The 72,089-nt window shown below is 37.7% G+C and overlaps 1 protein-coding gene across 1 annotated transcript; it reads right to left on the bottom strand.

Annotated features, from left to right (window-relative positions):
• Positions 1-20,827: 20,827 nt before the first annotated feature.
• On the bottom strand, positions 20,828-68,302 carry LOC114362661 (lateral signaling target protein 2 homolog). Its single transcript, XM_028318132.1, has 13 exons — positions 68,069-68,302; positions 53,586-53,726; positions 30,476-30,613; positions 29,894-30,084; positions 29,169-29,316; positions 28,550-28,655; positions 27,896-28,051; positions 27,026-27,125; positions 24,726-26,306; positions 24,245-24,349; positions 23,645-23,865; positions 22,906-23,074; positions 20,828-20,954 (listed from the first exon to the last, which is right to left on the bottom strand). Exons 1-13 carry the CDS (start codon positions 68,129-68,131, stop codon positions 20,828-20,830), a joined length of 3,246 nt encoding a protein of 1,081 aa, XP_028173933.1. The 5' UTR covers positions 68,132-68,302.
• Between the last annotated feature and the right edge of the window lie 3,787 nt (positions 68,303-72,089).

Genomic DNA, 72,089 nt, shown 5'->3' with positions numbered 1-72,089 from the left:
CGTATGAAAATGAGAGTAAACGTATCTAACAAGCACACCATGTGATTATACATATATCACGTACTTATACCATAAAGTTCTCATATACAGGGTGTCCCAAAAACAATGGATAACCCTGTAACCATCGATAGGCCTCGCCATGGTCTCCCTAACGTCCAATTTTGACCCCAGTAAAAATATCACCGTTTTCAAGATTTTTAAGTTTTCTTGCATTTTTAGAAAATTGCCACCTGCGATTACTTTTTCTCATGCCATTTCTACAAATGAAGATACTTTTCAATCTAGTTTTTTTCCTTATCACAAGGGATAGTTGGGCTATCAAAAGAAAATATTAAAGTTCAACAAACTAGTTTAAAAGTATGAAAATTTTAAGAAATTGCTGAAAAGAAGGAAAAATTAATTCATTGTCTTGCACTTTTGATCAGCCGTCGTGTAAAAAAAATGTAGGAAGACCATCGTGCCCATTACCTTAAAAACTTCCTTGGTTAATTGAGATTCTAAAAAGGTATCACAAGCCTATGTATTCTGTATTATTTTTATCTTATGGCTACTTGAATAGCAACTAGTATGAAAACTGCAAAACAGAGTTTTTCTCGTATTAGTTAAACTAGGACTGCATAGTGGCATTAAATACAAATGAATAATTTTTAGCGTAGGAATTTTAATAAAGCAACATTTTATCATCATCTGATACGGTTTCGTGAAGAAACCCGAGCATAGCCCCTTCCATAGCACGCTGTCCAAAAAATCCACGTTCCCGAGCCGTGTATTATCACGGGTATCTGTCTATAGGCACATTTATAAGGTTTAAAACAAAAATTAAGTAATCACAAAAACGCAGAACGGACGGCCAATGGGGCAACAGGGTTCAAGTGGAGGCTACGTACCGGAAAGCGCATCGTAGGACGTCTACCTACAAAGTGGACCGACGACCTCATAAAGGTAAGGGAGGAAGGTGCTAGATGCAGGCCGCTACCAAGCGGTCATTATGAAAATCATTGGGGTACAGGCCTATGTTCAGCAGTGGACGTCCTATGGCTGAAATGATGATGATGATAAAATATTGATTTATTAAAATTCCTACGCTAAAAATTATCCATTTGTATTTAATGCCACTATGCAGTCCTAGTTTAACTATTACGAGAAAAACTCATTTTTGCAGTTTTCATACTAGTTGCTATTCAAGTAGCCATAAGATAAAAATAATACAGAATACATAGGCTTGTGATAACTTTTTAGAATCTTAATTAACCAAGGAAGTTTTTAAAGTAATGGGCACGATGGTCTTCCTACATTTTTTTTACACGACGGCTGATCAAAAGTGCAAGACAATGAATTAATTTTTCCTTCTTCTCTGCAATTTCTTAATATTTTCATACTTTTAAACTAGTTTGTTGAACTTTAATCTTTTCTTTTGATAGCCCAACTATCCCTTGTGATAAGGAAAAAAACTAGATTGAAAAGTATTCCTATTTGTAGAAATGGCATAAGAAAAAGTAATCGCAGGTGGCAATTTTCTAAAAATGCACAAAAACTTAAAAATCTTGAAAACGGTGATATTTTTACTGGGGTCAAAATTGGACGTTAGGGAGACCATGGCGAGGCCTATCGATGGTTACAGGGTTATCCATTGTTTTTGGGACACCCTGTATTCTTCCAAACAATAATTCAACGTTTTCTACGTCAAAATCTATTTGCTCATCAGTTGCATTCAATGCGTAGTTTTTCGAACGCCTATGAAACACTTTCGTTCAGTGAAAACCGTGGGATCAATTGTACAAAATGATAGTAGGTAAAAAACTTAATAGGCATACTGAGTCTTACTTAATTAAACGGTTGAGTTCTGAAAGCTGGCAAGTCCGTTTTTGCTGTTTTTACCCCTTTAGTAAATACATCTCAAACTTAGAGCCTATTCATGACATTTTCAAAATGTAAAAAGTAATTTAATCTTTCCACAAAAAATCACAAGATAATCTAAAAGTTTTGATAGAAATGGACTTAGTGGCTTCTTGTGGTGAGCCTTTGAATGGCTCAAGGCATATAATTTAGCCGCAGGCTCAGTTTAGCCACTTTCTATGTTAAGTTATTGTGTGGCTCTACGTTTAGGTTTTCCTCGGCACCTGAGTTTATAAGTTATATCTATTTACAACAGGTTTGCCTGTTTAATATTGGAGCAAAGTTATTCGTAGACTCGCTTGTCATTGCCGTTTTATACAAATTAATATTGGGTTCGATGGACTCATAAATAAAGTTATGATGAGTGACAAACAATTTACAGTATACGTATACATCTTCACATCACAAACTTTGCTAAAAGAAGAGATGAAATAAATGTTTAGTTTAATAGTAACCTATGATGAAATGGAAATATGGAAAGGAAGAACTGGGCTTTTATAAACAAGATGGCGTTCTAGTATCTATTAAATTAGTATAAATCTGAACTAGGCTCTACCTTATTTTTACAAAGCTTTTATTCTGTCTGCTTTTTCGATTCCAATAATTTGTCTGAACCTCAATTTTTTCATTAAAATGTCGAATTAATCCATCGTATTTTACTTGCCATAGAAATACCTTAAAGAGTAAACACAAAAGTTAACGTTCACCCTGACCGTGAATGGTTCGGACTTTCTCCAAACAGAAGGGAAGCCAGTCTATATCAACAATAACTCCACAAAGCCTTTACTTCACCTTCGTTATTCAAAGAATGCTCTATTCTAATGTTGACAGAGTAAGGTGTTTTCACATCTCTACGGGGCGTACGCGGTCCGTAGCAAAAATTAATGGTGTGAAATAAATACATTTTATTTTATAGCAATAGTGGCGACAATAGCCCAATGATGTCAGTGTTGAACTGCCGATTCCAGGATTGGTAGTTCGCATCCTATTATGGTAAACCCACTTGTAACACAAGCTACTAGTATTTAATTAAGTAGTTGATGAGATTAACGAGATTACCAGAGCAAAAAAATTATTCTTTAAAAAAAGACGTCAGCATTCATAGTCGGCCTGTAGAGAGAACGTACCGTGCGTGCATGATCTTACGAGAAACATAGGTACGGGGAATGCTGGGGACGTCGCGTCGCGGGACCTACGCCCCGTTGCTATGTGAATATACCTTTAAGCCTCGACAGTGGTGGCGCTAACTGCAGTAAACAAATACTTGAACTATTAACTATCTCGGCCACGACACTTGGTGTTGGTGCAAGTAAAAAAGAAAAGGCCTAAACTTAAAAATTTGTACTATGGATTTTATATTCAACAAAATGTACGGTAGGTATCATTTTAAACATTTTAGGCCCAGTTTTTTGATTCGTAGGTACTTAAAATAACCAAATGTTAAATTTTGCTACTAATGGTTACATATTAACAAAATGTAAACAAATAGTTATAAAATGTACTAAAAGTGAAGCTAATCATTGTTCGAAAATCATTTTTTTCTGATATTTAACCACTTGTCATTTGACATCTGTCAAATTTGACCATTGGTTATTTTAACTACGAATCAAAAAACCGGGCCTTAGGGTGGATTCATACATTTTAGAATATGTAATGTAGTTTTTAAAAATGGTGATTTTTTTATCCACTACACAAGCTCTTGGCATGAATGGATGTTTATTTGGCTACTTTAGCAGCGATTTGGCAAATTTTATCGAAGTACGGAGATGAAGTTGCCGACAAATGAAAGTTATCTATAGTAGGTAACTTACATCTCACATTTCACAGAAATTACTCATTCATAACTTACACCACAGCCAAATATTTGTACAGTGCGTCTGCGCATTAGTGCAGGAAGCGTATTCAAACGCTTGTGTGTGCGCGTTGCGGCCATTGTCAGGCATCCTGGTATTAAATACACCGATTCTCATCCTTATTAACATTGAGGTCTTTATGAAGATTGCTCGGAGATTCCATTTCGGTTAAGTTGAGATTAAATTGTTGTGTCTGATGAATATGTGCTAGTTTTTGTGCATATTTGGATAATTTATAAGATAACTAAACTTTTCATCGCATCTTCAACACCAGATTTTCTTCATTCATCCTTATCATAGGTCTTTATAATGTGAGTCAATAACGGTTTTTATTACAAAAAAAAATTGCTTAGTTACAATAACTTAGCTAATAGTCAATCTAAAAAATAAACGCCTCCTTCTACAAATTTTAAACTCAATGCGCCTGATCAATTTTTATTTAGGGATCTAAATTCAACAGTTCTTAATATTTTGAAGCAGCTGTAATGCCATGCGTTGATTTTCTCCCTATAATGAGATCTTGGAATAATTTAATTATCTCCGCATGCCATCCCTCTGGAACTTACTCCATTAGTTATATTTTTTGCTAAAATCAATATCACATGCCAACGCAAATTACAAAGCACTTCGTCATAAGATTAGATTAACCCTGTGTTCTAGGCATAAATAATTTGCTACCTAATGATGTAACGGTGCTTAGGAGATGCGACAAAACACTTCGAAAGACGATGATGATTTTCCGACGACGCGGCCACAGTGTAAATAATGTGCAGTAAGACAAACGCGTGTGTTATAGGTTATAGTTATAATATGTTCACGTTATATGTTATAGGCTCACCAAAAAAGTCTAGCGGACGACAAAGTTCAAATTACCGACCCTCGAAGTTCGAACTACCAATCCTCGAAGTTCGAACACCAACCCTCGAAGTTCGAACACCGACCCTCGAAGTTTGATTTACAGAATCGGCTGTCTAACACTAAAACCGTTGGGCTATTGTTACACTAACTTTTCCTAATAGAGTTTAAATCAGATTTATTTCGAACTTTGATGGTCGGTAGTTCGAAACCGGTCATCTGCTAACCTTTTGTGGTGAACCCGTAACACGGATAGTGTTGTAAGTTAAGAATCATCTTTAATGCTTTCTTATACAGGGTGTTAGGTAAATGGGTATATGAGCCGGCACTAGCCCATGATAACATGGTCATATAAATGGTATGGTGAAGTCAGAAAATTGATATCATCATTTTAATTATTTTAATTTTCATACAAATTGGATTTTATAAAATTTATTTTGTATGAAAATTTAAAAAAATAAAATGATGATATCAAAATTCTGACTTCACCATACCATTTATATGCCCATGTTAACATGGGCTAGTGTCGGCTCATATACCCATTTACCTAACATCCAGTATATCTGTACATACTGAGAATACTGACTCTACATACATTATGGTAGCGTTTTCTTTCACATGCAACATGAACCGTTGCTCCTGCATACATTTGTATAGAATGGTAAACATGAGAAGTGAATCCGTAGTGCTGATCGTAAATACTTTAGATTTATGTTCCTTTGGTTAGGAAATAGTTAATGCCTTATCGCGTTAAGATCGCCTTTTAACCCTTGGGTGCTTCAACATTGCATAAAGATACAGTTACACATGCTAATGCTATGCTATGTTAGCATGCTTAAAACAAGCGTGCTCGTACAACTCGAAATGAGCATGCTTATTATAAGCAATTTTTGACTTGCATGCTCAATAGTAGCATGCTTTTGTGCTACTCGTAGTAATGAGCATGACGTGTACCTGTGCCTTTATATTCTCTTCTCTCATGTGAACTGTCTAATTTTGGATCTTGCTATTTTAAGCTGGACAAACTTTAAATGAAAATCTAGCGTTAGTTTAATAAGGCCTATAGCATACTATTACTAGTAATTTGTTTTCAAATATTTGTTTTTTTAAAGTAGGTTTTAAACACACTTCCAAAACTTTCTACCTTGTTCTACTAAGAAATAATTAAAAAATAAATTCCACTACAAAAAGTTCCACGACTGTTACGTAAGGGACACATGTCAAACACGTAATTGCCCTTACTGACATAGTAACTTACCGGTTCTACGGCATACTTTTACTTTAACGAACAGACAGATCGGCGACTTTATATTACATAGTTTTGGTAAAAATATTGACATTTAAAAAGGTGTCTCTAAATTGCTTTACGTTTGATCACATAATTTTAACCGCTGCTGTCGCAATTTAAACTTGCTTGTATTCATCATTCAAGTATGTAGTAGGTTTAATAGAACCTGCAAAAGCTTTGTAGGTTACGAAGATTTTGACACTAAAGCGTGACACATTTTAGGGTGACCTTATGCAATGAACTGTGAGATAACAAAGAATAAATAGTAAAACAATAGGTTTAATAGATGTAGGACCTATTCGTAAAATGGCTTACAGCAAAAATATCTTAAGTAACTTTTTCATTAACAGTCAAGCTAACTGAAATGTGTTACATTACATGAACTCTACTAAGTACTTACTGGTAGCTAGACGGAGAGGACAGTAGTTTGAAAGAAAATAGAGAAAATCATTCATGATACTCGTAAGTAGACGAAGCACATTATTATTCTGTGGTAATACTCAAGAACTAGAACTTAGTTTTGAACCCAATTAGGAATTTAATTACTCAAGAACTAGAACTAACGAGTCAATTAGAAATGGGACTTTGAGAGGATATCAAATGGATCAAAACGGAGTGGATCAATTCTTTCTTCTTGGATCAATTCGTCACACGCTGAATAAGTTTTCGTTCTCCCACTTAAGGCAATTAGGACAGCTGCCACATTAGCCAGTGGTCATGCAAATTGTGCACGAGCGGGGTGTCTGATTCGATTCCGACCAATTACACATCCCTTTAAGATGTCTTCATTAGTAGTGTCACGTCTATAATTGTTTTTAAATGGTCTCTGAGGAGAGTACAATAATGCTAGTTGTAGACCAAGACCTAAGTTAGTTTAACTCGCATTGCCCACGCAGTTTTCTATAACTTTTACATTTGCAGTCTCTACACAAATGATATTTCATTTTCTTTTCCTTACAGTCGTTTGCAGAACTCACTGTAAAATTGGTAAAATGTTGAACGTAGCGTGTTTAAAAACGTAGACTACATAACGTAAAAACGTATAGAGAGAGTCAAAATTGATTTATTTATATTTATTAAAGAAACAAACAGCCGACGATTAGCAACCTTGTCTACAGTGAAAGAACCAGACATGAAAAAATATGGCTTATTGACTTCATCAATTGACATCAACCAATTTGAGCGTGACGAGGTGTTAACAACAATATTGAACATCTGGACCTTATTGGTAGTGATTTGATACATTTAATGATAATTTTATTGTGTTGCTGTTTGTTAGATAGGCTATCGTTTATATGATACAATATATTTTTGACCCAAGTGAGTCCGAGTTAAAGCAATTATATCATATTTTTTATCAAAATCTTTCAGTAGTTATTGCATGAAAGAGTTACAAACTTTCTTCAATCCTCACAGACTACCTTATTTATAATTTTAGTAGGAATTTATAACGTCTCTCATGCAAACCTCTTTAGATTTATTGGGATATTGAACCCTAAATTCCCACTGCTAGCTATAAGAGCTGTGTCATACATGAGGACAGATGTCTCCATCATCAGTTCATCACCCCTGAATCTACTGACTGCCATTGTTCACGCCCTGATAATGTTAATTAGCAATCAAGTCAGATGACGGGCTGTTGTGCCTACGATGTACAGATGACTTCATGGAGTTATTAAATCCAAAAAGATCGGCGACAATATCTCTAATGCAGACCTGAAGGATGATCACCCATCCCAAAATATTTATCGACACTAGTTTTTAGAGCTCTATAATACATAGATAATAATAATACAACACTTTACACCATACTTCTTCTTCTTCACCATTTCTTATCAGCACCAGCCCATATGATGTCCCGAAATGGTTGTAGGGCAAGCTATATTTTGGACGTGTACTTGAAGCACCCTGAAAAGAACTTAAGTGCTGAATAAATTATTTGATTTGATAAAAAAAAAAGAAATATACAAAAGAGAGAGTAAAATTAATCGGTTTTATTGCCTTGAAGCGATCTCTTCCAGACAACCGTAGACAACCGGAAAGGACAGTTGTTTAAAAATAACATAATATGCAAGGACAGATGTCTCCATCATTACCCCTGAACGAATCTGCTGACCACCCATTGGTCACGCCCTGATAATGTTAATTAGCAATCAAGTGAGATGACAATGACAGGCCGTGATGTGTCACTCCGGATCCGGGGCCCGTGGCGATTGCCGTGCTAATTTAATCAACGAGGTGAGATGTCTTATCAACCGACTTCAAAAAAAGGAGGAGGTTCTCAATTCGACCCGTATGTTTTTTTTTTTTTTTTTCNCCACATTAGCCAGTGGACATGCAAATTGTGCACGTGCGGGGTGTCTGATTCGATTCCGGCCAATTACACATCCCTTTAAGATGTCTTCATTAGTAGTGTGACGGCTATAATGGTTTTTAAATGGTAGTTGTAGACCAAGAGCTAAGTTAGTTTATCTACCATTGCCCACGCAGTTTTCTATAACTTTTACATTTGCAATCTGTACACACTGATATTTCGTTGGCCGTTTGGTGTAGTGGTTCGAAACGGACTACTATTCTGGAGGCAGCGCGTTCGATTCCCGCACAGTACAAACATTTGTGTGCATGAACATATTTGTTTGTATTGGACTGGGGTTTTCTATGTATAATAAGTAAGTATTTACAAAAAAAAAGTATTTAAGTATGTTTATATCCGTTGTCTAGTACCCATAGTACAAGCTTTGCTTAGATTGGGACTAGAAGCGCAGTGTAAAATGTCCATAGATAGTCAACATTTATTATCTTATATCTCTCTCTATTGACTTCATCAATTGACATCAACCAATTTGAGCGTGACGAGGTGTTAACAACAATATTGAACATCTAGACCTTATTGGTAGTGATTTGATACATTTAATGACGACTAATTTTATTGTATTGCTGTTTGTTAGATAGGTTATCGTCCATATGATGCAATATATTTCTCAGCCAAGTGAGTCCGAGTTGAGGGAACAATCTCAAATATTTTTTTATCAAAATAATTTCAGTAGTTATTGCATGAAAGAGTTATAAACTTTCTTCAATCCTCACAAACTACCTTATTTATAATTTTAGTAGGAATTTATAACGTCTCTCATGGAAACCTCTTTAGATTTATTGGGATATTGAACCCTAAATTGCCGCTGCTAGCTATAAGAGCTGTGTCATACACAAGGACAGATGTCTCCATCATCAGTTCATCACCCCTGAACTAATCTGCTGGCTGCCATTGGTCACGCCCTGATAATGTTAATTAGCAATCAAGTCAGATGACGGGCTGTTGTGCCTACGATGTACAGATGACTTCATGGAGTTATTAAATCCAAAAAGATCTCTAATGCAGACCTGAAGGATGATCATCCATCCCAAAATATTTCCCGGTGCTAGTTTTTAGAGCTCTATCATACATAATAATAATATAACACTTTATTGTACACCATACTTCTACTCTTCTGTCACTTCTTACCAGCACCAGCCCATATGATGTCCCGAAATGGTTGTAGGGCAAGCTATATTTGGGACGTGCGTGTTCAAGCGCCTTAAACACTAAATAAATGATTTAATACAAACAAGAAAGAAATACACAAAAGAGACGATTTAGGTGGGTCTTATTGCTATGAAGCGATTTCTTCAGGACAACCGAAAGGACAGTTGTTTAAAAATAACATAATATGCAAGGACAGATGTCTCCATCATTACCCCTGAACGAATCTGCTGACCACCCATTGGTCACGCCCTGATAATGTTAATTAGCAATCAAGTGAGATGACAATGACAGGCCGTGATGTGTCACTCCGGACCCGGGGCCCGTGGCGATTGCCGTGCTAATTTAATCAACGAGGTGAGATGTCTTATTTTTCTTTTAAATTATCTTGAGAGGCCTTTTAAGACCTAGCTAGAATGCTATATGCCCGTTTTCATAATCAATCCCTAATTTTTGAGTGACCCCTATGAAATCATGTGTTACCATTGGGGTCACTTAAAAATTAGGGATTGATGGTGAAAACGAGCATTAATGTCTTAAAGAGTTAAAAAAAATCTTCAATCTAAATTGGTACAGACTGACTACCCGTTTTTGTTGCAAATTCGCTTCTATTACAAACGCATAAGACCCCAGTGCATGTTTACTGTGCCGTCATCTGTACATAAGGCAAACTTGATGCCATAAGGCATTCTCTGCCAGTTAACATTTGGGCTGAACAGAAAAAAACCGTTTATGTCTCCAAGGTATAACTAAGTTAGGTTTAAGTAAACTCTCATCACCTTATTATGTTGGTAGCCTTAATAGAAATAATTAGGTAATTAAGGCTACCCCAAAGTAACCTCGCAGCGTTAAGTAATCTTATTAGTATTTTCTGTTACCACAGTTAAGTCAAACTAATGCTGTAACTCGATTACAGCTTTAAGCTCAAATTACGCTCGTGTTGTGGATGAACTTAAAGTAAAAATAGTACGTCTTTAATTTTGTATTTAACGTTCAGAAACACATTAACCGCAATGTCCATTTTGTAACAGGATAACCGTGTTTCGAAATTAATTAGGTTGCTATGAAATAGGTTTTTCTTTTTTCTCGTAACGTTCTGATTATTTTTGCAACCTCGTTCTGTCTATCGTTTCTCAGATGTCTATGTAGGCTATGTTATGATAACAACCTAAATTCGGTGTTGTTGTAAGCGTCGAAGATAGTTAACTAAGTAATAAAAGATTTTTCTTTTTTCTCGCAAACACAAGGATAAAGATCTTGTATTACTTTTCTTAGTAGGTAGGTAGGTATTTCATAATCTATGTAGGTTTTTGGGTAATGCTTGACTCTCATGTTTTGATAGTTGATTTGTTTACACACTTAACTTTCCTTTTTAGTGACATTAATTACGTGGTGTGGTTATTCGACGTAACTTGATTACGGGACGCAGGTCTTCTACGAGAAGTACGCTTAATACAGTTTAATTTCAGTTTGTATATTTTATTCAAGTTATTAATAACTTACGATAAACATGCCTCTATATACGCCACCCTTAAAAAAACAAAACAATTAATTATGTCAGCGACAGCGAACGCAAGTGAACCTGCAGCCGTGATTATCGATGCATTGTCACGCCCAAGAGGCGCCTGTGACATTGGCTTTCATACTGTCGCTGATAGCAGCGCGCCGTCACACGCACGCCGCACGCCGCGACGCGCGCGCGCCTCTGTTCTCCGCGACCGCCCGCCGGGCCCGCGTCATGCCCGCAGTGAAAGTCTTCAATATATTCGGTGGGCAGAAGCCACAACCGCCCCCCAACCCCGCCAACGCGCCCGTGCAAAAATTCTACAGGACCTTTTCAGTCGGTCCCGAAACGCCACCCGAACACAAGACCAAAGTGACCGCGATCGCCGCCTGTTTAGAAAAGAAAATCAGTGACGATAACGTGCCTAAGTTGAAAAATTGTGTATCTGTGAACGGAAAAACGGACGCTAACGCGCGACAACACGTGTACGAGAATGTAAACATTGCGAATGTGGAGCGCGACGCACTGCTCGACGAGACCAAAGGATATTCATCGATCTACGAAAATATTGTTATAGTGAAGCCGGCCATCACTAGTGAAGTTTCCGCTGAATCTAAACTTAACAAAGCGTTGCAGTCTTTCGACAAAATATTATCGGAATTTAATTCCAGTACATCACTGACTCCAGATGTAAACGCGTCTAAAAACAGTTTCATTGTGCCAAAATTGCAAAAATCTAAAACTTGCAGCATTATTGAATCGCGCTGCATTTTGAAAAAAGCAAATTCGGACTCGCAAAGTGATAGTAAGACGCGGAGCAAAGTAGCACGTAATAACTCTATAGACAAAACAACCAGTTTGTGGAATCTCGACGACATGAAAGGAAAGGAACTTACATCCCCGCTAATGCCTTTGGCACCTTCGGCTGGTGAAAAGATGAATTCAGATAAGTATGCCACATATAAAATCTCGTCTAAAAACCCGTCGCGGCTGAACTGCATTAAGAACGAAGATTTGAAAAAACTGGATGTTAAAACGAGAATATTAAAAAAGACTTTATCTAATCCACCGTCAACGCCCGTTCCGGTTATATCCAAAACGAAACCGGTGACGAAAAAACTCGAGAAAAGAGTGAGCGATCCAAAGAAAACAAAACCTAAAACATGTACAGATAATGGATCATCAAATACAAAGACATCTTTAGAAAGTAAAGAGGCGCCCAAATCTCAAATGCAGAAAGCAAAGAGTGTGTGGGAAATTGGGAATGAGGTAATGATGTCTCCTAGCTTGGAACGTACGAGGTCCACCACTTCTATCGCGGGCTCTCCTAGCAAGATCCCGGTGATTAGGAGTCACATGTCGCACAACAAATTCAGCAGCACCAGAGCTTTATTTTCTCCCACTCCTGTTGATCTAAACAATGTAGACCAGGCTAGAGAGTGTGCTCAGAAAAAGAAACAAACTGCTCTCAAAAAACCTGCTGAAAAGTCCGAGCCAGGGAAACAAATAAGACAAAAATCTCAACTCAGTTTAAGGTCAGAAATAAAGCGCCAATTGGAAAAAGTTAAGAAAGAGCTGGGTGATAACAAAAAAATCCCTTCGCCGAAAGCGCCTATGAAAGATTATACGGAAGAACTAAACGCAGTTCGCGCTAAGATACAGCAGAGAAAAATAAACAAAAGAGATATAGTTATAGCAGCGTCGGAAACCAAAAGAAATGGAAACGACACAGATGAGGTCAATGCGGTACTGACACCTGTCAAGTCAATTGTAAAAAAATTAGAACTCAAAACTGCTATGGAATCTAAAGCGGATAGCGCGCAGTTCGTAAGTTGTAAAATCATCCCAGCCGTACACAAGGAACTGTGCGTTGCGAATACAACTTTCCATAACCACTTGAGCACACTCGTCGGCCGGCAAATAAAATATGTGGAATCAAGGAACGATTCGAAAATATGCTCCCAAGACAAAAAGCTTGAGTTGCATAAACATGCTGATGAAAAGATATCAGATACGCACTCAGACTGCAGCGACGACTCCGGGCACGTCTCGAACGACGCGGCCAACGACAACGACCCGGCGTTCGACAACGTGCGCGATCTGAGCCCCGTGCATAGCTCTATCGACGAAGTGGATTGCAAGATTTTCGACGGCCCCAAAGAGTTTGGGATAGATTTATCTGAGAATGCGAAGACTGTGTGTCCCGTGCGGCCCGCCAGGCGCAACGGGCGAGCCAACGAGGTCGCTAGCGGTACCCGCGCCACCGACGCTCCGAAAGTGGACGAACAGGTACGCGACACTGTTAACACATCGATAACAACAAATTACAGGTGCTGTTTACCTGCACACTACACCTCTCCTTAATCGACCGCGCCATAATTTAGATCACCGCAGATATGCCATAGTACCTAACGCTAACCGATCTAACTAGTCGAGCGGGATTTGCTTGAAAGCTGTCCGCACACCTGATGTCAATATTAAAGACGCGGGCGGTCATAGACCCCTTTCCTATTCATTCGACGCTGCTTTAAATTTGTAAAACACGCATGCCTTCAGTACAGCAAAGTCGAACAAAAAGCATTCATACAAAATATGTATGAATTGCATATCGGCGACCGCTGATGAGTAACCGTGACAAGACGCCATCGGCATTGTTAATTCTGAATTTCAAATTAGTAAAAGGTCCTTTCACATGCCTTATATCAACAGCATGTAGCAGATTTTTCTATATTTAAAAATCGATATATTCATAGATTCATAGACATAATAAAATAACTTCATAAATAAAAATCGCTAATAAAATTGTATGCTCAGCCACTGGTTTCGCATAATAGATACAAGATTATTATCGAATTTAATTTTACATAAGCTTCGCATTCCGTTCTTAATCCAAAGCATTGAAAGCTAAGCTTTGGGGTCAAATAGTTTTGTTTCGTGTCAGAACAGTTATCTAATGGTCGACCACCGATTGTCTCTTAAACGTCCAATTTGCATTAAACAACTATTCGTTTTAGGCGGTCATTTTTCAAATTATGTAATGGGCTTTTACGCTTGCATTCCTGAATCGACAATGAGAGTCCTACTGTGAACGTGTTAATTTATATTTATTGCTTGTAATATATTGGTAATCATCACTTCAGCCGAAATTACTTTATGGGGTTCATTTTTATTGGCGGTTTCACGTCACGCAACAGGTGCGCTGCAGGGGTCAGCTCTGGGGCCAGATTTATTTACGCTCTTGCTTTCACCGAAATACTTTTGACGTTTACCTTTTACGTCACCTGCGATGCAGTCTTACGTATAAGTAAATATTCGGCAATGGGTATAATTTTTCACGTAAAAAAGTAGGACGGCCATGAAGCAATTCATAATGATCGTGTTGTACGTGCTGTCGCTAAAAGGAAATCTCATCTCCACATCTTTAACGGACGATTAGGCCACGATCAATGTTCTTAATCAACAGAGATTAATCTGTCCATATTCTAGGCTAGTTGTCCACCTACTTGTCGAACTCGTTCAAGTACCAGAACAAGTCTTCAACACGACTTGACATGACAAAATCGCTAATATCTTATTTCCGGGCTATTTTTATTTTTTCTATACGATATGTTACGTCAGTTATGCAACTCAATGTTTGTTTATGTCAAGTTTTAAATCCGGATAAAGATTTCTAGTCTCTCAACCTCGTTATTAGTTACCTGTCAAGTTCGAAATGTTTCCTTCGCTACGTGAAAAAATTGCACTTTTAGTTTCAACTTTCTCGTTGCTATTTGACGGCAAATATTACGTTTAACTAAATGTTTATTGATGAAACTCCTTCGAGCGATATTTGCACAGTTATGAATATTGAACGGTATCTTTTTAACTGTATAATACGCTATCTAGACTTGAATTAACAATAGCTGCACCTGCATTGTGGAGCATTATTCTACTCGTATAATTTAAAGCGCATAATTTTAAAGTACTTTTAAGTTATTTTTGGCCAAGTCAATTTATCATGAAAAGTACAAATATAATAAATCGATTGTTTGGCAACAAAAAGTGCTATGGCATCACATTTTGTCAATCTTATTATCTTTAAAACAGTGGTCATAACCGTGACTTAAAAGTAACATTTACCCAATTACGTACAAGAAAACGGTCTCACATTACCATATAAACGTTCTCAGACAAAATTTATGTTTTTGGACGAATCCCCGAGATTTTTTATCATCTGGTACAATTATTGAGTAATCACCATGTTCACTTTTCTCGACAGTATAATAGCGCCCAGAACGCTCTTTACAAATTGTAAAACATGAAAGGCACATTCAGTTATTATAATTCGTCGTCTGAACACTTTCTATTTCGCGGCATTTACTCAATTTACGAGCATTTTAAGAATCAATTAGTGTCTTTTACGATACGTTTTAATTCTTTGATATCAGAAAACTGAATTTATGTGATGTAATTCTTCGGAATTTTATGATACACTCACTGTTATGCTCTTACTCGGTCACGACTTCTGAATGGAATTTGATATGTCTACAAGTTTCGAGATTTATGTTTAACTTTATCTTTTCATTTCCTTCTAAAAGTTTTGGGTATTTTTGTAGGTAAAGGTATGATTTCTCTAAATTCTTTACTAGGGAAACAGTTTCTCTATTGCTTGTTAAATCAAAGTTGTCCCTAACTACTAACTTAGTAATGGATTATAGACTTTATTTCCATTGCTGCCTCTTGATTTTTGCCTGCTAAGCCATTTGGCATGACAATGCATTGGATTGTTTTCTTACTACATATTCTTGTATAGTATATCTTTAAGGTATACATTTATATAATACAAAACCATATCACCATTACGTGTACGTGTTTCTGGATTCGTTCGGCGTCCAGCTGTCAGAGATTGAATATATCAAGTCACGTTTGCAATTTCTAATAAAATTGCTTTCGGGTATAAATTAGGCATTAGAGTCCACGGCTCGGGCATATACCTGATGCTCATCACGTCCTAGCTTTCCCTTCGAGAACACAACACAGAGAAAACAGACAGCCCAAGAACTTGTAACTTTAGAAAGCCATTCGTTTTGGGCTGTGATTTTATAAAGCTGCTTTATTTTAATCCAATCAAATGACAAACTGTTTCGAAACGGTGGTGTGTGCTTCTTTTTTCCCAAAAATAATAGAAGTGCAACATACCTATCTAAGTTAGAAAATAATGAATCTAGCAGCACCTTATACAATGTAGTTGTAGCTAATAGCTAGATGCAATGCCATTTTCACAACCCACATTTACGATTTACTTCTTAGTAGTGAAAAGTAATATGGTACAATGAAACAAAATGTATGTAATTATATTTACTTTTTAAGCATAGAGGCGTGTTTGCGAAATATTTCCCGTTAAATAATGATTGGTTTATGTGTGCTGGCTTATTTCCACAGGCTATATCGGGGAAAGCCTTTCTTACAAATAACGGAAACAACAGTTGACTTGTTATAACAACGGTACATCTATTATTGGTGATCTGATCGAGGATTGATGGAGATGAGATGCTCACTTGTTCAGTGCCTGAGGAATGGGAGCGGTACGGGAGGGTGATTTTATAACATCAAACGTCAGGAAGATTTCAGATCTCCTGCAGAATTATACAGGGTGACTGGAACTGAACCCGCCATAGCTAATACGCGTATAGAGGAGGTCATTTGCTAATTATTGAACCTTACTTTCTATAGTTTAGGAGATATGTCAATTTTTAAACTTTTTTCAGATTTTTCCGAAATATTACCTAAAACTGCTTTAATTTTTTTCTCGCATGATTTTAACCGATTTTTTTATTTGATACTAATATCGAATAAACTTTTAGTTAAATCTAATTTTCAGATCCAGATAATGATTGAATAACTAGCCACGAGCCGCCAAAGTTCAACAAAAGTACAAACCACGATAAAAAATTAAAGTTCGAATTCGATTTAAAAAAAAGCTAATGGTGATAATGGATTGCCAATGATCTTCGGAAAAATCTAAAAAAAGTATAAAAATTGACATATCTCCTAAACTATAAAACTTTAGTCAAAGAAAGTAGGGTTCAATAATTAGCAAATGACCTCCTCTATACGCGTATTAGCTATGGCGGGTTCAGTTCCAGTCACCCTGACTGACTGAATAAAATGCCACAGTGTTAAGCTTGATGTGCTCTCCAGTGACATTATCGTATTCTTGCTTAAGTGAAGCAGCAAATCGAACGCACAGCGTCGGTTAGAGCTCTGTGATTGGTTCGTGTGTCACCCTGTGCGTCCACGCGCACTGTGAGACCTCATAGTAATGTTTGTGAATACGGGCGTAAATGTTGTTGGATAATCGCACTTAATACCTACGACTGGACAAGATGTCACAGTGTTAAGCTTGATTTGCTCTTCTTCCTTTCCCGGGACTCAAACTATCTCTATGCCAAACATCAAAATCGGTTCAGTGGTTTAGGCGTGAAACAGACAGACAGAGTTACTTTCGCATTTATAATATTAGTATAGATTCATTGGTAGGTTTTTGGAATATCAGTTTATTGTCCTCGACTAGAAATAAAAATGTATTAATTATGTAGTTAGGTAATGTTATGTAGATAGATGCCAGGAGCTATAAGATTCGTTCATTCATCTTATATGCCACTTCATTTGTATGAACCTTTTCAGACCTTACTCGTCTATTTTTAGACATATTACTTCGCAATATCTTTCTAATCAGCTGTCCATTTCATTCAACGCACTGTAAACCCTTATTTTCCAAATGATATGGTTCAAATTCGAATAATACATACGACCATTGCCACAATGGTAGCAATTAAAGCTCGCATTCGCTACATACATTTTATTGCTTTGTCCGTCTGTCTGGCGAAAGTCGATTATTTATGCAATGCGGCTTCCTATCTGAAATAATGATTGACTCGTATAATTTTTTGTGCAATACGTAATAACGTGTATTATTGTATTTATATGAAAGTCGTAATACAAATGCTTGCTATGAAAGTTGAGCAATCATTTTTCACGTGTGATAGAAGTAGAGATCAGTCCTTCTTATTAAAAACAGAAACTTTTCTTAAGGTGTGTGACTAGGCTTTTTTCCACGAGCTTGCTGTAGGATAGAAAATATTGTTATACCAATAAGCTTTAAACAAGCTGACTCTGATTGACAATATTTTGGAAAAGTGAATACAAAAAGAACTACATACAAGAAACCCGTTTATAACAGGTTCCAGAAGTAATCTATTATTTTATTGTGACGCCTTATTGTTAAAAACTTAACATTTTACACAATGAAGTTGTTAAGATAACATTAAACGTTTACATAAGCATTAGTTACATTATATTTTCTTTCTAAACACTTCCATTGTTGAACAAACAATTTAAACTATTGTTTTGTTGTGTTATTAAAAACTTATAATTACATACAATTCTTTATGTAAATACCTACCAGCTGAAATACTATTTCCACGTACGCTACGTTTCCCTTCTAAAAGACAGTTGAAGCCAATAATAATACGTTATTATTATAATTAATAAAACTGTTAATAATAACGTGTAATAAAAACAGTAATACTGATTGCTGGGTTTCTGCTTTTTAAAACACGGCCACAGCTGGCCGTAATTTGCTTTGTCGTATTATTATTTGCACGAAAATCTCGACAATTCTCGTATAAATACAATATAATGACACGAGCAAATTTGACCATACATTGACGAGTAACTGCGAGTAATATTAGAGGTGTCATTTGAAGATTTTATTGCTGTACTTACTAGCTTTTGCGTTGTCACAAATTGTCATAAATTATAGCCTATATTTTATTCTGGGTTATAAACAATAATACTGTAAAGTTTCATCAAAATCCGTTCAGTAGTTTTTGCGTGAAGGAGCAACAAACATTTTTACATCCAGACATCCATACAAACTTTCGCATTTATAATATTAGTAGGATTAGTAGCATGTGTGCGGGCGTAGGCCTATTTGCCTCTGGTAAATTAGAGGGTCGTGTTCCTGCAGTTTAGACCAAAATTTATTAATACTGCTACTGATATATGACAAAGTACCTATTACAGTTTAGGTATATGAACTGCCATAACAATACCATCAATATCAGTATAAAGATTTTCATAATTTCAGTATCAATTAGATAATATGCATTGATATCTTCACCTTATTGATTTCGTTTAGTTCCAAAATAGCTCCTATTTCATAAATAAGATGTTTACTTTGATGAGCCTCCATCACACACATAATAACCGGACACATCCCGATCAAGATTCTTGAAGTTGGGTTTTTCTGCCACAAAATACTTACAGTCAGCGTCAAATAGTTCGTGACACCCAAGGTAGCCAAAAAGTTCGTAACACGTCTTTGTTACAATGAGGGCTATCGTTTTAGCGCTCACCAGTTAGCGCCACTGTAGAGTAAGGTCCTGTCACTTGCTAGTAGCGAAGACAGTGGCGCTAACTGGTGAGCGTTAAAGTGGTAGGAGGACTATCGCAATTGCACTCATCAAGATGGCGCCACTGTAGAGTAAGGTCTTGTCAATCGCCAGGGGTGCCAACTGTTAAATAAAAAAACGATAGCCCTCATTGGAATAAGGTTGTGTTGTCAACTTTTCGGCCATTTTGGGTGTCACGAACTTTTAGAAGCTGCAAATATGGTATAACAGTAAAAACACCCAAAACAACAGATGACAAAAGAGGGCATATCGAAAGTGTAGGCCATCATAATATTTGTCTGGCACTCGCAGCGGTCATTACCGCGGCCACCTGGCACGGTCATTACCATCTCGTGTTTGTTACCGATTCCCATTTACCGAAATGATTTAACTAAAAAAAAAGAATCTCGACGAAAAATCTATTAAATTGGCATCCTTAAACCATTTGGAAAAGAATGATTTTCATTTAACGAGCATTAATTGATAAAATTTGAAAACTTTAATTAGTATCTTTTAGTTTTGAAAGAGAGTGCTTTCTGAATTTCTTCGTACAACGTTTATCATCATATTATTATAACTCTAGAATATCAAAAATAATTTTAAAAGGAAACCAGTTATTAAGGTTCGAGTTTGAGTTCCTCACAAACTCGAGTTATAATTTAATAAATTAAAAATCTTGTAAGAAAGTTAAAAGGAAGGAAATAAAATATAACACGGTTGTGTGCTATGAATAAATCAAGCAAAATGTTAAATGTAATTATGAAAATTTTTCTACTTTCCTTTAAGTATAGACCACAGCATCTTATTTAATTGTATTAAGTTCTATTTTGCAACGAAAATGTAGTGCTTGATCTGCAAAACATGTTAACAACTCTGACCCGGACTTTCTTGATACTAAACAACGTATAACGATTGTTAGACTTGTAGATAAATGCTTCAAATTAAATCAAACGAACTTATTGTTTCGCTTATAAGGGCTTATAATAAGTGGTCTTATATGTGGTCACTTTGGATCGTTTTCCAATCATTCTTCTATGCTAACAAGAAATTATTGGGGTGCTTTCATTTAGAGTAGAGCAGGATTTTCATAAATTCCCTTTAGTTCACTGAAATAAAATGTCTTTTTATTCAATTTAGACCAAGATTTGACACTTACGGCTAGTAATGTATAAATGTATTGCTTATCATCTACCTTCATCCTTCTGAGGTTCATTCAGAAAAACCTTAAGGAATGTAACTCAAGGTTTTTCTTAGTTTTAAGTCGCTGTGTAGAACTAATTACTTACTTTGTTATCTTAAATCCGCCAATAATTAGGCTCTGAAATAAGTGTATGTATTAAAACATCTTCCAAAGACTTCTCTCTCGTTGCTATTAATTTTTTATCTAAGATTACCTATTACCAATTTCATTTTCCAAGCCCTCACCCGACCACTATTTCTGTCAAGTGCACACGCTTACAAAGTGCTCCTACATAATCAAACCTGTAACTTTCCCCGTTTNTGCGCCGAGCAGCGCATGCAGGCCGGCGCCGCGATGTCCGGCACCCACTCCGGCGCGCGCTCCACGCCGCCCGCCGCCGCCGGACGCCGGTCTTCTCTGTCCCTGCGAATGTTACATTGTATTAGGATTATACCACAAAAATAATAAGTACTACCAGGCCTGTTCATCTCCGTGAGTTTATATCGAAAACAAAACACGCACGATGGCCCACCTGCAGGATACTATTCGACAAGGCCTCACATACGAGCGAACATTGACTCACGCACGCGTATTCTTGTGTATGGTGGAAGAAAATGGTGTAATAAATACTATGCAGTATTTAGCTGCCTAAATAATAATAAAAACAGAATGTACTTTTTTAAGTTGCCTCAAGACACTGAGAGGTAAATAAGTAGTTAATATTATTCATGCTAAATCATGTATTTGCTCCGCCATTTTCCGCAGTTTGGCACCTCACGTCACATCATTTTACCGAAGTCAGCCCTATAGCTTCGGCGCAGTGTCGATCACTGACGTTTGTCAACAAAATGGTGCTTGACTCTTGAGACAGGCTAAATTACACCATATTGTTAATGACATTGAGCATACATTTTTTTAAATACCTTCGCGAAGTAAAACTTTTGTACGTAGCCTTACTTATTATTATTCTGTGGTACTACGTACAAAAAGTTTTATTCACCAAGGTATTTAAAAAAATGTCTACTCAATGGCATCAACAATATGGTGTAATTTAGCTTGTCTCAGAGTCGAGCACCGTTTCGTTTACGTACGTCAGTGATCGGTACTGTGCCGATGCGATAGGGCTGATTGCTACAAGAAGCTACTGTATCGCCATCTAGCGCACAACACGCCTTTTTCTTTTTTCCCTAACGAATATTTTTTTTCCAATGGGTGAAGAATACGCGTACATACGCTCGCTTGTGAATCCCTTGTGGATTAAACCCGCCGGCGAGTACGCCGCAAGTGTTTTGTTTTCCATGGCTACTCGGGGAGATGAACAGGCCTGGTTCTCTATTGAAAATTATTATGAGCAGTGTATTCAGGTATCCACAGCGGGCGCACACCGCGAGGTTTGTCAGGAGTTTTAACGGAGGCCCTAACTGTATTGCAATCAAGTTTCTGCAGACGCCTGCTCCCCGCAGCGGACGCTCGTGCAAACAGCGCTACTTCGAAACGCTGTTTACTTAGTTTCGGGTCTATCACCATCGTTCATGCTCGTATCTTGTATTACGTGAGAGGGATAACATTTGATTTGCAATAGTTCCTCAGTAGAGATGGGTTATACTAGGTAAATTTGATACTAGGTGCACCTATTACTAGTATTTATTAATACTCGATCCAAATACCTATTCCACCTAGTACGTAGTAATTTAGCATACTTGACGCGACTAGTGCGGACTAATCCACGTAATATTATGACTTTAAAATACAATTTTTTTTTTAAAGATACATCCGTAGTATGAATAATGCAATTTGAAATTGAACTTCAACAGGCTTATGACTGTCAACTTAAAAGTTGGCGTATTTAAAAGATATCAATTTCATAAAAATATTTGCATATTTGTTCTTATTTACATGAATATGGTTTGACTACGTTTGTGTGCGTTTGCTTCGTCGCGCTCAAACTTGTTTGGTCAGACAGAGACGGAGTGAATCTCTACGTTCGCACATAAGCTTAGCGAGAAATACTAGGTGCGCGTAATACACGACTACGGATTACGCAATAATAACCTCTATTACTTTGATGGTAGGGTCGGAAATCGTGTAATTTATAAAATACTAGGTGGATCAAGTATAAAAAAAATTGGAATAGGTGCCGCCTAGTACTGTAAAATACCTAGTGTGTGGATCTGTTCTAGTAAATACGTCTCATCTCTATTCCTCAGTACCTGCAGCTGAGGTCGCCAGTGGACGCCGAGGCCTGCAGCGGCGGGTGGTCGGGCGGCGGCCGCGCGCTCACGGTGTTGCGGCGCCGCGAGCCCGCCTCCGACGCGCCCGAGTCTGATGTGCTGTCGCGTACACTTGCTCCTGGAGCGCACGCTCGTGCTAGTACCTGCAGCTGAGGTCGCCGGTGGACGCCGAGGCCTGCAGCGGCGGGTGGTCGGGCGGCGGCCGCGCGCTCACGGTGTTGCGGCGCCGCGAGCCCGCCTCCGACGCGCCCGAGTCTGATGTGCTGTCCGCGTACACTTCTTCGGCTGAGTACACGCTGTCGAATGAGCTGCCTGTGGACAAATGGGAAATGTAATAAACTGTTGTGTTTTATGCAGTCGTAAACTATACATAGCGATAACCCGAAGATTCGCGCTATCGCGATATGTGTAGTCAGTAGCAGTAAAATCGTGGTATTCAACTTCTGTGCTTTTTGCCCATAGTCACGATCACGTAGGAAAACTCCAAGCATAGCTCCCTTTATAGCCCTATGGGAGACCTTGAGCCTTCTTACGAGACCAATTTGTCACGTTAACTTAATAACACCGACTTGAGGAAATCCTTGGTGATATTCTTTATTTCGTCGGTACTTTAGTTCTCCTCATTTCTGATTTGATTACATAGGCAAACTCCGAGCATAGCTCTATTGCCCTTTGGGTGAACTTGAGCCTTTCATGAGGCCAACCCTATAGCAAGTAAGTAGTAGGGAGTAGTAGTAAAGTATAATCTGGGCCTTTTCAAAGCGAGAGTGAATAGGCACTTACAGGGCAGATATGTACCTTCCTAGACTGCATCCCACTTAACATCAGGTGTGATTGTGGTCAAATACCTGCCTTGTTATGCATAAAAAAAAAGTAACTTACCATTCTGTATGACCTGTTCCTCCGTAGGATGGTACTCCAACGCCGGCGGTTTATCCTCGCTCTCCTCTATGGGAGGCGGGGGCTCCGGCGGGTCGGGCGTCTGGTTCATGAGGAACACCGACTTGAGGATGTTCCTGAGATCCGCCGCGAAGTTGGTTTGGAGCTGGTCGGCGACGCCCGCAATGCACACGAATAAGCGGTGGATGAGATCTTCGCTTGACCTGAAGTGTATTTGAGTTACGATTATTCAATCTCTTCAGATTTTGTATTTGCTTATTTGAGGTTCTATCGTTCTACTTGGTAAAGTACGAAAAAATGAACCAAAATTCTACAGTGATGATTTGTATGAAAAGCTTGCTCATTATTATTTGCTGTATTCAATTGCAACTTAATTTGACCAACAAGTGATATCAAACGTAGGTATTAGCTCAAAATAAACAGCGTTTTAACACCTCATAAAATGTATCTCAAAATCAGAAAAACTGGTACCAAGGTATCTTTTAGTTTTTAGCCCAATGATAAGTAAAATAAGGTTCAAATTGTAGTTGTAAAATGGCCAAAAGATAATATCTGTAAAATATTATGGAAACACTATCTCACTTGAACTTGCCGCGCGCCTGCTGCCGCGCCGCCAGCTCCTGCGCCTGCAGCGCGAGCGCGATCTGCTCGTCGTCCGCGCACTCCGACGCGTCGCACATGCTGCCGCTGGAATAGTGTACGAATTGTTTTAACGCAATCAGACAACGCTAAGGTACGATATTTGCTGAACATGACTAAGCACGCAATTATTCTTGCCTATTTGATTTTTTTGAGATTTACAACAAGCCAGACTGAATACAAAGAAGCATAGATTCAAATATGCTATTGGTTAAATTTCAATATTTACCCATGAGCCTGCTCATAAATGAATAAAGTGCATTATGTAATGACGTGGTTTTAGAATACGAGCTAATATTAAATCAGTCGATTTGTAGTCACTTTTTTCTACTTTTCATTTGTGACCATGATCAAGTGCAATCGATATTACAACGCTAGCGCGACAAACGTGTAAACAAGACAATTTTATATGGATGGAACTCACCTTTCGTCCACAAAATGGTCCAAGTTCAACCTAAGAGGATTCTGATTCTGCGACGACCGGTTATCCAGTATCACCATACCAGGCGACCACATCTTCTTCTTTCTCTTAGCCTTGGTTCCTTTCCTCTTTTTCGTTCTAGACGTACTCTGTGACGGCACCGCGCTACTATTGTCTTCCACTAGCGAACTAATCTTCATATCAGACTCCCTTTGTCTTCTTAACTCCGTTATCACCTCGTCTATACTCCTAAATTCTTCTGTGCTAGCGTTCGCGCCCCAGTCTTGTAATTTTGAATTCGTCGCCTCACTCGACCCCTCCTCCTCACTTAACCTATTTATAACTATACTCGACGACCCGGCTTCGTTCTTCTGCGAATCATCCTCAACGTAATTTATATTTACAGTATTATTTACATCTGAAAAGGAACTTTCTAGTGTGTTTTTGGTGTCTTTCTCATCTGGACTCTCTAAAACCCTGTTCTGTTGCATGAATGACTCCTTTATGTCTTTACTCTGGTCTGTGTCTGGAGATCTATCTAGGCTTGTGTTTTCTGTGCTGACACCGGAATCGACGGGCGATTCGTGGTCACTTTCGTATCCTAACATGAACTTAACCCTTTCGTCGTCTTCCCTATCTAATGTCATTTTAGCCGAGTGGAAACTCGTATTGTCATCGTTACTTTCGTCAATCAAACTCTGCCTCATCTCTTCGTTGGTTAGTAGTAAAGAACTTAAATTAGCGTTAGCGATAGAAATGTTAGTATTTACAATATCCGTGTCTATATTATCTGGAATTATTAGGGGGAGATCTGAGTTGTGTATTGCATTCGCGTCGTGACTCTCATCGTCTTGGCTGAACACAGCTGAATTGTTGTGGGAGAGAGACATCACTACAGGCTCATGGCTTATCGCATTCGGTATGAGATACCCATGACTTGTAGAGGGCAAACAACTCAGCTGTTCGTTCCTGGGTCCGGAGAATCCGTACGCTTCTGTGTCATTTATTAATGTCGGTACATCGTTGGTTGAGAACGAGTGTTTCTGGTTATGGTCAACGTCGACGTCGTTGGCCATTATTGAAGATAATCTATCCGCTATTTCGGTGACTTGCTCATTCAATGAGGTCACCAAATCGTGGTCGGGTAACTGTCTGTCGGTGGAAGTAGATGCAGCCGCATTTATGACTAGCGGATCGAACATTTGTAGTAGCCCATTCGTCGACAAGTTTCTTAGAGAAGCCAGATCGCTGCCCTCTGGTATTCTTAAAGACATTTCGCTGCTGGGTTTTCTGGTTCGTTCCGCGTAATCTTCGCTGTCCGTCGTCACAGTGGTTGATGCCAAATCGTCTCTGGATTTCGTCGTTTCTAGTTCTTCCGTGCTGTCTAGCGTTGAGAGGCTTCTCATGGAGGATAGGTCGTCTCTTAGGCGTGTAGGGGGAGCTTGGGGGGCCTGGGGGGGCCGGGGGGGCACGGGGGGCCCGGGCTCGGCGTGCGAGAGGCGCCGGAGTCCGTCGATGATGGGCGTCATGACTTCAATGTTGTCGGGCAGATAGTCGCCGTCGGTTATCGTTGGTTCGCTTGAGCTGGAAAGAAAAGAAATGTCGTTAGTTTTGTGGTAATAGCAGCTACTTAGGGCCGTGGCAAATATACTAATACTTTAAATATCGACGAACAGCTATTTTGGACTCTTTTGAGAAGGAAACGCTCGTATGTGTTACTACTCGAAAGTTCCAAATGACGTCAGTCTTGTAAAAGATGCAGCATCACCAAGTCGCTATTCGCCAATGTTTAACATTAGACACTTAATCCCAGTGGTTTTTTAGAGATGACACGAATGAATCTTCCTTTAGTTATTTAGCCCAACAAACAGTATTGCCAATCAAACATAAGACTTGATTATCTTAGATTAATAGATTATTATTATGTAAACAACCTGCAAACATTAAACTAAAAATATAGAATAAGAATCAGCTGTAAACGCTACAATTCAAAGCTTTAACAATACCATTACGTGGACGCAAATATTGTTACTAGAAATGACTTACACTCACGTAAACATTATAGGAAATAACTAGCGGCCGCCCGCGACTTCGTACGCGTGGATCCCGTTTTACCCCCAGGGGTGGAGTTTCGTAAAATCCTTTCTTAGCGGATGCCTACGTCATAACATCTACGTGCATGTCAAATTTCAGCCCGATCCGTCCAGTGGTTTGGGCTGTGCGTTGATAGATCACTATGTCAGTCAGTCAGTCAGTCAGTTATATTAGTCACCTTTGAGTTAAATATATTTAGATAAACTTACCTTTGCGTATACAGTTCTCTGCAATGCGCGTGGTCTGCATAGAACCGCGACACAAATTCCCCGATGTCGGGGTATGACGTGTCTCCCTCTGCATCGTCCCCTAATAACAACAATAAATAAATGTGTAAAATGATGTTTTCACCTATAATTAAGTTTGCATTTAACAAGTGTCATTTTTTATAGTTACTTTTGTGAAGCCTCAATGTAACCTTGTTGGTGTTCAAATAAATCTATATAATATAAAAGAAAGTCGTGTTAGTTACTCCACTTACAACTTAAGAACGGCTGAACCGATTTAGCTGAAAATTGTCAGGGAGGTAGTTTAGAGCCAGGAGAAGGACATAGGATACTTTTTATCCCGTTCGAAATTAAAAAAAAATCTGCTTATTTATTGTCATTAAGGCGGAACAAAGTTCGCCGGGTCAGCTAGTAAATAATATTTGGGAAAACGCGAGACTTCACTGGTGACTAGACACTAGATACCCAAGGGTGCCAGCCTGTAGGCCTAGGATGTGCGCCGTGATAAGTTTTATCGAGCTATTTTATCGATTTTACGAGATAACCCCTTTACATTTATTGTCTAAAATCATCAATAAGATTTTATCAAAGTTCGCATCCTGGCTATCCTGATGAGTCCAAATATCAGTCTTGTTGGCGCCACTATCTTAACTAATGGCAAGTCACAGGACCTAACTCATTAGTTCAGTGCCAACTGGTTGCAAATGGTTTTCACTTGTCTCAAGACATTCTAAGAGGTTGGAAAAGTCTTTTTTGGTACCTAAAGCTATTTTAATAAAATCTGTTTCGAGGAATCGAAAGTCCACAATGATTGATATTTAGACCACAGTCAAATAACAGATAGTAACTTACCTCCAGTCAACTCAAATGCAGACAAGTTAGAGATGTCTTCGTTGGTGCACAACAGTCGTTCCAGCGCCATCAACTCTCGCCGGTCGAGCGTCCACAAGAGAGATCGGATCTTGTGTAACAGCGTGCGAAAGGGACGGAACATGTCTGACATCTCCTCTGAAACACAAAGGGAAGTATTAGAAACAGTTATTCTACGTGAGTGAAAGAAACGGTGATATACAATGTTCGTGTATGCAAAAGTTTGCAGTTCAAACGGTGCTAAGTACTTAGTTTAATTTACGCCCGTATTCACAAACGATGCTTGCATAAGTGAAGCAGCAAATCAAACGCACAGCATTGAATAGAGCTCTGTGATTGGTTCGTGTGTCACCCTGTGCGTTCACGTGCACTGTGAGACCTGAACGGGCGTTATTCTTTTACCTGTGTATAATACTATGGGACTTTATTTAACTAAAAGTGGCTTTTAAATCAATACTTTTAATACAATTGATAGGACTTCTTTCGAGAAAAGTATTTAGTGCCCTTTCGTTTAGCCTGGCCTTACTACGGTAAATATTACATTTTCATTAATGCTTATACTGGCTAACAACAAATAAACGAAATCTTCTATTTCGTTTTCGTCTTTGAATTAATCCATGGAGTAGAAAAACGTACCTGGCAGTTTGTCTATGCTAAGCGGACCACTGGAGTAGATGAGCAGGCCACTGACTATCGCCAAGCGAGGCACGGCGAACATGAGCGCAGGATCGTACGAATCCACCTGGAATCGATATAAGGTTTCATTAAGACATGATAGTTACAAATTGACAACACTAGCGAATCGAAAGAAAAAGAACTACATATAAAAAGAGACAGCACGTTGTAGATAGCACTGAGCTAACAAAAAATGATAAAGTGCATTTTTGTTGTTGTACCATCTTAGTTTAGCTATACAAAAATACTGTCAAACTCTATACAAAAAGCACCGGTTATGGTTTTAGTTACGGTTAAAGTAAGGTGGAGCAACTCAGCCTTAGTATTGGGACTCGCTATTTCTATAAATGTGAGTTAAGCAACTGCAACAGTTACACAACACCAGAAAATAAATCATGTACTTAAAGGTTCTTTCAAATTGGACATATTATAAGACGACAGCCGTTTGCACGCACACTAACTGTTGGTAATTGACATTTTTATTCCAACGCAGATGTGATACAGTGTGCGTCCGAATGGCTAAAGTCCAGCTCAAAACGTCTTATCCCTTAAGATATCTATCATTCATTGAACTTCATACCTGTTCCTGAGTCAAAAGGTTCTGCTTCAATGCCCTCCTAAGACTCTCAGAGAACAGAACACAGATGAGCTGCTGCGCTTCGAACTCGTGCGGCGTCTTCACGTTCACCATGGCGCTGACGTAGCACAGCTCGAACTCGGCGAATAGTCTGGAAGAATGGGAGACATTATCATCAGGTCATATAGTGTCCACTACAGAAGGAGCTCTAAATGACCAGAGGAGAAAGAGGATTTGGAATATACTCGCCATGCTGGTTAGACGTGACATGAATGGTGGCAATCAGTCAATGTGTGTTTTTCTAGAGTAGTCAGTCCCTTGAAAACTAAGTCTCTGTAGAGACTAGCCATTTCTATGAGCCCACCTGTCCAATATCCTCAGCGAGCCTGGCGAAGGCCAGAGGCTCTCGAAGTTCGCCAGCGGAAGCATAGCAGTCTGTTCTTTCAAAGTGGTCCTTGGGGAATTACTGGTCTACTACCCTAAGTTCTTGGAAAAAGCGACAGGGATGGGAACGAGCATAGACTGGTCTTTACCTGTCAAATATCCTCAAGCTCCCGTGCTGCAATAGCGAATATCCTCAAGCATTGTGCTTTGGAAATTACTGGTCTACTACCCAATGTTCTTGGGATTAGCTGCCGGAATGGGAAAGAGAATAGAGACTAGTCCTTTTCATGAAGAAGAGGAGAGGAGGAAACAAGGATAGAGAGCAGTCCTATAGATAGACCCACCTGTCGAATATCCTCAAGCTCTCGTGCAGCATGTCGTCGTGCTGCGACAGCGCGAGCCCGCGCGGCCTCAGGCACTGCTCGCGGAGCAGCGAGCGAACTGTCTCCAGGCTGCGAGTGAGCGCCTTGGCCAGCGGCCGCATAGCAGCCGATTCCTCTTCGCGATTCATTATGGAAGAGCCCGCTGCTAAGCACTGGAATTAGAATATAAGGGATGATTTAGTTGCTAGTACAGAAATAAATAAAATAAGTTCCTACACTGTCCACATTCAGGTCATTTTGCGACCAATATCAGAACGTCGGTCCACCTAGTGAGCGACGACTTGAGAACTTTTCGACATCAACAGCCATCAGTTCTACGAGCTGATTGATGTATTCCACAGTCATCTAAAATGGTACATAAAACAGATACAGGATTACGCATGATAAGCAAAGGACCGACGACCTCATAAAGGTAGCAGGAAGGCGCTGGATGCAGGCCGCTACCAACCGGGCGATGTGGAAATCATTGGGGGAGGCGTATGTTCAGCAGTGGACGTCCTGTGGCTGAAATGATGATGAAACAAAGATTCTAGCATTAATTACTTCGGCCCCAAACCACAACTGGCCAGCCAGGTTGTCCTGCAGCACGTCCTCGGGAAACTTGACCCGGAAACCCCGCGCCACCCGCTCGTCGCCCAACAACTGGTCCATGATCTGGCTTGTGATGTTCAGCACTCGGTCCTGGAACAAGGAATAACATTTCAAATTAATCCATTGCGAAATTAACCTGTTAATCATCGCTTCAATGGTCGTGGTATTCCCACTTCTCGTTCCCTCTGCAATTCCTGTGTAGCCAGGATCTACAGCTTGACCGCCAACAAAAACCCTTTTCAGTGGTCATTAGGCACCTGGCTGCCGTGACGTCACATCGACGCTCTGGTACGGACGGGACGGACGCGGGGAGGCGTGAGGGCAAGAGGCGAGGGAGTCGCATTCCAACGTGGTGCGCAGTTAGAATATTAGCGCAAATTTTAGTTGCTACATAATATTTTTCTGAATGCATCCGAGAGTTGCTATTCTGATTTAGGTGTATGATAAAAAAAGAAATGCGGTGCGTGGAAGTTATTAATATAAACACAGTGTTAATTTCACTAAAACGCGGTAAAAGCCACGAGCGTTACCTAGTAAGTATAGGTGTAATCGAAATGACGCGTTTCATAATATAATATCCGTGATCACAATCGCTTATATTAGCCGATAGGAACGAATGTCCAGCTCGTGATTTCATAATAAAGCATTTTGTATGCAATTTATTATTAAATAGATTACCAAGTTGCGTTCAATATATTGCTTCCGAGCACTGATAACTGATAATAACTGAACCAATAAATTGCATAGTCAAACTTGTTATCTTTAACAAATATTATGTAGATAGGTGCAGTACACTCAGCGCAGTTAATTTTGTTTTGACTGCTACACTGCCTTAGCTAGCCTGGTAGACTACAACGCAAGTAAAACTATACTACCATAACAACTATTACTCACTATCTTGTTTATGTACCTGTAACTAGCTTTTTGCTCATGGTTTTGCCCCCCTTTAGGTCTGTCACAGCTCAGAAAAACTACATAACGCGAGTGAACCCTTCCAAAAGCCGGGGTAAAAACTATCCTGTTTTTCCCTGGGTCTTCAACCATATCTACCCCTTTCATCCAAAGCGGTCCAGTGGTTTAGACTTGAAAAGGTGACACACAGACAAGAGTTGCTTTCGCGTTCATAATATTAGTATGGATTAAGGCATAGGCATAGCATAGTGTTGCACAGTTGCATCGCTCGTGCACTAATACATAACATGAGTTCGACTCGATAACCCCTGACATTGGACGGCCAAGTTTGTTGTACGAGCACAGATGTTCAGCTGTTAGATAACTTTAATCTGTTGATGGAATCTGAATCTTAGTTCAAGAAGTTCTTTGTGAAAGTATTCACTTATGCCTGCAGGCAGATTTTTGTGTTACGACACTTAAACTTGAAGCATTTGTCACAATGGAAGTCGAGCTGCGTTCACTTTCCGCATTCAATGTGGCAAATCTTTTAGATGAGCCTTTAGGGACCTGTGTCAAATCGCTGCAATGGTTACACATTAGAGTAATTAGATATCCAACAAGCAATATAACAGTGGGGCGGAAAATCGTTATTATGCTCATAGTCATGCAACGATCTCCACTCATAAATGATGGAAAACTACTGAGTTTTATTAGAAGATCTAGAGTTTGATAGCTCTTTCGACTACAGTGTGTAAAGGTTATGGCATACTGTAAAAAACCAAATAGACTCTTGCAACAATCCATTCAGAAACGGCTTTCAGTTGTTGAACACCAGTACTGATAGACCTCAGCGAGTTCAATTCAGTCCAGTGAGCTCCAGTGACAAAAATACCCCCTGTAGTTGTAAAAAACATCTGACGCTCATTAAGCGCAATCAGGTGGACCACTTAGATCGGAACCAATCCAATATCGCAGCGTGACCAGTCGTAACGCCAGCATAACACCCAAAGAACCGTGTTTTAGATGTAACCAAGCGGCACGAGTCACGAAATGCACCTTATTACTTAAATCTCCAAAATATTAGACTTACATTACAGTAGTTAGAGTTAGTATAAAGTCGATGATTATTTAAAAGATAAAAATGTTTGGGATACGTTACTGCCTAGCTCGCATAAATATTTATAACTTTGTACATTTTAAAGCATGTAAACCTTTGAAAAAGAGGCTGACAATAGTGACTGAGTTTCTTGCGCTGCTTCTTCTCAGCACTGGCCCATTTATTGTCCTGAAGCAGTGGTAGGGTTAATACTGGGACGTGTAAAAGTGCTTTTTTTAAGCCTATTTACAGAAATAAATGAGTTTTAATGAGTTTTTTAGTTTTGTTAAATATCTGCAATTCGGAACACTAACAACAAGAACTCAATACGTAAACATAGTAGCATTAATGTTCAGCTAGTAACGCCCGTATTCACAAACGATGCTTGCTTAAATGAAGCAGCAAAACGCACAGCGTTAAATAGAGCTCTGCGATTGGCTCGTGTGTCACCCTGTGCGTCGACGCGCACTGTGGGACCTCATAGTAATGTTTGTGAATACGGGCGTAAGATATTCGCATTAGGTCGAAAGATAGAATGTTTATCAAACAAATGTTTTGATATTCTAGTGGGTGTGTGAGAAACGCCCCTAACGCCCTTTTCTGTTCGTGACAGCTCAAAATGGCATAAACACAAACACTGGCCTCAAACAAAGTTGTTTATATTGTTTCACATATTAAAGTAGCTAGGCTTTCTAAAAGGGGTCATTGTGGGAGTCTAAAAGTCGATTCGTCACAATTTGTAACTTTATATGAGAGTAAATTCGTCATATGAATGACAATGTGTAGGTTCACAATCCACGCCAAAATAATTTAGTTACAAGAAAATAAAAGAATACGAATTTACACGTGTAAACAACGATTCGTCACAGGGAAAACGTGTAATGTTTTTTCTTTCCAAGAATCAACTTTGAGGAAGATCTAAAATAAACACACTACTATTTTGAAGACACAAACTTCTAATAATCTAGTGCTTCATATAATTTACTTTGATATGTGGGACAATTTCCACCTCCCGTTCACACCGCTGCAACTTCTGTGTAGCCAGGATCTACAGCTTGACCGCCAATAAAAACCCAACCAGTGAAGGTCAACTTTGTCCCAGGGGAACGTTATTATGATATAGGTACCTTTAACAAACCTATTAAAAAATCAGGATTCATTAACAACAAAGTAATGGTTCCCACACCCTCAAATAAGACAATCAGGAATTAACTAGGTAGGTATTATTTTCATTTATTTCGTATCACATCCTTCAGCAGACATATCGATTCAGCGACCCAAATAGCTCAGGGTTACCTTATAATTTTCCAATAAACTAGTAGAGGTCTCCTCCATATGTATTCTACGACTAATCGCATTACAATTCTAATTCAATACGCCCCGAAAGCGAGCATGACGCACTTTTGATCTAATGAATGACATTAGTAATACCAAAATCCAGTTTGGATCAGTTTAATCCGGATTATTTCAGATTAATATGGAAACGTGTGGTATTCAGTTTACGTTTGAAGTTCTTGAATTACAGTAATAATGTGTCATGTAGGTACGTACAGGGTGAATTTTTCAAGTGGTAGTTGATCTAATGTACCACAAATAGCGAAAAAAGCCGAAAGAATCTTGAGGGTTGAAAATTATTTTTGTTTTGTCCGATTCAGAAAATAGAAAGTAGCCTTAATGTTAATACTTTATTGATCAGGATTTTCAGCCATAAAGTTTTCTAATTCTAACGAGAACTTATCATGATCTTTTGGATGCAAGACAACACCGACGGCGTATTTTTTTCTTAGTTAGTAGACTTTTAAAAGGTTCTTTCACACGCCCGATCCATGATATCTTTTTAAACAATAACCCTACTGTACTGTGCCTACTAGGTATTCTTCACTACTTTGAGACAATAACATGTGCAAGAAAGTCTTTAGCAACATAATTTAAATCCGACTGTACCAATACGTACTACTGAAGAAGCCCCATTTGTTACTACGGCCGTGCCAGACGCATTAATGTTTTTATGTCTGACAGACATCCAATCAGTCTATCATTAGATAGAAACATACTAAATCGCATAAGATAATAGTTCCCGTATGATCATGGCCACTTTAGGTGTCACGAAGTATTTGACGCTGATTTTTTTTATGCATAACGAGGCAGTTATTTGATCACTGGACTTTGACGGAATAGATTGCCACCTTAGAAGTGTCATGCCACCATAGTAACTGAGTTTCTTGCGCTGCTTCTTCTCAGCACACTGTCCCAGTTATTGTCCCGAAGCAGTGATAGGGTTAAATAATACTGGAACTACAGGCATCAGCGAGGTTACTACTTTATCCAAGGTTCGTATATTCCCATCGCTGTCTTGCAAAGCGAAATTCCTGCAGGAGCAACAGTGACAGATAACGATGAGATGGCGGAAACGTGTGCAAGGGATCCCATTATGTTAAAAACTCACTCTCATCAACTTTTCCAGCTCGTAGATGTAAAAAAATGGGACACGTTAGCAATCGGGCCTTATCAAGCGAACATAATAAAAAGTGTAGCTTTCTATCAATGATTTCTACTATCGAGAAGTTTTTCAATCGATGTAAACGTCTGGCAGATTTCACACTACCTACCAACATACATACTCGTTCATTCGTAACAAAATAAACAATTACGTTGATTTATTATTAATTTTATTTTCACAACTGAAATAATGATGCTTATTGCAGCAGCAAGGTGCACAGGCAATTAGATTCATCAACATTCTTCAGGAAAAATTTACAAAGTACAACAGTAACTTCTCTAAAACATCCCTTCAAATCCTCAACTCAACCCATCTGGCAATCATAGAGTTAAGGCCAAAATCCTCCATTTGCCCCTGGTAAATTACTGAAGATTCACCTCCTGTAGAGTGTAGTGGATAGAAACTAAAATACCTGATGATGATGATGCCCTTCAATCAGATCAGTTAATTCCAACATTTGATTTTCAGGCACTTCGACAAAAACGGCAATTGAGTTTGCAAATATGATAGTTATGGTTCCTATATTATCTACCTATCAAAATCTATAGGGAAATCGCGTTTTGACAGGTCATAAAAAGTCACGTCAATCGACTCATGGTGTAAGTAAACCCAGTTAAGCGGACAACAACAGATTTATTGTCCCGAAGTAGTGGTCGTTAAAGTACCTAATACTGGGACATGTAAAGGCGCTTTTTAAAAGCCTATTTTCAAATAAAAGAGGTTGTAATGAGTTTTAGGAAACAGTATAGCAGAACAGTAATATTTAACCGTGTTGTATTTGGTGCTCCAAATCCGTGCCGATCGTTATCAGTATATTTTTGTGACAGAATCATTTGGATTTGCGTTGAGTCATGTTCAATCAATGATGAGTATATTTATAACCGTGTATGTGGGTGTGTGTAGGACAAACCGTTTAGCCCAAAAACCTTATTCGACAGTGTAAATGGTTGGAATCGCATGTTAGATTCTTAGGGTGCGCCTTCACTGACAGCGAGCACTTGTAATGATGAATGTCATCGTTGCGATTCAGCTTTCTTTGACAAAACCTGCAAGTTATATGGGGTAACACTGTTAATTTTACATAGCATAGTTGGAGTGTTGTTTTGAAGCATTATTAGTTCAAGAATTAGTTTACGGTTTTATGAACTTTGGGAGACTGACGGCTTATAGACAACTAATAGATTTTGCTTTTTTTATTAAATATATTTATTTTTAATTAAAAAGAGTTTGGTATTAAAATACGAGGGTTAAATACATTATTTATATTGTGACTTGTCAGTCTGTCAGTCGGAATTTGCAAACTAATATTTCGCTACCACAATCACATTACAAATGTAACCTGTGTTCATACACAATAAAGACTTTATTACTTACTTACCTACTTACTTACTTAATGTGGTTGTGAAATGTTCGTTTTTAGGTTGTAGTGAGGATGCACCCTAACGCTAATTTAGCTGTCAATTAAAAATTACTTAACAAAATTCCAGCAGTATGAAAACATGCGGTAACGTATTATGTTATTAAAACAGTGCAATTACTTTAAAGCATTTGCCGGCAAGCAATCAGCTGATCTGCTTGTTGCATGCACAATACATAATGTGGGAACACAAGAAAATAATTTCTAAGGCTAGGTTGCATTCTCTTACTTTAACTTAAACAACATGTCCAGTTCAGTGTGGCAAATCCTTAAGGGATTAGTGTCATTTGAGAATTTCTACATAAATAAACCTCACTTTGATGATTAAGTTGATTTCGTTTAAAAATACCTTATTACCTTTCTTTTGTCATGTTACGTTGCTCTACAATACAACTAACATTCCAGTCATTTCCTTGTTATTCACAAGCAGCGTATTGTTCTTCATTTCTTTTGTGATTCATAATGACTTCAAGTGATTGATAAAAATGTAAAACGGTTTGTATTTTAGAAAATACGGAATTTAGATTTTTAACAGAATTAGGAAGTTTAATTACAAGGTTTTCTATTTTTGGTTAGGAAAATTCATCATTATCATTTCAGTCACATGTCCTGTGGAAGGCAGGTGGACCGACGGCCTCATAAATATGTGTTGAACTTGAAGTCGAGTGTTCTAGAATCCAGGTAGAGAAAGCACTTAAGAAACTTTACTCATTTCGGAAAAGGTTGTAGTTTCAGGATTTTAATTGCTTCACGTAACTTTTGCACGAAACTTTTCTAGATTAAAACCATAGGACAGAATCTATTTTGGTTTATTTAGTTTTGATTGTTTTGTAATACGGACCTCTGTCTTCTCTGTGTTTCTTATCGCATCGTCACACAACGTCACTTATTGCCATGGCATCGTATCAACAAATGACACGAGTGCGGTCATAGTTTCCTATCATTCAATAAATTTTGACCTTAACGCCTGAGTTGATAACGACTATGCGTGGGCGGCGTGGTATTGGGTAGATATTGGTGATAACATTTGTTTATGTTGGTTGTAGTGTCGACCAGCATAAGTATACGTTTTGTTGCAAAATAGCTCATAATGCAACTGAATAAGATGCACAATGTTTAGCTTGGCGTGCCCGTACCTACTTACTTGAGACTGAGTACATTGGACCTATTTTACGTCACTCATAACATAGAAAATGATCTACCAACATAATAAATCACAACACATAAACGCCTTATAAAACACTTTACTTTGTATAGATGAAAGCCTGTGATTAGTCCAAATATTAATTTAGCCATCCTCAGGCTAAAAACATTTGATTTGCAAGGAAGACAGTCGAAACCAAAACATAATTAGGTACGTGAAAAATAAAACTTAATAATAATTAATCTAAAGACTTCCGCAAGGCAATACCAAGGTACCTATTAAAATAAAGGTAACTGAACATAATACTACCTGCTATTAGATAGAATAATGGACTTTCTATAAGGAAAGGCAATCACGTCCGGATCTAGAATTCTAGCCAGACCAGAGTACCTAAAGAAAGTGGTGCGGTGGGCTTACACACAAATGGTCTGCTAACCTAGAATCCAGGTCCAAGATGTACTCTATACAGTCAACGTCAAATAGTTGGTGACACCCAAAGTAGTCAAAAACTTTGCGACACGTCTTTGTTTCAAATGCAATGGCACAGTTACACTATGCGCGAAATTGACCGAAAAGGAACGCAAGCAGAAGTATTAAACTTCACAAACATTACTTTGAGGTCTCACGGTGCGCGTGCACGCACAGGGTGACACACGAACCAATCACAGAGCTCTATTCAACGCTGTGCATTCGATTTGCTGCGTCACTTAAACAACAACTAAAAACCTTTACAATAATGGTAACAAAACAGTATTTAGAACCGGGCAAGGCTGCACGGTAGTCGAGAGCACATAATACTATACAAATCCGTTACAAGTTAGACTCTATTACAGCTGTATAAGACGCCATGTATATAGTTTGATGTGCTGTCGTCTGTAATCACCCAATCACAAGTAATCACCCACACATTACCATAACTTGTCCGGAAACCATGTCTTGGGAACAAAAAATGAGTTAGGCTGAGTTGTACCATCAAACTTTAACCGTAACAATAACGTAAACCGGTGCTTTTTATATGGCGTTTGACATATTATTGACGTATGTTATAGTTAAAGTAATATGGTGCAACCCAGCCTCAGTCAAGCAGTCAACACGAACATTGGTTTGTCAATTATTTCGTGAACAATGTTAATAGGCGAGTTAATTTGCTAGCTGGCTTTAATTTAGGACAAAATAACAGTAAATAAATCAAAAATACTGTGACAAAATAAAGGATGAATAGAAAAGATTTAGACTTCAAATAGGTATTCGATAAATGTTATGTTCAAGTATTAATATGAAAAACTGTTTATTTCCACTTAATTTTTAGAGTTAACATTATAACAAAATTATCTTATCTTATCAAAAATAAAATAGATTATTTTTATCTTGTCATTAAAAGTATTGCTTATTTATTTAATCCCCGTGTAACTTATTTATCTAATCACTAATCAGTACAATAAAAGCAGTATTTTCAGACTTGCTATGTAGTTTTAAAAGATGTTAGTTTTATGTGCATTGAAACTGAAGATAAATAACAAATACGTAACAATAAGGTATTTATGGGTAACATTATTCGTATCTTTGAGTGAGCCGCATCAAAATTCATATATTCACTCAGCGCCATTCACTATCGTTGATGCTACCGATTTCCATATCTCTATCGAGAATTAACTTCATGAGGTTCCTTTATTGTTATGTATTCTATTCCTATCAATGCCGTTTCTGCTGTTTTGGGCTTTTAACCAATTGCTAGAGTTGAGTATTTGTGTTTTATGTGTTAAACGTATTGAAATGCTAGAACCAGATGTTAATGGATAGTCCAATTTACTTGCTTGCTGTTGCTGCATTGAAAGAGAGCAAAGATTTTCGAACTAAAGCCAAAATAGTTTCTGATGTTGGAAGCGGCTAACTAAACAAAACACTTAGATTAAAATTGGTGAGTAGAAGGTATGGAATAACAAAAGCCGCAATAGTGTGTAAAATTAACGAAAACAAGGTAACATCACGTTATCAGAAGTGTGGTCAGAATTATCACAGGAAAAGGTAAAGGAAAATGTAAACAACATACCAGCAATCTAATGAGTAGAGTTCCCTACCAATGGCATGTACCTGAATTCATACAAATCCAAAGGCATGAAATAAAACGCACTTTCTTGCTGGACAGAAAAGAAAACTGAACCCTTCGGGTGATACTCTGAACAAGAAGAAAAAGGAATCCAAGAAGATGATCCCCCTAACCAAGAAAAACATACGTCACGATATTTCAGCCAGCGTCAAATAGTTTGTGAGACCCAAAGTAGCCAATAAGTTCGCAACACGTCTTTGTTACCATCGAAAAAGGTTGTGTTGACAACTTTTTGACCACTTTGAGTGTCACAAACTATTTGACGCTGACTGTACCTACATCATAGCTATAGAAAAATAATTGCTGGGGTTTTTAAGGTGGGTTTTATATCACAACATCCGTTGCATCGTACTCATCGTGTCGGAACACATAAATTATGAAATGGAGAGTTTATAGATCTTGCAGATAAATCTGATTTTAGATAAGCAAACCCTTCTAAATTGGATAGAACGAACCAAGTAACATACCGTGCCCACCACAGAATGGTATAGTGCCTTAGAAATAGATAGTCTACACACTAAGATACTAATCGCAAACCCCCTCGCGCTTTTTCACCTGAAAAATAACTAGATACGCGCAATATAGATATGATCTATCAAAATTTTAACCAAAATGTGCAAGAATAGCTGAGAAAATACGGAAAAATCGTTGTGGAGTAACTGCTCAGTAGTTATTTGTTTGTTTTAATAATATTTGACAAGTAAATTGTAACATGCCTGACCTTTGTCAAGGTGTTAATAGAGCCGTCGGGACATGGCTTGCTCTACTTTGTTTGAACAACACTCAAATCTGTGTTTATTTGTGAATTATCACTGAATTTTAATGTAGTCAACAAATGATAGAAGACAAGCACATCACGCTAAGCTTTTTGGTATCTTAATGAAGTTGGAATAGATGCTTCAAGCACAGAATAATAAGTACTCTTCAAGTAACAAAAATGTATAGTCTGATAAGCTGATTAAGTACACGAAAAAGTGACCAATAAGATAGTTGTAGTTTTGAGTATGAATCGTATACGCACATCCTTGCTAGGTAATGCTAGTACGCAACTCCAGTACCAGCCTTTATGTTCGCAAACTCATACAACCTTAAGATCTTTAAAACACAATTTTGGGCAAGCTTGTTTCACTGTACCTATCTATATCGCAACTGCTCACATCGGAGATTTTTTTAAAGGCAAACCTATTTATTGGAAAGAAACAATCCTCCTGACGCACTCGGGTAAAAAATATACATCCAATGTTGTAATCGCAAGAAAACAAAACATTGTCATAGAAGTCATAGCAATATTGAATGATGTGTACGCTTTGAAACAGTCTATTTAAATGCACGTTCTACTTACTTTCATAAAAGAACAATATAGTATTCCCATGGAGAATTATGAATAGTCTTGCGCTGACTTGAATCGACCTTGCCATATCAATTGCAAAACAATGCGTTCTTAAGGTCAGAACATCCTGACATTTGCAACACTGTTGACCTATTTTATGACATATTATATGGGTCATAACATAATATAGCAAATAGTCTGCTTGCGATTCGTTCTGACATTCATAAATGATTACAAATGTAAATACTTAAATAATTCACCTATTGTTATGACGGTTTATTCAGGAAACGGTGTTTTACTATTGATGAAACTAATTTTATCAAATTGTTGTAAGCGCTAATTCCATCTAGGGAGGGTTTCCATTTGAATACTCTTTAATGCATTTAAATACATATAATTCAAGTGGCAAGATTAATAGCCGTTGTATTATGTATACCTCTATATCGACGACATGGTAATGTTGTTTTTAAAACAACAAAATCGGACGGATTAAATGCTGAGTTTTGGGCAAAAAACCATATGGCATTGCGTTGTGACGTTATCGCGAACGCGACCTCCGATGCGCGTGAGTCATTGAAACCAGGCCTACTCCAAAACACGACATGTAAAGTTTTGAATGTCTCCATCCCTCTCACGCGAAGCGAGATGACAGCATGAGCGACAGTGACAGACAGAACCGAACTACGTAAATGGTTACAGAGTAGGCCTGCAGACCCAGAACTACGCAAAACCTTTAGAGGTACAGTCAACATCATCAGGCTAATAACATTTTTGTTGCAAACAAGCCTGTATTACAACGAGATAAGACGTCACTGTATTTAGCTTGATTTGCCGTATTTTATACAGTTTAAACATTTCAAATTGAATTTTTCTTTATGAGGGTACTTGTGCATTTTTTTTAATTAAATTCTCTTATTGAATACGTGCATTGAAATGAAAATAGTGTGTGTTTAAAAACCCATATAACATACAACAGGACTCAGTCAATCATCAAGGAAATTAAGCATTTTACTGGTATGATTAGCTGTTATACTACCTATGCAGGAAAAATAATTCATTAAATAATTTACTTCTAATAATAATTCTACTGAAAATTGGAACGTATTAGATATTTAAGGATGCGGATAATGTAACTAGAGTTAAAAACCAGTACAAGAAATCGGATATTATTTTCGATCTATTCTTCAGTAGTTAATATACAACTATGTAATAGTATGAGCTGGAGATTCAAATCTTTCATACAGTCGTACAGTCAGCGTCCAATAGTTCGTGTGACATCCAAAGTCAACACAACCTGTCAAGTTTTTGGTACACTTTGGGTGTCACGAACTATTTGAAGCTGACTCTAATTTTTGTTCGACCTTCAGGCACAGAATAAATGGTACAGGGTAAAGAATAAAATCCTCATATTCAAAACGTATTTTATGCCTAACTGTACTTTATTTCTGAGTCAGTAAGCTTGATAATGATCCATTTCAAGTAGGAAAATCGACGTGCACCATTATCTTATCATTTGCGAAACGATCAACAATCATACATGAATATGTAAAGTTGCTGAGTGACCTCACCGTTATCAAGCAAACAAAGAAATTAATTACAACACTTTTTTAACGGCCTTAGGAAATTGAATTTTATGAAATATGGGGGCGAATAAGAAATATTTATGATCAGTCATATACTGCTAAGCGAGGGTATAATATTATGAGCTATTCGTCAAGTAATAAAGGTAGCTGGATTCAGGCCGCTACCAACCGATTATTTTAAGGAAATCATTGGTTTAACACTGAACGTTCTATGGCTGATATGATGATGATTAGTTAAGTCAGAGGGAAAAGGACATTGGCTGTACTACTAAGTAATCTGTGATTTTGTCACACAGGCTGCCCACAAACATGGTAAAAACAAAGTATATTTTTGTGACAACCACATATTACTACATAATATTATTATATCGTAAAAGCTGAAGCTGTAGCTATTCGCAATTATAAAAAAAAATAAAACCGACTCCAAAAAACCTACATTAAAAAGTAGAAAAATAATTACTAATAACCTACTTATTTATTAGGACGAATTAATATTTATGTAGGTATACCATGATTGATACTTCTGGAGTCGGTGCCAAGATTATGAAACATGTAAAGTTTGCCTGCACCGACTCCAAAAGTATCAATCATGGTATACCTACATAAATATTAATTCGTCCTAATAAATAAGTAGGTTATTAGTAATTATTTTTCTACTTTTTAATGTAGGTTTTTTGGAGTCGGTTTTATTTTTTTTTATAAAATTTTACTTATTTATTGCTTTTTAGTTAACTAATTATTACCTTGATGTTACCACTGAAGGTAGGCAGTACATTGAGACCATACTCTTCATGTCTAGTGTAAAATAATATTCCCTACAAAATTCAGGTTACCATATAGGAAACCTAAAAAGACCTTAAACCGTCAGCCCACCTTAAAAACATGAAAGAATACAACTGTTGGTCTATTTGTACTTATAATATTTAAAGAATTATCCTCCAACTCCTAAGCATTAAGGAGTTTTACCTTCTATCATCAGCTCATCAATATGAGATGATGATTTCCAGGAGCAAATATATGAATAACTTAAGAAAAAGTTTGAAAAACGATATACGTGCCTATAAAATTTGAGGGTTGCTCTCGATTTCCCTAGGATCCCATCATCAGATCCTGACTTGGTGACAATGGGACCACCTCAGAAGTGTACCCTATCGAACAAAAAAAGAATTTTGAAAATCGGTTCATAATTGGCGGAGTTATCGCGTAACAAACATAGAAAAAAAAAAAAAAATAAACATACGGGTCGAATTGAGAACCTCCTCCTTTTTTTTAAGTCGGTTGAAAATAAAACATTCGTGTGATCATCCAACACACACACTTACACCCGTACATTATACTACGACTACACTATTCTGAAAACAATAACGTATGCGCATAATAACAAGGTTTAAACTTTAATGTGTTAATTTATATTCGGCTGAACCGACTATTGAAAGGACATTACAACGCGAACGTGTCAGATCCTATGTATTTCGCCTGTCATCACTTACTTTTTTTTTTTTTTTTATCTGTCAAATTACAATTGCAGATTACAATGCCTCAAGTAAAGCTTCAGTGCTAGGCTCAGTTGCACCATCTTAACTTTAACCGTAACTATAACCGGTATTTTTGTATGGAGTTTGACAGCTTTTGAATTTGTTTGTCATAGTTATAGTACCTAAGTCAAAGTTTATTTTATTCTATAGCTTGCCCTACCACCACTTCGGGACAACATAATAATATGGGCTGGTACCTACTGAGAAGAAGTAAGATAGAGCAAGCAACCCAGCGTGAATCTCAATTTAATATCGATTATTTGTTAAATCGATCGAAATCGAAAAGGCAAAACCAGTTTTCTAATTAGGATCGAAAATAGAAGGACACCACGACCAAAACAAATACAAATGCGAAGTTTAGTAGATGACATCATAATGATAAAATGTAGAAGTCATTGAACCGGATTATTATTTCGCTTCATAGCTTTATTAGTCGTCACAAGATATCGAAATGTGACTCGATAAAAACAATTGCACCAGACGATCAGTCGGCACGTGCCTTCAATCGAGTTGAAAGCGTCACGTGGACATCGATAAAAGTTATTGCACAGGATGAACTTCTTTCTTCTTCTTCGAAAGACCGTTTAGTAATTTGTATTGCACAAATTAATAGTCCCTTTAACCCCTCGTGCTTACTAAGCGAAATTGCGTTGAGGCTTCCAGTGACTTGGCCCACTTTTGACTTGGCCCATGAGCCAAGTCGCTGGATTGAATTTTAAATTATGTTTTCTTCCAGTAATTGGGCCCACCTTCAATGTAAATAACCTTCAATTAGTAAATTAAGCACCAAATCAACAAAATTTACTCTAGAATCTTAGTTCACCAAGCTAAAAGTGGGCCAAGTCACTGGAAGACTGCTTGTGTTTAGTCCAACGGCGACGAGGTTCAAGCCAGCGTTCCTCGGATCTCGAGTCGGCAAGTCCGACACCTTCACCGTTCCGTTCGGTTCTGGTCGCTTCAAAATAAAATTAAATGTTTTGTTTTGAAACGGATGTTCCGTGTAGTTTTTTTAAAAGTGTTGTTAACAAGGTCACTGATAAGGTGCGATAAGAGGATGAATGGTTTACTTCCTAAACAATACGGCATTTAAATTACCCTTACTTTTATAAAAAGCCTAAACGTGATAATTTGGACGTACCTCGACGCCATATAGAAGAACAAATAAGAAAGAAGAAGCATCTGTTGCTATGTTATGTCAGCGAAAAGATAAATTTAGGTGACTACTTGATCAACCCACCAAACATTTGTTTTATAAGTACACTGCAGTTGGTACCTACTCATCTGCTGAAATCAGTACCAGTACTCTGTCAGTACGAAGAAGATCCACGGTGGTTCAAGTCACATTTTCATCTTTTTGAGAAAGTATTCCTCATATACCCAAACATTTCTTTATCACTATGTTTCTAAAGTCACGATAACCTCGGTGCAGGTGCTTATCATCACAATATCACCAAATATGAACATCTGAGTAATAGAGTAATGTTTTTAATCTAGGTTTTTCCCCAACGAATGACGCATAACTAATAACTATAGCTGCCTAATTAATTAACTGTGTTATTATGACACTGTTCGTGTTTCGATCTTTTGTTCTACTGGTGTCCTTTAGTAAATGCCTAGGTATCTACTACTTTACATAATGAGATATCTTGGAAGTTGGTTAATTTTGGTATAAATTGGTGTAAGCCGCGCCAGAAGAAACTGGCAATTTCGGAAACTTGTAAAATAAAAAAAAATAAACTTTTTAAAAAACAAGCTTTTTTTCTGAATTTCGAAAGCTTGTATCGCGCATGGAATTTATTCCTCTTTTTCTCTGTTTGCGCTACAAGCTTTGGAAATTCAGAAAAAAAGCTTGTTTTTAAAAAAGTTTATTTTTATTATTATTTTATTTTACACTTTTTAGTTATATCTTAATCTCAGGAACTTGGACATTATCTAACACTAAAGTGCTCGAAAAGACAAATCCAACGAACCCAAATTCGCTGCGATTCCGCCGTTTCGCTTAGGAGTTCCTATGGCCACCTCCCGACTCCATCATCAGACCAGCTCAATGGTACCATAATATTGCATTGTCATCGTACGTACATAAGTATACCAAATTTCAGCTCAATCGGTTGAGGAGAACTGGTCTTAAATTCAGTTGCAAGATTTGTCCCACACATACTAACAAGTAGAGATGTGCCGCTGAGAAAGTTCTCGTTCCCGGCAATATTCCCAGTGAGAATAATCTCGAGAACCGAGAACGCTCCCGGGAATATTCTCAGTGTTCTCGACAGAATACATTTAGTTTTAATTTTAATTTTGTCTTTTATTATGTGATATTATTTGTGATGTTTCGATGTTTTATTAACTGGGCGTTAAGACTAGTCGTTATAAACAAGGCATGAAACTTGTGAGTGAGATATTGCTGTCTTGCTCACTCTTTTCGTGGCGAACGCGTACCGCGGCTTTAGGACTCGGCTACGGTATTTGAACATCAGTGTGCCTCTGAGTTTTAAGGCCCTTGCCACCCTTGCGGATTGCAAGCGGATTCAAAGCGGATTCAAAGTGGATTTAAAGTGGAGTGGCGACGCGACGGAGAAGCCGCGTGAAAATATCGTAAAGCTTCCCAAAGGCTGCCCATGCGAGCTGGATTCGATGATTGACCATTTTTTCGAAGTTGAACCTACCTAACTGGACTGTTTGTCCCAGGTATGTTGTCAACAACCTCGAGTGTAGAGTCTCCAACTTTTAGAGGAGTGGGTGCAACACGGTCTTTAGTAGAGATGAAACGGATAGTTGTTTGGCCGGATACCGGATACCGGATATCCGGCCTGCTGATAGGCCGGATAGCCGGATATCCGGCGGCCGGATAGTTGGCCCATTGTGTCGTTGCATGTCGTGACGAGTTTAGCGCCGCACAAGTGCTTCGAACGCGATTAGTAGAACTAGACTAGTCACACTTTTCGAAAATCGAATCAGTCCGAATAGAATGTCAGATTTTGCCACTTGTCTAGGGGGCAGATCAATTCGGGCGATTTCAGTTGCCATATTGAGTGTGTGATTGAATAGTGAAAATTAAATTAGTTAACTTGCTGCGTAATCTGACTGCATCATGACCAGACCATCAGTGAAAAAAAGATCGCTTATTTTATTTGGCAATATTTCGACATTAACAGATATTGACTATTTATGTATTCGTCATTAGAGTGAATAGCCCAGAAAAAGAAATTAGTTTTTTTTAAAGGCCTAATAATATGGCTTTTTTGTAACTTTTTGGACTTTAAATAAAAGCCGTCATTATTATAAGCCATTTTATTGATGTTTACCTCAAAGATTAATGTGTTTCATTTTATTAATAGGAAATCGTCGTAGTTTATTAATATCCGGTATCCGGCCGGATAGTGAGTTACTATCCGGTATCCGGCCGGATAGTAAATTTAGGCCGGATATCCGGCCTACCGGATAGTTACCGGATATCCGTTTCATCTCTAGTCTTTAGACATCATTTTTAAATCTTGTCCATGTTCATTTTGAGACCCACTTGTTGAGAGACTCTATTGAGGCCATCGAGCATTGTGCCTAGATCTTCCACGATCTCAGCCATGACTACGATATCGTCTGCTGTCAGGGTGATGTACTCGCCGTTGATATTTATGTTGAATCCGCTCCAGCCCAGAAGCTTGAAAACATCTTCCAGGGCGGTGGTGATGGCGTCTCCCTGTCTCACCCCTCGCTGCAACTGGATAGGTTTCGGGTCCTGATCTCAAAACGGACTGTCACTGTGGCGTGTTTGTACAAGCCTTTCAACACTTTAGTCTACAATAGTTAATTTGGCACAGTTGAAGAGACTGAAGCACTGCCCATGTTTCATACGAATCGAAGGCTTTCTATAGTTCACAAACGCAAAGTGGCTATTATTATGGTAATGGTACTAAAGCCTTTTCGGAAACCGGCTTGTTCGGGGGGCTGAAAGTCGTCGAGCCTGCTAGCGTGACAATTCGTAATGACTATCGAAAACAGCTTGTAGACATGGCTCAGAAGCGAAATGGGTCTATAATTCTTCAACAAGGTTTTGTCACCTTTTTTGAAGAGGAGTATTACCATTCTTCTAAGTGTCGGATCAATCTAGCTAGCACTTATTTTCTATAAAAATGTGTCAAATGATCCGTCAGACAGGCTATCCACAACTTATCCAGAAGTGGCGAAACAGGCCCTTACTAAGCGATTGTGAAATATGCCCTTAATGTCAAATAAGAATAGTTTAAAAAACTAAAAACACGCTTTTAATTACTAACAGCACTAAAAAGCCAAAAATCATCAGGACCCTGGACATCATCTAGCATTAAAATGCTCGAAAAGACAAATCCAACGAACCCAATCTCGATGAGTTTCCACCGTTTCGTTTAGGAGTTCCTACGGTTACCTCTTGACTCCATCATTAGGACCCTGGACATTATCTAGCACTTAAAGATCTCGAAAAGACATCCAATGAACCCAAACTCGATGTGATTCCGCCGTTTCGTTTAGGAGTTCTTTTGGCCACCTTCCAGTCCCATCATCAGACCAGCTGGTACCACAATATTGTATTGTCATTTCTAATCTACATATAATTGCCAAGTTTCATGATGATACAATACTTAGAAGTGCGTGTAATACAGATTCTAAGATTCCATTACATAGTTAGTTACATACACGACGACCTAATAACAGCGTGTTAAAAACGAAATAATTAACTTTAAAAAAAAATAAAACCGACTTCAAATGCGTGAACACAAAAAAAAACTAAAAATTGAAAATATTGGGTATAAAAAAGTTCATCCCCAATTTTCCACCCTTGGGGGTTGTTTTTTCTATTATTAAATTTAAATGGGACCACCCTTGAGGTATTACCTATACGCCGAAAAAAGATTTGTTCAAATCGGTTCATAATTGGCGGAGTTATCGCGTAACAAACATAGAAAAAAAAAACATACGGGTTGAATTGAGAACCTCCTCCTTTTTTGAAGTCGGTTGAAAATGGACAGTTACATTATTTAATTACGTGTAAAAAGAAATTTCTGTCATCTTACATATCATTAAAACGACATTTCACGACGAAAAAAATAAAATATAATAAAGGTGCAGTTGCCAAGAATATTGCCGAGAAAGTTCCCGAGAATATTCTCGGGAACACTGAGAATATAGCCTCTCACTGCAAATAGAGTGTATTGTTTAATATACACTTATCTGTTGACTTAATTTAATACTATTTTACTTGAGAAAGTTTATTTATTTCCATTAGATAAACATGATTCTCAACCTTTCTCACTTAGGAGAACGCTCCCGGGAACGCTCCCGAGAATATTCTCAGCTGAGAGAGCGTTCTCGGGAACGGCACATCAATACTAACAAGTGAAGTCAATATAAAGCTTGTAATAAAATTATGATCACTCAGACCGTCAACTCTCTATTTTGGTAGATTTGTGTCATGTCTTATTCACACAGTGTTATTTATAAACATTCAATGCGATGATCTTAATATTTTTATGAAAATCCCAAACAGATTGGTTTCTCAGGAGTATCTTTTTCATTACCAACTATAATATCTTTGTCAGCGCATCAATGCGAGCCGTAGGTACAATATGCGAGAAATAGACCAAGACGAAGCGCGAGCAGTTACACCGAAGTATGGGCTACTCACGGCGAAATTAAGTGAAGTGCGTGTTTACACTACTGCCGCACAATTTATAAACGCAGTAAGTAACACGTGAACAGTTTCGAGAAAAACGCGATCAAAGTTGAAATTTTATTTTGGGGTGTCTACAATTAGTTACGCAAATATTTGTAAAAAAAAATATATGGGCTTATAGAGCTAAACTCAAAGTTTATTTTGATATGGGGCCGTCCATAAATTACGTCATCGATTTTTTCAGATTTTAGANATATTATACTAGCTGACCCGGCGAACTTTGTTCCGCCTTAATGGCAATAAATAAGCAGACTTTTTTTTTATTTCGAACGGGATAAAAAGTATCCTATGTCCTTCTCCTGGCTCTGGCTGTACCAGTCGTTTCAAGTCACTCCAAAAATCCATTGGTGTCAGGTCCGAGGATCGTGGTGGCCAAGCTACTGGACCCCTCGTCCAATACACTGTTCACCAAACGTATTATTCGCGCACTTGACGTCCTTATTGTGGGGGAGCACCATCCTGCTGGTAGTAGAGCATTAATTTGGTGTAACACTAAGGGTACGTCATCAAGCATTTCGTCTAAGACGTCTTGCAGACACTCCAAGCACCATTTTGATTAAATTATTCGTTGTTTGAATACACTTCAGTCATTTTTGTATTATTTTTAACGTGATTTGTGTTTGATGAATTTTTCAGTTTTTTACAAGTGTCAAAAAGACATTTTAAAGACAATAGATTGCAATAAATATTTAAAAATACAATAAAAAGTAAAAAAGTCTCCATCGCCATCGCCAACAAGTGATGTGCATGCGTTACGATTAGAGATGTGCCGCTGAGAAAGTTCTCGTTCCCGGCAATATTCCCAGTGAGAATATTCTCGAGAACCTAGAACGCTCCCGGGAATATTCTCAGTGTTCTCGACAGAATGCATTTAGTTTTAATTTTAATTTTGTTGTTTATATGTGATATTATCTGTAATGTTTCGATGTTTTATTAACTGGACGTTAAGACTAGTCGTTATAAACAAGGCATGAAACGTGTGAGTGAGATATTGCTGTCTTGCTCACTCTTTTCGTGGCGAACGCGTACCGCGGCTTTAGGACTCGGCTACGGTATTTGAACATCAGTGTGCCTCTGAGTTTTAAGGCCCTTGCCACCCTAGCGGATTGCAAGCGGATTCAAAGCGGATTTTAAATCTTGTCCATGTTCATTTTGAGACCCACTTGTTGAGAGACTCTATTGAGGTCATCGAGCATTGTGCCTAGATCTTCCACGATCTCAGCCATGACTACGATATCGTCTGCTGTCTGGGTGATGTACTCGCCGTTGATTTTTATGTTGAATCCGCTCCAGCCCAGAAGCTTGAAAACATCTTCCAGGGCGGTGGTGATGACGTCTCCCTGTCTCACCCCTCGCTGCAACTGGATAGGTTTCGGGTCCTGATCTTAAAACGGACTGTCACTGTGGCGTGTTTGTACAAGCCTTTCAACACTTTAATGTATCAATAGTTAATTTGGCACAGCCAAAGAGACTGAAGCACTGCCCATGTTTCAAACGAATCGAAGGCTTTCTCATAGTTCACAAACGCAAAGTGGCTGATTATACTCCTTGATCTTCCGTATAATCTGCCGTTGTATATTAGTATATTATTATGGTATATGGTACTAAAGCCTTTTCGGAAACCGGCTTGTTCAGGGGGCTGAAAGTCGTCGAGCCTGCTAGCGTGACAATTCGTAATGACTAACGAAAACAGCTTGTAGACATGGCTCAGAAGCGAAATGGGTCTATAATTCTTCAACAAGGTTTTGTCACCTTTTTTGAAGAGGAGTATTACCATTCTTCTAAGTGTCGGATCAATCTAGCTAGCACGTATTTTCTATAAAAATGTGTCAAATGATCCGTCAGACAGGCTATCCACAACTTATCCAGAAGTGGCGAAACAGGTCCTAACTAAGCGATTGTGAAATATGCCCTTAATGTCAAATAAGAATAGTTTAAAAAACTAAAAACACGCTTTTAATTACTAACAGCACCAAAAAGCCAAAAATCATCAGGACCCTGGCTGGACATCATCTAGCATTAAAGTGCTCGAAAAGACAAGTCCAACGAACCCAATCTCGATGAGTTTCCGCCGTTTCGTTTAGGAGTTCCTCCTATGGCTACCTCCTGACTCCATCATTAGGACCCTGGACATTATCTAGCACTTAAAGATCTCGAAAAGACATCCAATGAACCCAAACTCGATGTGATTCTGCCGTTTCGTTTAGGAGTTCTTTTGGCCACCTTCCAATCCCATCATCAGACCAGCTGGTACCACAATATTGTATTTCCATTTCTAATCTACATATAATTGCCAAGTTTCATGATGATACAAGACGACAATCCTTAGTATGTACGCAGTATAATTGTAATTACTGCATTAATATTAAGTACAAGTCATCTGTTTTTCCTATGGAAACATAATATCAGTGTGTGTTTAAGTGGAATTACTGCACATATACTATGTGCAAGGTGAACTTAACAATTGTAGAAACATAATAAGAATGATGTAATTGGCACATACTGCACTATTACTGTGTAACTAATTAAGTAAGCGCGAGTATTCACGTAATATTAAGTTATTATGTGCTCTTACTGCTAACATAGTATGTGAAGAAACCTACAATCTGCTCTTTACTGCGTTTATGATAACATGTATCTTCCGTTCTAAGATAGATAGAAAAAAACGGGTCTTTGATTCTTATAGATCGCGATGTCAGGATTCAGAATATTCAAAACAATCATAAATGCAGTAAGTGGTACTTACTGCGTTTATAAATTGTGCGGCAGACTATACGTCTCGACTAATTTCCCGCATAGTGAATTTGCGCCATAAGATTTACTTCTACAATACTACAATTCATCAGATGTTTGCTGAAACATATTGGCAATTTAAATCAGTCTTTGATGTGATTTGTCGCAGTTGTCCCCGCATTCGCATTTGGTCCCACAGACGCAAGTGGTTCGCAGATGGTCACATTTTTCATTACCAAGTCAAACTTTTGAAGGTTATCTGAATGTGACCATTACCATTTACGAGTGTGGGACCACTTGCGTCTACAAAATGCGAATGGGACAAATTGCGGTCATACTGTTTTTTTACCAAGGGCGTAGAAAAGATACTATGCGTCATTGTTTTTAGGAGCAGGCTGAAACCCTGGACTTGCATAGAATGCCAAATGGAAAAGAAGGGCGTGTCTGTAAATTGTACCTGCGCATGGTTTTTTGAGAGCAGGCCCAAGGCACTTTCCCAGAGTGTCTCAAGATAAAGCAGGCCCAGCGTAAGAAACTTTTAGGACTTGCCCAGAGTGCCAATAGAAAAGGAATCTATTAATTTTACGTGCGCATGCTAAATGATTTTTTGGGAGCAGGTTGAGAGCCGGGACATTTTTAAAAGGGGGCTTAGGGTTATTCGAGCTTGATTGATCATTTGCGAATAGGACCACTAGCTTCTGCGTGACCAAATGCCAATAGGACGAATTGCGTCAAACCTTCCAGGTTTTGAACCTTTCAGGTTTTGGTTTCCAAGGAAAAAGACGGAACGCTAAGTTGGTACACGAGGGTGGAACACCTCTCAGGGTCCTTGCGGCCATCGAACGAGTCCAACTCCGCGCCGACCATGTTGTGAGCGTCATAGAATGGATACTTGTGATGTACGGATTTTTGAAAGCAGGCCTACCAGGACACCTGTTCAGGGTGTCCAATGGAAAATGAGGCCTACCAGGGAACTTGGTCAGAGATCCAATGGAAAATGCTTCGTTATTATTTACCTGCGCATGCCTAAGCTGGTTCACGAGGGTGGAACACCTCTCGGGGTCCTTGCGGCCGTCGAACGAGTCCAACTCCGCCGCGACCATGTTCAGAGCGTCGTCGGCGTAGAAGAACTGGGCCAGCAAGGACCGGTCGTCCCTCTGGAACAAAGGAATGAAAGTTAGTGATGATGATAATAGAAAACTGAATGCTGAAAAGAACTTTGTGCCTCGGCATATGCTAAGTGAGGAATTATTTGGTACAAAAAATATAAATAACAAAAGTGACCCCCAATGAAATAAAAACTTCAGTAATAATGTAGTTTTTTAGTGCCTAATCACGTATTTTCACAATCAAAGAAAATTAATCGCACACGTTTCGGTCTAACCTGTTTTGTTTTAAATTAATCAACAGTACATTGACCTTATATTGTAATTATTTCTAAAACAACAGCTGTGCTGGGGCCCTTTTAAGTAAGCGGAGTAAATGACCTCCCTGACCTTTCCGGTTGACCTGCCAGTTTTTACTGCGTACCTAATTATTTCGAATGATTGGTCCACAGATTTATCAAGCTTAACTTTTCTCCGCGGCTTCGCCTGTGTGGATTCCAACCTGTCATCTTCTCCCACGTCCTCTGAATTCTGATTAAAAACCCTTTATGTCTCACCATTACTAGAAACTAAGATGAGTTTTATATCACTTATTACTTAAGAAATTAGATATCCTATTCCCATACAAACTTTAATTCATGATTGAAAATTGATTCAGTGCCTTAGGGTGCTTAAGCCTTAAACAGCATTATAACTTATCAGAACCAAGTCGCTTTCGCATTTTTAATTAGTATTGATAGTCAATGTCATTGGCTTCTTTAATTAAATAACGTTCCTTGAGCAGAACGTTATTTATTTACAAGTTTAACAAACGCTGATACTTTTAACGTTGTCGGACTGATCATTAATTCCGGTCAAAAGTCAAAATATCTAATAAACAATGGCACTTTCAAATTCAAAACAAGTATAGTGACAAATACTAACTCAAAGATCCTTGAACAGGTCGAGGCGAAGGGCGAACACGCTACCTCCAAAGAGTTCAAGAATCGTACAAATTATTCAAGTGTTAAGAATGTTCTTGACGGTAAGTGACTGAAACTGAAGTTTTCCAAGAATAAGTTTCGTTATTTTTTATTTGTTTAGCAACACAATACAGACTACAATTGAATGCATAGCTAAAATGATTAAACCAGGTTACAATATAAACACAACTGGTTAAATATTTAGATACCTTTTAAAACTGTCTAAGAATAGAATAGGATGAAAATTTTGATATCCAACAATAATAATAATCTGTAAAATTTTGATACAATAACAAAATAAAATAAATAATTTGAAAATCAATAGAGCTTCTTACGGTTAGAGTTAAGTTTGGAAAAGATACATCTGATTAATGAAAATGTTGAACGGTTTGCATAAAAGCAACCCTGAAATAGAGAAGAAGATCAATGACAAAGAAGACCTTTAAATCTTATTCAATCAAGTGGATCTTGTCTCATATAAATTAACAAATAATTATGCTAAACAAGCAAAATTTAATTTGATGCAAAATGTAGATATCAGTGTTTCACAAAATATTGCATTTTTGCAAATCACGAAACCCCAATGCAAAGTTACAAACTTGTTTCTAATAAACGATTGACATTATTAGAGGCAGTTCAACCAAACGGCCGATTCTACGCGATATGCTAAATGTAAACTTGTGAATTGCTTTTACATAGTTAATTCTTGCCAGCTAGTATGTTAAGTGAATTAGCAAGAATTCCAGAGGAGCTAGGTAAGTGGACCGAAGCAACAGGGCTTCTCAGTGTACGAGGAGTATGACCGAGAAAATCTGATGTTCTCATCATACTAATTAACTTTCAAACCCTGTTTAATGGAAAAAAATATTCGTTAAATACTTCATCTCAAATTCACAATTTAAGCAAAGATCTGGATGACGTACAAATGACTAAATCGAGATAATTCTAGAAGGCAAAGTCTAAAAGAAAAACGGCTAAGGAAAATTAATACAGGAAAATAAAAAAAATAATGGTATCTTATAAAAAGTAGTAGTAATACTGGACAAAGAGTTGACCCTTGAAGGACACCTGGAAAATTTTACATTTATCAAACGCCATAATCGAAACTTTTTGTATGGAAAACCTCAGCGATTCAGGACACAAACTTTGTATAGGCTTAGTTAAAGTGAGTGGCTGCGACCAAGGCGACAGACGTCACACTCGGTTGGATTTCATCGCTTATTTCACTTTCATCAGACCCTGATAAAGCAGTTTCAACTTTATTCAAAGTACCATTAAACCTACTGTCGTCGAGCATCGTCTTTATTTTTGTTTTTAAACGAGAATGCAAATCGATTTGACAATCGCAAGATTCGGACATCGCTCGCAACAAAATCGCGACGACGATTTGCTAAACTGTTTATGTAATGTTTAAATGTTTCTCAAAGGATTATAAATTGACTGTATCGTTTCTAACTATTAATAAATCAATGTGCCTAATTTTTATAACTGTTTCCACTTTTACTTCTTTAGGTAGGACAGGTCTGTAAATTAAAGCTTACTTTTTTGCTGAATGTTTTCTAAAACGATTGATTACTTTCATTGGACAAAAGACCCTATATTAAAAATTCTAAGCAGCAAAAATAACAGTTTTAATATCTCATTTTAATATTTAGACAGTAAATTGAATTGAACTGTAAAGTCTAGTATGCAAATCATCTTCCAGCGCGTTGTATCTAAAAAAATAACTTTTGATGGCATCATAGTCGTCAAAAAAATTTTGATCGCGCTGTTAAAATACACCTTTATTAGATGTTTATAAGTAAGGACGCGAAACGATCTTAAAATTCCGTCATCGTAATTGGTACACTGTAGATCAATTATTAAAAATAACACAACACAAGTGATAGAGATAAATGATGGATGACTTTCACTAACATTTAAGAACTGTACGTACAAACAGAAAAGTATTTATTACGCATAGACAAAGAATCATTAATTGTACAAACAAGCAGCTTAAGAGTAATAGTTTACACAAACGCCTTGCCTCTTTACTTTTTAAACATTTACCTAAATACAGACAAAAATAACAATAGCGAACGATTTGACGTTCCATTAAGCTTTGTTGATAGGAGCGAATCAGAGCGGGGCGTCATTACCTAGTCGTCACAATTAAATAACCCACTGACCCATTTCGCGGGTGATTCAATGTTTTTCAAGTGTATAGTTTTTTCTTACATCACATCGTTTACATCGCGGAATGAGTAACATTTGTTGTTTGGGTTAGTACTGGTTTTCCTTGTATCATCGTCATTATTTCAACTTATGGTAATCCACAGCTGAACGTGAGATTCCTTAAAGTAACGCAGTAACGCAATATAGCACGATCTCCAGCCTTTCATCCAGCCGTTGCCCTAGGTTCATCGATTCATCAAGTATATCCTACCATAGCAGTCCGAACAGGTGGACCATATCTATCGGAGAACCAAAAAAAAGTTTGGAGTAAGCGAGTTCTCGAATGTTGACTACATCTACTAGGCAAACGTAGCGTAGATTTTTCGTAGTTCCTCAAAAGTATCAAGTTTCATTTTAACCCCTCTATTTAGGGATATTTAACCATTCACAGTAAGTGCTGCCTTACTGACATTAATGACATCGTTTATTTGGAACGTGTCTGGACTGCCCATTAGGGAAAAGTGATTTAAATTATCATTCTCGACATCAGTATCACTTTCGATTTAGCTTTATATTTTCTCAAGAATGTTATTTCAGGTGGTAACCTTTACTTGAGAGACTAGTCGAATGGACATGTGAGTTTCTAAGGTTCACTGCACTTGTCATATACACTGTCAATAGCTCTGCACGTGATTATTTTACGAGGAATAAAGTTGTACAACATTGAAATGTGTACAGTTTTATGGAATTTAACTTTGTTTTAGATTGACAGTGTTGTTGACCTATTAAATTTTTAACTTTAACCCTGGGTTGCACCATCTTACATTAACTTAAGAAAGTCTAAATTCTGTCAATCTCCATACAAATAGTGTTTTGTATGGAAATTGACAGAATTTACTTTGTTAATATTACGGTTATAGTTGCGATGAAAGTTAAGGAGTTGCAACCTAGCCTTAATATCGCAATTTTAACTCAAAATCTATATTGACGAAACATATGCCAAAGCGGTATGTTGATGCGCTGACATCCCTACCATAATAGTCCTTTAATCCTTCAAGCTCCGCGAATCTAGACACAATAGATAATCAATTGTTATGACATTAATTAATGCCGTCTGGGACTCAATCGGTTAATAGGCTTATTAATTCAATTAAAGTTAGATTATTTCAAATCCATGTTAGAAATCTTTCAGACAATACCGTGTGCAATTACTGAACGGTAAAATGTACCGTAGCAAAATTTTCCTCATTTTCGAATAGTAACAATAGGCGTGATGTCATCGAGCTGAACGAAGAGTCGAAGACCTAAATAATTTATACCTGACGACCTTTTAAGTCTTTTTATAAGTACCTACAGTACTTATTTAGGCTGATCACAGTGATCAATCATAGTGACCACAGGCTAGCAAGCCATAATTCTATAAAAACAAACTTGAAGTGACTATAAAATAACTTTTGAAAGAAATGCTGTCCTCTATAAATTGATAGACTTTAGCCTGCGTCACCACACCATTTCTACAAACTGGGCTTGACCTTCGCTTCGGTCATACATTTCAGTTAAATGACGTCCACTACAAACTGGGCTTGACCTTCGCTTCGGTCATACATTTCAGTTAAATGACGTCCACTGCTGGACAAAAGTCTCTCCCAAGGATTTCCACAAACTGAAAGGTTCTGGCAGATATCTCTATCCGGATCCGGAGAGCACGGGACTATTCCCACCTCTCATTCCCACCGCTGCAACTCCTGTGTAGACAGGATCTACAGCTTGACCGCCAATAAAAACCCAACCAGTGAAGGTTAAGTCTGTCCCGAAGAGCAATCATTCGTTTATTTGACAGATAAGTTCCTAATAGACTAATAGAGACTTTGTGAGCAGGTGCTTATAAGCAGGCTGTGATAGGATTAGCAAGCTGAAGTGGCAATGGGCAGTGCACATAGTACGCAGAACTGACGCCCGATGGGACAGCAAGGTTCTGGAGTGGAAGCCACATACCGGAAAGCGAGGCGTAGGATGTCTACACACGAGGTGGATTGACGACCTTTAAAAGGAAGACGCTGGACGCAGGTCGCTGCCAACCGGTCATTGTGGAAGTCGTTGGGGGAGGCCTGTGTTCAGCAGTGGACGTCCTACGGCTGAAATGATGCTGATGACTATGTGAAATTGGCCCTCAGGCTTTTTCTAAACCTACGCTCAAAACCCCATTAATCTCAAACATAGATTTAAGTTTAGGTTTAATTCAAATTATGTATCTAGAGCAAACACCGGCTCTTGAATGTAAACACGTACTTGAGTTTAGTTTTATAATACGGGCTTTAATCCGTTTTCGCTTACAACAAATATTTAGGGTATAGTCGTAATATTTTCGTCGCTGTTTATTTTATTATTAGCATACCCATAATTGTAAATCCTGTTAGTATACCGAGACAGGGAGTGGTGAACACGCAAAACCTATTTGGGTAGGCCAGACACCTAGACATTTGCGTTTTGTTTAGCTTGAAATATAGCTATGGTCATATTATTCGTGAACACGGCTGGCACGTGCAGACACGAAACCACATCATGTGGCTTGTAGGTGTTTGCAAATATGGTAATAAATTGTAATTTAGGCAACAGAAAAGGTAAACGTCTGGCGTGTCTAAGTACTAATATTATAAAGCTGAAGAGTTTGTTTGTTTGTTAAAACGCGAATTGAAATATTATTTGTGTTGAATAGCACATTTATTGAGGAAGGTTTTAAGCTACTATATTACCACACAGCTAATAAGGGCGGAGCAGTAAAGAAAAATGTTACAAAAGCGGGAATTATAAAACTATTTTCACGGGTGCGAAGAAGATAATAATAATGTTTGTCAAAAGAATTTGATATCTGTGGTTATATTAAAGCCTCAGCTTTAGAATCCATCAACGAAGAGCCCTCGTAATCAAGCTTTGAGGTGACGTCACAGAGCCTACAAGGAAAATAATAAGACGCTGAGGTGTCCGATAAAAACCCGTCACAACCGAAATGAGGAAAACACGGGATCATTAGAATAATTGCAAAATTGTAATGTAATGCATAATAATAATAGTATGGCTCGCATAAATAAATGAAAAACCCTTTGATATCCATCCATCATTGGGTGCCGTGTCTGCGATAAAAAAATGACAAACGAAAAATGAATTTACATAATAATAATTGATTGAAAACCCTATTATAATATGGAAACACTGATTCAGTTTTATTTTGCCTCGGGCTTCAATGTTTTCTTTTTTGCTTAGCGTGTCTCAGATTGTGGAATAACGAGTTCATTACATAATACTGATAATTCATTACAATAACATTATTTAATATTAATTGCAAGAATTCTTGGGGAATCCCTCAAAGACGGAAATAATCAACAAAAGCTTACTATTAAATATTGGGATGTCACGAAGACACTCCATGTTACGACGACTAGTCACACAAACATTTAACGGCTCGAGGGCCTTAACTCGCAGGATTTAACGAAGGTCTGCAACGAAGGTAGGCTTGAATTTAGCCCAAAGGACAAGTGAGCTGATGTAACGATGATGTTTAAGTTAAAATGGGTAACCATTAGTGACAGATGTGACAGTGCAGAACTGCAGACAACAAGTTAAATGTTAACCGTGGCATTCAGATGTGTAGCCAATAGTGGGCATCACTATTATTTGTGTCCCTACACTTAAGCCCGGTTTTTTGATTCGTAGTTAAAATAACCAATAGTCAAATTTGACAGATGTCAAATGACAAATGGTTAAATATCAGAAAAAAATGTTTTTCGAACAATGGATAGCTTGACTTTTAGTACATTTTTAACTATTAGTTAACATTTTGTTAATATTTAACCATTAGTAGCAAACTTTAACAATCTGTTATTTTAACTATGAATCAAAAAACTGGACCTTACAGTGAGATTTGGTGATACCAGATGAAAGGGATTCATAGGAATTCCTCCTGCTGACAAGACAAGGATCAAGATACCTCATCTGAATGGCTTATTGTGTTGACACAGATTGCCAAGTTTGAGAACTCATTAAAAAACTATAATTTCGCGGAAGAAAATAGTTTCAAATCACTGACTTTCATCAGATAAGAAGACATACAATGTTTGCCCACCACAACTATTAATTAATACAATCATATTATCGATAATGCCACTATTGACCAATGTTTACGATACCACGTACGAGTGGTTGATTTATTTCTCATCATGCACACTGCAATTATCTCAAGTGCTACAATAGTAACAATTTATATACAACAACAAACCCACTAACCTTATTGTAGAGGAAATAGAGTTCAATTTCAAAACAAAAATGAGTAATAAAAACTCGACTCGCTCATTTAGTATTCATGACGTAACGCAATATGAACGCAAAACTTTATCTCTATGGATTTTCTCAATTATAGAGCATTGCATTGCAGGTTAAGACAATGTATTGTAACATTTGTTTATTAATATTCGTGGGAAGTTTGCGTGCTATGTACTAATTAATTATGAGAACCGAGACAAAGAAATGTGCTATACTAATTATGAAAATATTTACAAATATCTTTGCTTTGGTGTACAAAATAGAGTTGGTCATTAACCACAGAATCGGGGGAAATCTATGCATTTAATTTATTTTAAGAGCTATATGACAAAATATTTAAGTTTATTTATTTTTAATGTTAATGGTGATTTAAAAATACTAGTCCTATGTTATGTAAATTTGGAGGCCTTTGTCCAGCAATGGACGTCATTTGGCTGAAACGAAAGAACGGACGAAGTAAAGTAAAACTTCCTTCCAGATACTTTTATGAGTTTTACTGGGGTGTTAATTTAGATGACATTACTTTCCTGGAAATTTAACTTTAGCTAGTTACTACTGCAGCTAGGCGTTATACCTACCATAATCCAAGTTACAGAAAGAACATAAACGAGAAAAACACTTGTAAAAACAAACGCTTGCAATTGCAATAAACAAAACATTACGCAAGACCAGTGCTGACTGCTGAGACACACCAGTAAGTCTAGACAAGTGGAACTTTTTGATCGAATCGAAAATCGAATACATTGTTATGCAAAAAAGGGCCTTTCGTGACTATCTTTCGACATTAACACTGTCACATTTTGCCACTTGTCTAGGGGGCTGAAATGTTTTATTAATTCTCCAGTTCCCTACGGTGTTTATGAGCTCTACCTGCAAGCTCTACCTACAGGATACTTTTGTGAGTTTGATTGGGGAGTTCATGTAGATGTCATTAATTTCCTAGAATCTAAACTTGAGCTAGTTATCCCTACTACAGCTAGGCATTGAAAAAATACCTACAGAACGTAGTACTTGCAATAAATTGCAATAAACAAAACAAACAGCAAGAACACTGCTGAGACACACCAGGAAATGTTTTATTAATTCTCCAGCCCCCTAAGGTGTTTATGAGCCGGTCAATAATTGACGCAATTGCGGAGATCCGTCAGATATGAGAGTTAATACTTGCATGGCAGATGTATGGATGGATACATACAGTAGGTACATCTGTAGAGCACATCAAGCGTGACAGGTTGGCCTTGAATCCGCCCGTATGCCATGCGAAATAAGAGCGTGTTTTGCATTGCAATTGTCACACATGACTTGCCATGCTATGTTAGTACGTATGGCATCAAGGGTAACAAACAATGGCCTTATCAAATAAAAAATTGATCAATACGAAGTTACACGAATTTTAACAAACATACAAACAAAAAATCCTTCAAATATACCGTCGCCAGGCTTAATATTAAAACAAATCAATCAATCAAATCTTTGTTTGTGTGACTTACAAAACTTATTATTCGTTTTTACAATGAACTAGCTAGTCTTTAAAAAACAAGGGCCCCTATGTTACACTTCAGTTTTTAGAAATTACGAATGAACTCGTACACAAATACCGGACATTGCTAACAGCTTTAGCTGCAGTTAGTCAAAACAGTGGCAAAGCTATGTAAAATTACTAAGAAATCTTATCGTAGGTTTAAATTGAACTGCGTTCATAGACCATTAAGAACCGCCATTCGATAATGCATGAGTCATGTAAATAGTAGTAACAAGACAAGGCACAATAAATCTCACCCATTTATGGTGTTTCTAGTATAATAGACTTTAGATAAAGAGTAGAACATTTATTTAACTTTAATAAGTCTTCTTTTAGCCATTCATGCATTGTATTACTTAAATTGACATAATTATGGACAAAAATTATATGGCCAATAACAAAAAAGTTTGGATTCCGAAAAAAACCTGAAAATTTTTCTTTATCTTTTAGAATGAGTTGGCTGCTCTCTACATACTGTGCTTCTACAAGCCTTCCTCTATTAGTAATTTACTAATTATAAGACACTTTTTACTCTTACTCATTAGTAGTAATCACGCTACTCTGTTATTTTAAGCTCATACAAAAATATTAATTGTTATGTTAAGAATGCGAGTAACTGAACTATAATAGTGACTGACTGGGCGGTAGTTTAATTATTATCATCATCATCAGCCCTTTACAGTCCACTGCTGGACTATGAGCCTCCTCCACTATAGTAGAGGGTTTTGCCATAATCCCCACGCTTGGCAGGCGGGTTGGAGATCGCAGTTCAAAAGATTGATGTTTTTCAGAGAGCGCTGCTGCCCGTTCTCTGTTTGATGTGTAGTCCCTAAGTCGCCTCTTACGACACCCGCGGGAAGAGTAGGGGTTGGTGACAAATGTATTCTACTCTGCCGTCACCACACGGCTATTAATTATTATGCCTTAACATAACTACAATTTTCAAAGAGAAAAAACATTATATTATGTTTTCTGTATTCATAAAGTTTTGTATCGAATTTTAAGATGAATGAAGGAATGGCATTATTCAATCACTAATCTCAAAAAGTTTTCGTACCCAAGTAGGTAGGTTAGTAAAAACAAAAAAAATGCGTGATCAATCATTCAAAGTAAAATTTTGGTCAGGAAGTAAGTAATCAAGTAACTCATTGACAGTTTGACACAGATTTAAATTTGGGCACCCGCTTGCTTTCGATGTTACGTATCGATGAAAGAAAACGTAATTACTTTTTGTTTACAAGTGTTAAACCCTCATTAGTCAGCATGACTCATTAGGTGTGCCATTACAACTGTTACAACTCACACACAAGTTTAGTAAGTAAGTATTGGCAGAGAATAAATACTAGTACCTACTACTACTACGCAGTATTGACTTGGTCAGGCATTTTTATTTATCAAAACAGATCGGAAGCACGATGCGTGCAGCGCAGGACCGGTCGTTGTCTTTGCCTTGAGCCTTGAGGTAGGCCTCTGTCCAGCAGTAGACGTTTTTTGGTTGAATTAATTATTTATTTATTCCAACGCAGTTGTCACAGTTTACCGTGTGCAGTCCTGTAAACGGAAGACTATGTCCAAGTCTGCCCCAAAACGTCTTAGATAAAGATTATTTTTTGGACTGACTGCACATAGCTTTGAGCGGGTTCCTCAGCTTCACCGGGCAATTGGTGAGCGAAGATGGCTCTCAATTTTTAAGCATCGAGCCTAAGGGCGCCCTCTAGTAGGGCTCGCCTAGGGCGTTGCTAACCTAACATAGGTACTTACTTAAGTATTTGAAAGAGCCCTAATGATCTGAGTTTAAAAAAAAAACTCAATTCTTTTGGTTTCTTTAATTTATTCTCAATGGACCTTGTTATTTTTCTGTATTTTATTTCACAATGATGCGACACGGCGCACGAGGTCGCCAGGCAGACAACAGTAGTCGTTATTCTTCCTTTATCCGTAAATAGCGATGCAATGTGCACAAAGATGCACCTGCTTCGCAAAACGAATATTCTTGAAATGTCTTTTGTCTAGAACTAGAATACAGTTACCTATTGGGTTAGCTGCTAACCGTTAGCATAAGGCAAATACTCTTTAAGAATTCTTGGATTTGCCAAAAGACTTGCAAGGTCAACTTTGTATGACTATTTTGCTGCCACTGCCCACTACATGGGAAGTGTAAGCCCAATCCTCCATTTGTCAGGTAAATATTATGATGTGCCGTGGTGCTGCAAGGGTCACTAAATGACCTGAAGATGATAATGAAAGACTAATGTTGTTATCTGTTTACATAAGGTCAATCATTACTCCCAAATATTTCTTTAGAGTATTGAGTGATGATCCATTAAGGCTGGGTTGCACCATCTTACTTTAACTATTACAAACGTCAAAAGTCTGTCAAACTCCATACAATAACACCGATTATGGTTATAGTTACGGTTAGTAAGGTGGTCCAAGTGGTGCAACTCAGCCTTAGTACCTTACCTATACCTACCTAACTATACCTACCTAACCTAGTTCTAAGTAGGTAGCTATAATGTTCTGTGCGATTGGTTTATCAATGGCAACAACTTTTTTTCCTCAACGTGATCGACTGACTCTGAACCATAAGTCTGGAGGGAGGCACGTGGAAAGAGTGGGTGTAGTAGTGGGCGACTTTTTCCCGCCAATCTATTGTCTATTACAGACAACAGTACATCAGACTATACATTTTTGTTGCAAAATAGCTCCTATTAAAACTACATAAGAACTCAGTGTTTAACTTGATGTGCTGTCGGTCTTCGGTAAAGAAGCGCCACAAAAAATATTTTAATTCATCGCACGAAACCGAGCCGTGTATTTTAAAACAGACTAGGTAGGTTGATTCAGAGATAGGCTATCGGCAAAGGTGACTTGGCATTTTTAACAACAAAGACGCAGTTTTGTTACTGCTTGTTTCTAGTAGGGAGAACCCTAGAACTAAAATCTAAATAGGTACCTATTCCGTACTTGGCCCTCAATCCAGGGCGCTTACACACGTCCCAAATATAGCTTGCCCTACCACTACTTCGGGACAACAAATGGGCTAGTGCTGAGAAGAAGTGGCGAAAGAAACTCGGTCACCTTTGTCAGTCTGTAAACTCTTGCTAACTTGTCTCATCCTGACATTATCGGCTTAAATTTTTATCGAATCAACATTCGCAAACATTTGCCGAAACGGATGTGTTCCGCGTGTATTGAGAAAGCGGAGAAAAAAGTGAAAGCGTGCGAGAGGGACGCAAGATCCAACGATAAGGACAGACTCTGTGACGTCACAGATAAAGTCTGTCAACATTGCCCAAATTGATTTTATAATAACTACAAATCTGATAAAGCTTGAATAAATTGATTCAATGGAAATAAACTAGGCAATGAACAATGTTATGAATTTAGACATAGATAATGTTATCAGTCTCTGATAAAAGACTGTTAAAGTCACTTGTTATCTATGAAAGTATACTATGAAATTACAAGATTGATAAATAAATGTGATTGCGTTTTTGTACTAAAGTTAATGAACCACCTACCCATTTAAAGATTTATTCAAGCCATAAATAAATTTAAATGTAAAATTATACCACTTGAGGGGAGTTACCTTAGTAATGTTTGACACAATATGATGGCTATATTATCTAGCACCAAAGTTGACTCACCACAACACAATACAACACAAGGGAGAAAGCAACACAGATTAGCGACACAAGTCATAACAATAGCAATCTTTATTTTAAGACTAATCTGATAAAGTCGTCTAGGAATTATGATTATCCTGATTTGAGGCTACATAAAGAAAAGAAGAAAATTTAAATTCATATGTTATATTACTTTTAACATGTAATAATAAGTAGAAGAGTTCATTTGTGTTTTGTAAAATTCATCATTATTGCTACCAAAATAATGTAAACAAGGAAAAGGGTAAAAATAATAACTCGAGGAAATACTTCCCATGAGTATGCTTGGAGAACATACAAAAAACCCAATAAACATAAGTATAAAGTCTATAATACTCTTAATTTTGTACATAGGAAAATAACTTTAAAACAATATTATATTGAAAAAATGTGCATTTAAATGAGAGTGGGATGAAGATTACTTAGAAGGAAGAAATTATGTAAAAGCAAGATTTAAAAGCTACCTAGAAGTGCTAGTTTATTTTTACTTTTAGTTAATTGCATATCATCGGCTAAGGTGTAAACCTGAAATCTATGCTTAATACCGTGGTGTTGGCATTCAAGCACTTATTTCAAGAATTTGATAGAATATTCTGGGTACCTACTTCATGGGACGTTCAAAAATAGATAATTTTCTCAGTTTTCATTTGGGTATATCCAATCCAGGCTATGTTACTTGAAAATAAAATACTGGCTCTCATAAATGTGTCCTTGTTTTTATCCTCTCAAATGTGTCCTTTGTTTTTATCACTTGTAACATCAAAGCTATAAACAACAGTGACATTTAACATTAATCCTTTTTTTATTGCAGTAGGTAAAAAACAACTTTCGAATTTGAGTGGAAAACATTTATTCAAATGTAACCGAGTTTACCTATTTATCTTCATAATGACATTTAAATATGCTGCCATGCAGTCGCTGCATGGTCGCAGTCCTCATACGGGCACTGCATTATTGGTGAGATAATGTATGTCATGTTTACGTTGAACTCTTAATAGCTAGCTGAATTTTTGTATGAACAGATTGCCTATCAACTCACATACAGATAAACGGTGCACACATTATCACAATAAATATGTGTAATAATATGTTATATTATGTAAGAATTATGTTGTTGTTTTATGTTGTAATCAAAATATAAGTTTTAAAATTCTGCTGAGACTATTTGGAACTGAGTGAGACCACATAATGGACCATATTATGTCGCAGTACTGACCATTAGTCAGCAGAAAACATACTTAAAACTACCCAAAACAATTCATCACCAAACTAGGCAAAAAAAGATTTACAATAAAAACAAAAACTAAGAGACCTCAAACTCATGGTTGTTTTCGTTAAAACGTTTCGTTTATGCAAATATACAATGTACCAAAGTACATTTACATAAAATAATAGTACCGATACCGTACATACCGTCCATCAACAAACAAAATGTAGTAAATGACGTAAGGTGCTAACACAGACGAATATTTTACTGCGATTTAGACCATTCGTACTGCCGAATAGGAAATGAAATACGTATTACGTCCTACAGCAATCGGAACAATGGTAGGTAGTAGGAAAATCAAGTAGAAACACTTATTGAATCACCCCATACTCATCAACAAAGGACAAGTATTTAAAACGCTCAAAAAGTATTTAAACATCGATTTTCAGTCTCTCAAACACATATTAGAACCTTAGAACAATGCTAGAGAACGTAATTGGCTAGAGAAACTAATCTAAACTGTTTGTTATGGATATCAAATAAAGAAAATTGTTTTGACATACCTTTGGTTTATAGAACCACTTTCGCAGCGACTCCATTGGACCAGTTTTGTATAGCAGCCTCATATGAACGACTCACTGCACAACCACACACATTATAAAACTGAGATAGCACCAAAAATCACTACTAAATACGAGTAGAATTTAATTTTTACCACTATTTACGTCAAATAACACAAACGGCAGACATGTTTCCACGACTCGCGTTCACGTTTTATGAACGAATGAATGATGCGCTCTCTCAACTCGAATGAATGAAGTTGTGAATGAATGGCGTTGGCTTTTACGTTCGGATGTTCATCAAAATTGAGTAATAAAATTCCTCTACAATAATCTTTTAACTTAAAACGCTCAAAAATAGAACTGTTTTGCATTACAACAAAACAGTTATTATGTGTAGAATAAAACACAGCGTTCTGTTGAGAGAGAGCTGTCTATGATCTTTGCCTGATTTTAGTCTATGGTATAAGAAAACTTACCAATTGTCTCTGCTTTATCATCTAGTTTACCTTCTTCATACACCAGCTGGCACCACTTTCTATGGAAATTGGTGATCTGTCAACTTGACATTTCATAGTCGTCCAACACCAGCAAGCACTTGCTGGAACGCTGTGTTTTATTCTACACATAATAACTGTTTTGTTGTAATGCAAAACAGTTCTATTATGTGCCTTAATAAAACACAGCGTTCTGTTGAGACCTGTTTGTTATCTGCTGGTGTCAAGCACAAACGCTATGTGATATAAAATGTATTAAGAATGAAAGAATATAAAGAAGTTTAATATCACAATACAAAATAATACATTAAACAACTTATTGTACTCTCTGAGAAGCAGACGAACCAATAAGAAACTTATTAAACAAAAAACCAGTCTTTAGGATAAATAACTCAAATTATTTAGGACATCTCCTTGAGATCAACATTATGTCATTAACTTCTTATCAACCAATAAAATCATTCTGGTACTTATAAGGTAGGTTATTAGTAAGATCTCCCCATCTGTAAATATAAATATGTATAAACATAAACATGTTTTCATCTTGAACAATTAAAACATTACTAAAAACTTGTTATGAATAACATAACATTAAACAATTAACTATTAATAACATGCTTGTAAAATTATAAACTCATAAATACAAGATGTTATTGTTCCTTCGTAGGTCTCTGCAGTAATATTTCATAAAGGTATACATACCCCCACCTCCAATTAAATATTGGGGGTCTTATCAACTACTCTCTTGTCCAGCCAGTATCTGGATGTTACTGCAGACCAAACACTTCATGGAGAAGCAAATATTCACTGCACTTCTTGGAGAAGCACCTAGTTATTCACTAAAAATGATCTTAATCCAATTTGTAATATTTGACCTGGAAAACAGGCGTTATCATATTGTTTATGGAAATAAACAAATTTCACACATAACTCTGGGGTCTCCATTAAAATGAAGTCTTCATCAGCTCACCAATATGAAACTACAGGACATAATTATGCGTTCATCTGGGTGCTTAGCAGTCAGAGACAGTCTGTAGGTGGTTGAATCAGATTCAGATCCAAATATCAGCCAAAATGCTGACGTCATGTCCATAGCGGGGAGGTTCTGGGCCCCCCCCGAAAAACAACCCTAGATACGCCAATGTCACAATGTGATCATATTCTGATACCTAAAAAAAGTAATCCTGTAATGTGTCCAAAGGAATGAGATCATGGATTCTTCGATCTGAAGCAAGAAGAAGAATGAAAGCTGTTTATCAAGTAAAATTCAATGCTAGAAGAAAGTCCAGCAGCCGGCAACCAGTCAAATTAATTCCAGTAATTCNAATAAGAAACTTATTAAACAAATAACCAGTCTTTAGGTTAAATAACTCAAATTATTTAGGACATCTCCTTGAGATCAACCTTATGTCATTAACTTCTTATCAACAGTTATCAACCAATAAAATCATTCTGGTACTTATGGTAGGTTAATAGTAAGATCTCCCCATCTGAAAATATAAATATGTATAAACATAAACATGTTTTCATCTTGAACAATTAAAACATTACTAAAAACTTGTTATGAATAACATAACATTAAACAATTAACTATTAATAACATGCTTGTAAAATTATAAACTCATAAATACAAGATGTTATTGTTCCTTCGTAGGTCTCTGCAGTAATATTTCATTAAGGTATACATACCCCTACCNAAAAAAAAGTATATAAGTAGTATATCCGTTAAGCTAGCACCCATAACACAAGCATTAAGTTGCTTACTTTGGGGCTAGCTGGCGCTGTGTGAAATTGTCCAAAGATTTATTATTTATTATTAAAACTGACCTAAATATCAGTTTTGTACTACAAGTTTTTGCTGTAAAAACAGCTTGGCTAACAGCAGCGCTATCTACAGTAACGGCGTAAAACATCTTTCATCTTCGAATCGGTAACCCAAAAATCCTGGGGGGCACCAGACCAGACCATTCTGGGGTGCCATAGCCCCCGGGGGGGCGGATATATATGGGGGGTACGGACCGCCCCGCGTGCCAAGCCATGCTACGCCGCCACTGGCTACCACATCTCTACCAGTTGGTAACTTGTGGTCAATGCTGTGAGATTGGCCCACATAATGCATCTTATGATTGCTCCTTCAACCACCAATTTTAAATTTTGGAGAGATAACTTATCTACTTGTTGTAGACTAGGGTCTCTAACAGATCCTTTATTAGCACTGTGCACTGGGGCCGATGTTATTAGAATGTATGTTCCGTCTGCCATTCAAGTATGGTAACGTCTGTAGCTGGGAGGTGGAAACACTCACCCAGCTGATAATCCCTGAGACGGCTGAAGGGCGTCATAAAGAATCAGAGTTCTGATCTATTTGCCTTAATGTGGTACAAAAGATGGATAATACTATTTATTAGCTAATTTTCAATTATAATTTTACTTGTTTATTTAAGGAACACAAACAGTATAATTTTATTTAATATTTAACATCCATCTTTTGAGTCCAGTGTAACATAGTTAATACTACTGCCGTGGCCCTGGAAGCCAATAAGTCTATTTTGGGACACCCCTACATAATGAATATAGCCTCTGTGGCCGGGGGTACTAATGGATTCTAACTGGAACAAACAAGTCTCTGTCTGCGACTCCCCATACACTGAGTATGGCCTCCGCGGCCTGGGGTACTAATATATTCTAAATGGAAGCAAACAAGTCTCTGTCTGGGACTCCCCATACACTGAGTATGGCCTCCGCGGCCTGGGGTACTAATAGATTCCACCTGGGTACTACTCGACCCTTTGATGTTACAGGTGGTCTGGGATACCGTGCCTATGGCCCGGTCTGCAATCCCATCTCCTGGTAGATAACAAGCCGACAGCGTCATGTCGAGCTGTTCGGTCAAGTTCATGAGCTTGGTGGTCAATTTGAGGAGGGCCCGTGATCGAGTACCTCCTTCGAAAACAACCCTAGATACGCCAATGTCACAATGTGATCATATTCTGATACTTCAACAAAGTAATCCTGTAATGTGTCCAAAGGAATGAGATCATGGATTCTTCGATCTGAAGCAAGAAGAAGAATGAAAGCTGTTTATCAAGTAAAATTAAATGCTAGAAGAAAGTCCAGCAGCCGGCAACCAGTCAAATTAATTCCAGTAATTTAATATTAAAGACCGGTGATCTCAGTGTACTTGGCCTTGCAATTGAAATGGCCTTAAGGAACTGATGTACAAAAGGTAAAGGTAGATACAACTGACCTAAGTATCAGTTTTGTACTGCAAGTTTTTGCTGTAAAAACAGTTTGGCTAACAGCAGCGCTATCTACAGTAACGGCGTAAAACATCTTTCATCTTCAAATCGGTAACCCAAAAATCCTGGGGGGCACCAGACCAGACCATTCTGGGGTGCCATAGCCCCCGGGGGGGCGGATATATATGGGGGGTACGGACCGCCCCGCGCGCCAAGCCACGCTACGCCGCCACTGGCTACCACATCACTACCAGTTGGTAACTTGTGGTCAATGCTGTGAGATTGACC

The sequence above is a fragment of the Ostrinia furnacalis genome, unplaced genomic scaffold (genome assembly GCF_004193835.3).
Source record: "Ostrinia furnacalis isolate ACB-3 unplaced genomic scaffold, ASM419383v2 OfSCF6659, whole genome shotgun sequence".
Taxonomy (NCBI): domain Eukaryota; kingdom Metazoa; phylum Arthropoda; class Insecta; order Lepidoptera; family Crambidae; genus Ostrinia; species Ostrinia furnacalis.
The sequence above is the reverse complement of the archived record's forward strand: the minus strand, read 5'-3'. Positions and strand labels throughout refer to the sequence as shown.